This window comes from Malus domestica, chromosome 10 (genome assembly GCF_042453785.1).
Source record: "Malus domestica chromosome 10, GDT2T_hap1".
Taxonomy (NCBI): Eukaryota; Viridiplantae; Streptophyta; class Magnoliopsida; order Rosales; family Rosaceae; genus Malus; species Malus domestica.
The window spans coordinates 18,668,287-18,729,234 of NC_091670.1; the positions used below are offsets into that span (position 1 = coordinate 18,668,287).

The 60,948-nt window shown below is 39.4% G+C and overlaps 2 protein-coding genes across 2 annotated transcripts; both read right to left on the reverse strand.

The window, feature by feature from the left end:
• Positions 1-25,419: 25,419 nt before the first annotated feature.
• Positions 25,420-27,918, reverse strand: LOC103453170 (probable protein phosphatase 2C 63). The gene is made up of 4 exons (XM_008392726.4): positions 27,363-27,918; positions 26,826-27,199; positions 26,143-26,379; positions 25,420-25,951 (listed from the first exon to the last, which is right to left on the reverse strand). The coding sequence occupies exons 1-4, from the start codon at positions 27,628-27,630 to the stop codon at positions 25,682-25,684; spliced, it is 1,149 nt and encodes a 382-aa protein (XP_008390948.1). The 5' UTR covers positions 27,631-27,918; the 3' UTR covers positions 25,420-25,681.
• A 26,645-nt stretch (positions 27,919-54,563) lies between these two features.
• On the reverse strand, positions 54,564-56,595 carry LOC103448767 (probable E3 ubiquitin-protein ligase RHY1A). The gene is made up of 3 exons (XM_008388034.4): positions 56,027-56,595; positions 55,746-55,915; positions 54,564-55,222 (listed from the first exon to the last, which is right to left on the reverse strand). The coding sequence occupies exons 1-3, from the start codon at positions 56,240-56,242 to the stop codon at positions 54,772-54,774; spliced, it is 837 nt and encodes a 278-aa protein (XP_008386256.1). The 5' UTR covers positions 56,243-56,595; the 3' UTR covers positions 54,564-54,771.
• Positions 56,596-60,948: the final 4,353 nt, after the last annotated feature.

The window sequence follows — 60,948 nt, forward strand, 5'->3', positions numbered from 1 at the left end:
GCCAAGGGTCTTGCCGTCGGAGCTTCTAAGCTTGTAGGAGCCAGGGCGGCTGATGCCGACGACCTCGAATGGTCCGTCCCAGTTAGGACTGAGTGTTCCTTCACTCGGGACCCTATCACAGAGTAATATTTTCTTCAGTACCCAGTCTTCTACTTTGAAAGAGCGAGGTTTGACCCTTGAGTCGTAGTAGTTGGAAATGCGCTGCTTGTAGGCAACATTCCTCAGGTGAGCCTGATTTCTGTGTTCCTCGACTAGATCCAAGTTGAGGGTGAGTTGTTTGTCGTTCTCACTCTGCATGTAATTCTGGATTCGGTATGTTGCTTGCTCAAGCTCAACCGGGACAACTGCTTCTGTACCAAAAGTAAGTGAGAATGAAGTTTCTCCTGTGGAAGTCCGATATGAAGTGCGGTATGACCAAAGAACTTGGGGTACGAATTCTGGCCAACAACCTTTAGCTTTGTCCAAGCTAGTTTTCAGAGTGCGCTTGATTATTTTGTTAACGGCCTCGACTTGTCCATTAAACTGGGGATGGGCTGGAGAGGCAAAACATAAGTTGATGTTGAACTTAGAGCAGAACATCTTGAACTTCTTGTTGTCGAACTGCTGCCCATTGTCCGTGACTATCGCATTGGGAATGCCGAATCTGCAGAGGATGTTCTTCCATACGAAGTCTTCTATTTTTCCCTCAGTAATGGTTGCCAAGGGTTCTACTTCAGCCCACTTTGTGAAGTAGTCAACTGCAACAATTGCATAGCGGACCTTGCCCTTCCCTGCAGGCATTGGGCCGATCAAATCAAGTCCCCATTGGGCGAAGGGCCAAGGGCTGATCGTAGGAGTGAGCGGCTCGGGAGGGGAGTGAGGGATAGTTGCGTAGCGTTGACACTTATCACATGAGCGAGATATTCTGATGGCATCTTGGTGGAATGTTGGCCAATAGTATCCTTGGCGAAAAGTCTTGTGTGCTAGGGATCGAGATTCAGCATGATCTTCGCAGACTCCTTCATGTATTTCCCGAAGGACAATTTCCGCCTTCGCATGTGTAAGGCATCTTAGGTATGGTAGGGTAAAACCGCGTTTGTAGAGTTGGTCATTAATGATCAGGTAGCAAGCAGACTTGTATCGAATCTGCTTAGCTTGGACTTTATCATTTGGGAGGGTGCCATGGGCAAGGAATTTATAAATTGGGGTGATCCAACTATCTCCTTGTTGTAAATTGCACACTTCCGCGACCATGGCACTTGGTGCTGCCAACAATTCGACATGAATTTTTCTCCCAATCTTGTCTTCCACTGCTTAGGCGAGGCGAGCCAAAGCGTCTGCATGACTGTTTGCCGCTCGAGGAACTTGGGTGATCTGGTAGTGAAAGTGCTTGAGCAAAAGTCGTGTTTGCACAAGATATGCTGCCATGGAGCTATCCTTAGCATCAAAGTTGTTCGTGACTTGGTTGACCACTAATTGGGAGTCATTGAAGATATCAATTTGTTTAACCCCAAGATGCTTGGCCAAACGTAAGCCTGCTAGAAGGGCTTCGTATTCGGCCTCGTTGTTCGATGCCTTGAATTTGAAACGAATAGCGTATTCTATCGCCACTTTGTCAGGGGTAGTGAGGACTAATCCTGCTCTGCAGCCCTGTTGGTTGGATGAGCCATCAACATACAGACTCCATACTGAGGTTGTTGATTCTATCTTCTAAGCTTCCGATGGTAATGAAGCTATTGCTTCAGGTGTAGAAGCAATGTCAACAGGATATGTGAAGTCAGCGATGAAATCTGCTACTGCTTGACCCTTTTCGGCTGGTTTTGGTTGGTATGAGATGTCAAACTCACCCAATGCTATCGCCCATTTGATCATTCGCCCAGACGTGTCAGGACTCTAGAGTATCTGTCGAAGAGGGTAATTGGTAAGCACGATGATGGCGTGTGCTTGGAAATAAGGGCGAAGTTTTCGAGCAGACATGACCAATGCTAGAGCTAATTTCTCAATGTTGGAGTATCGTGTCTTCGCATCTTGTAGGGTCTTGCTTGCGTAGTAGACGGCCGTTCGACACCACTGTCCTTTTGAATAAGAACAGAACTGACTGCTGAAGCCGAAACCGATAGATAGATAATGAGAGTGTCACTAACTTCTGGTTTGGAGAGTAGAGGGACTTTACTCATGTACTCTTTGAGGTTCCTGAATGCCTTGGCACATTCCTCCGTCCATGTAATGTACTTCTTATTTCCCTTGAGTGCTTTGAAGAAAGGAGCACATCTGTCTGTGGCCTTAGAGATGAATCTGGTTAAGGCTGCCACCTTGCCAGTAAGGCTTTGGATGTCTTTTGAAGTTACTGGCTCTTTCATGTCGAGGATTGCTTTGATCTTTTCGGGGTTAGCTTCAATGCCTCGTTGGCTAATCATGAAGCCTAAGAATTTGCCAAAGCCTACGCCGAAGGCACATTTGTTGGGGTTCAACCTCATTCAATACCTCTTTAGAATGGTGAAAGTTTCAGATAGGTTGGTGATGTGTTGGTCAGCATGTTTGCTCTTGACTAGCATATCATCAACGTAAACTTTCATGCTTTTCCCAATCTGTTTGGCGAACATTGAATTGACTAGTCTTTGATAAGTTGCTCCTGTATTCTTTAGGCCGAAAGGCATGACTTTATAGCAATATAGTCCCCTGTCAGTAGTGAAGGCTGTGTGTTCTTGGTCTGAGGGGTTCATGAAGATTTGGTTATATCCTGAATAAGCGTCCATGAAGCTCAAGAGCTCACACCCTGCCGTAGAGTCTATAAGTCTATCAATGAGAGGAAGGGGGAAACTATCCTTCGGGCATCATTTGTTTAGGTCGGTGTAGTCGACACACATTCTCCACAAGACCTTTTGAAGCAAGAGACTTTCCTTGGTCGGATTTTTCTTAACAAGGACAACATTTGCTACCCATGTTGGGTAATTGACTTCACGGACGAAGCCTATGTCCTTGAGTTTTTCAACTTCTGCTTTCATCGCCTCGTATCGTTCAACATCATAAGATCTTCGCTTCTGTTTTACTGGTTTGGTCTTGGGATCAATACTCTAGTGGTGACAGATGATATCGGGAGAGATGCCCAGCATATCTTTATATGACCAAACGAAGACCTCGGCGTTCTCTTGCAAAAAGGAGATCAGCGACAACCGAAGGGGTGGTGACAAAGTGGTACCAATCTTCACCATACGATCTGGATGGTCTTTGGAGATAGAGACATTCTCTAACTCTTCAGCGGGTTGTGTTTGCTGGGTGAAGGAGTCATCTCGAGGGTCGTCGGGTTGACTGTTGCCATTATGAAGATCCGAGTTGGCTTAATCTGGACTGGTCTTTACTACCTGGTTATGTATAGAGAGGGTCTCCTTGGGGACAGACAGGTGTTGTTGCTTAACTGAAGTGTTGTAACATGATTGAGCACTAAGTTGATCTCCCCTGATGTATCCATTGCCGAAAGGGGTTGGAAACTTCATCAACAACATATGTGTGGATACCATGACCTTGAGATCATTGATGCATGTGCGCCCAAAGATGACATTGTATGCCGTCGGGCAATTGACCACTAGGAAGTTAGTGGTAATAGTAGCTGTGTAGGGGCTTGTACCAATGGTGAGGGGTAAGTGTATACTCCCTAAATGTTGTACGATATCGCCAGAGAAGCTTATCAGAGGAGAAATCGAGCGATCGAGCAAGTGTTCAGCTACATTAAGTGCCTTGAAAGCTTCAGCAAACATGATATTGACTGAAGCACCTGTGTCTATCAGAATTCGTTTCACATCAAAATTTGTTATGTGAGCATCCACGATCAGCGGGTCGTTGTGAGGGTGGATGATACCTCTTTCTTCCTCAGGGTAGAAACATATTGGATCCCAATTAGGCTTTTGATACTTGCCTCCCCTGATGTCTTCCACGTGAAACACTTGATGACCAGGTCTCAAAGTTCGTTCACTATTTTTCATGGCCCTATTGGAAGATTCAGACATGGGTGTGCCGCCGCTTATGGAATATATCACATTCACCTGGCGTTGGTTACGGTTATCCTTTGGAGGGTGAAGGAGGAACTGATCAATTTTTCCTTCACGTGCCAAAGCTTCAATATGATCACGGAGGATGATGCACTTCTCGCCATCATGGCCATTATACTCGTGGTAGCAACAAAACATGCCCGTGTTCTTCGTGGACTTGTAATCTGGTTGTCTTGGCTTTGACTTTGGTATCAAGTGAGCTATACTGGGGTAGATGGCCGCGCATGTAGCGTTCAAAGGTGTGTATGTCTCATACCTCGGGGTAGGGCCTGTCTTGACACGTGTTTGGCCCACTGCGTTGACTGCCTGGGGACGGGCGTTATTGTGACGATATCCTGAGTTATCGCGATAGTGCCCCTTATTCTTTTTATTAAAATGAGATTGGTGAGGATGGAAATCTTTCCTATTGCCTTGGGATTGATATGTCTGCTGACTTGGCGAAGCATTAAATGAGGCAGGGGGTGTGCTGCTACCGTTTGGAAGGTTGAGGTCTTCTCATTCGGTTGGATCTGGCCTTCACTCCCTACTTGCTGATAAGGGGTGACTGTAGGGGGTTTCCCTTGATATGTCCTTGCCTCGGCGGAGGCATGGTTGTAAGCTTGTGCCATTACCTCATAGTAAGTCTTCTAAGTGTTGGCATTGATCATGTACTTGAAGAAACAGTCATGTAAGCCTACCGTGAAGGCCTTGAGGGTGGTCTTGTCATTTGCCTCAGCGCAGCGAGAATACTTATGGCTGAAGCGACTAGCATACTTTCGTAATGACTCGTCCGGCTTCTGGCGAATAGTGTACAAGTCATCTGCAGAATGCAAGCGATCGGTCTGGAAGATGTGTTGAGAGACAAACAGCTTCCTCAACTCTTCAAATAAGTCTACTGTCTTAGGTGGAAGACGACAATACCAGTTTAAAGCTCCGCCAGAGAGGGTGGAGGGGAAGAGAAGGCACCATTCTTCGTCGGTGTGTCTCCGGTATACCATGGTGGACTCAAAGAGGTTAAGGTGTTCAATCGGGTCTTCCCTTCCAGTATAGAGTTGTAAGTCAAGCTTCTGCTTTGTCTTCGCTTGGAGGGGGATGTTGAGGATCCTTCTTGTGAGGGGGCCAGGCCTGGGTTGGTTCCAGTCAGGTATCTCGGCTTGACGTTCAGCCTTCAGCTTGTTTACTTCCTCCATGAGCTGTAGGACAAGGGGGTCCTGAGTGGAGTCGTGCACCACTGAAGTTTTCTTCCGTAAGTCCCCATCGCCTCTTGGAAGTAGGAAAGTTTGATCAAGATAGCGTGATTTTTCCTTGGACTCGCCACACTGACTCCTAGAGTGAGTATGTCGGAATATTTTCGAGTCCCCTGTACCTTCATGTTCTTCTGGGACTTGTTGCCCATTCCCTAGATTGGCTGCTGGCCTAGGTCATGGAAGAGGACCGAGTCTTTCAGAAACTCTTGGGTCATTGATCTTCGAGCTTATGTGGATGAGATTCTCTCGACGTTGCTTTAGGAAGTCTCGACAATCGCGATAGACGGCTTTTGATCCTTCCATTCCCTCTGTGAGGAGGTGCTTTCCTCTACTTCTTCTGCTTCGGGTTGAAGCAGCTGGGTTGAGAGAAGTCTCATGTTGATTATCACATTGATGTGTAGCTCGATCCCTATCAGGGATGTCCGTGTTGGATATCGGTGACCCTCCGTGTTGGGGGGCATTCAGATGATTGTTGACCTCAACAGGGGCGACAAACTTATATGCTTAAGCATGCCTAGCCTCGTGAAGCATCTCGAAAAGTTTTTCATATTGTTCTTGGAGGACCTCATTCTTCATCGTTATCTTGTTGTTCTGAACCTCTAGCTCATTGACTTTAGCTTGAAGAGTAACTCTATTTCCTTCCTGCTTTCGTTGCTTCATACTAGGTCCAAGGGGGGTGTCATTCTGTGTGCTATGGCTTCTTTCGCTCCCCATGTCGGAGAGAGATGCTTGGCCAAAAGAAAGTGTACGAGCGGTGGAAACCAGCTTGACAAAGCTGAAGAGAATGAGAATAAGTGTCGTTTCCCACAGACGGCGCCAAATGTTGATGTACAAAATCAGCGAGGACTTTGGTACAACAGAAAGTGTCAGGTTTGTGACCTTCGCTTGGTTGCTTCGATCACTAGTGAAGATAAGTATGTAAATGAATAGGGACAGGGAAGCAAACACAAGATGTACGTGGTTCACCCAGATTGGCTACGTCCACGGAGTAGAGGAGTTCTCATTGATTGTGAAGGGTTTACACAAATACAAAGGTTCAAGCTCTCCTTTTGTGAGTTCTAGTGAATAGTTTAGTACAAAATGACATTAGAGATTATTGTGGGAGAATGATCCCTATTTATAGAAGAGAGTTTCTAGTTTTGTTCTGACATTGACACGTGTCGTGTTATGATTGGCTTCTGATGTTGACACGTGTCGCGCTGTGATTGGCTTTTGATGTCGACACGTGTCGCATTGTGATTGGCCTCCTGGTTAAAGGGAATCTCTTTTGGGTCCTTGACGGTATAACGTTGACCGGTGCTCAGTAGTTTCGAGATTGGTCAAGTATGGTACAAACACTTATAATTCTCATTTGGAAGTTTTTTCAAACTCAGGGGGTATCTAGAAGTATACTCACTTCACCTTAATGTACTCTTTTTCCCTACGATTAGGAGCATTTTTCCCATTGGGTTTCTACTACCTAACTAGGTTTTGACGAGGCACCTATCCTGGGCTGGTCATACCCTCGTGAGCTCTTCTACTTGAGTCCAGAAGACATATAGTTTTGACTTAATGCAACTTCTCACTTTTCTCCTTAGTCTATGAGTTTTTATCCCATCTTGGGTTTTAACATAGCGAGGTTTTATGAGTTTTACCTTTTATGCATTCTTCCGTTTATCTAAGACTCACATTCTTTCATTGTGCCAACGATTTCATCAACTGTACTTATTTCATCACTAAATACCTGATGCGTCATTTACTTGAGTATTTACACGCTCAAGGGGAGTGTTGCAATCTTATTAGATTATGAATGTGATCATGTAAATCCTATCATATCTGGGATATCTCTTAGACTAGATATTATCCTATTAAAGTTGTAATCCTATTGGGATAAGAAATTTACCTTCCCTACTACTATAAATAAAGGCACAATGCGGTGGCATAACATACACCTCACAAATACACATCTCTCTTTGTGCCACCGACCCCCTTTCTCTATCCTTTATATTGTTTAGACAAAACTATATTTCAAAAAAAAAATTTGGAATACTTTTTATTTTATAATAAAAGAAGAAAAAAAATTATTTAAAAAAACTTCTATGGAGAAATAAAAGGCTAAATTCTAGTGAAGGTCCTTAATCTATATCACGAGTTTAGTTTTCGTCCCTAAACTCTATTAATAGTTTCTTCCATCCTTGAATTATGTCATTTGTTGCACTTCTAGTCCTTTTCGTTAACTCCATCAACTTTCCCGTTAAGTTGAGGGATAAAATAGGAATTTCATTCTAAGAATAAGAAAATATATTTTTTAAAGATAAAGACTTGGCTCTTGAAGGATTGAAGAGGAAACCTCCTTAAACTACTTTGTCACCTATTCCTTAAGGATTGACTAAACGATCTTATTTTTAACTAATCTGTTGCGGAGATGATCTTTACATATTGAATTATAATATAAAAGACTCCGATCATAAGCACAAAATTTTATGAATAGGCTACGAAGTATATGAGGAGGAACTCCTCCTTAACCTTAAGGAGCCAGCTCTTCTCTTTTTTAAATAAACTAGATTTTTTTTTTGTATTGAAAGACCACTATACCCCTAAATTTAAACAAAAGAAGACAAATTTAACGGAATGATCGCTTATGCAACACACAATTAAGTTGGAGGATGAGAGAAACTAATATGAGAATGTAGACATCAAAATTTTGAAATTTCGATGCCTACAGAGAGTTCAAGGACAAAAACTAACACAACGTAAAGTTCAGGAACCTTTGTTATCATCCAATCGAAATAACAAAAACTGCACTATATATTAGAACACCTTAATGCTGTTGTAAGTATGGTTGCCCATGTGGGTTGGATAAGTTTTCATTGTTTATTGAAGACTTTTGTACTGGGTAAAATAGTTCTCACTATTTTGCTACAGCATCCTTTGTAATTGTGTAAGATTGTAGATGTTGGGTTGGTGAATTTTTCCTATATAAAGAGTCATATTGAGGCTCCGAAAACACATTGGAAAATTACTTCACTTTTCCTAAGAACGACAAAAGCTCAAAGCAGAAAGCAGAAATAAACTGTACAAATTCCTCTCACGTCCCTACCCAACACAAGAAAACATGACAAAGTGATATACTGATCTTGTTCAACTTCAATCTCTAGCAAAGGTTCTCTCTTGCTTACAAGAAAAGTAATATTGTATGTTTTGAAATTGATTAATAACTCATAGGTCATATTCGTAAAAGTGGTAGAAAGAGCTCATTTGTCATCCTGTTTTTCCCAAATCTTTCAAGTCTTTTAGACTTACGACTCGTTTGAAAGTCCTCTTTAAATAACTGAAACTACAATTGGTGAAAGTATTTTTGGGTTCCAAAAACAATTGAAGTGCATTTTAAAGAAGCATCAGTTATGTGCTTCTTCCAGAAAACACCAGTTATGTGCTTCGTCCAGAAAGCACCTCAAGTGCTTTTCTAAGATTCACTAGCACTTTTGCTAAGAATTGGTTCCAAGAACAGTTTCAAACACTCTCTTATTTCATCAGACATCAATAAACCTATTTGTATCAAAGAAAACAATCCATAAAAAAAAAAAACTGACAGCTCTTAACATTCTTGTATGAGCTGAAGAATCTGTGAGAAAAATAAACCCTAGTAATCTTGTAGAGGAAGAAAGAAAGCTCAATTGTATTTCTCTGATCTTCTGTTTTTACATACACACCGACTTAACAGAAAAAGAAAAGAATATAAAGCCTATTTATACCACATATCAAAAGTAGCTTATCTCTAAAGCTAGTGCTAACGTGGCAATTGCCTTATGTGGCACATGTATATCCAATACCCCCCCCTCAATCTTCACTGGGATACCCCAGATTAAGATTGTTACAATGTCGAAGAAAATCGGGGCCATGTAAAGCCTTGGTAAGTATATCTGCGATTTGGTCTTGGGTAGGCACATACTACACATCCATATCTCCTTTTTGAACACGCTCTTGGACAAAGTGAAAATCTATTTCTAAATGCTTGATCCTTGAGTGATGAATAGGATTCAAGCTCAATGCAATGGCAGATTGATTATCACACAGCAAAAAAGGTGGATTGGAAACAATAGCACACAAATCACACAATATCAACCGAATCCATGCAATATCAGCAGCAGCATGTGCAAGAGCTTTATATTCTACTTCGGTGGAACTGCGAGAAACAGAACTTTGTTTCTTGGATTGCCAGGAGATGGGATTGGCACCAAGATAGACCACATAACCTGTGATAGACCGTCTGGTATTAACATCAGCAGCCCAATCAGAGTCACTATAACCTCTTATATCAATCCCACTACCAGAAGTAAAAGTCAATCCACATTTCATTGTGCCTTGTAAAAACCGAATAATTCGCTTTACCAAACCAAGATGAACATCAGTAGGAGCATGCATAAATTGACACACAGTATTAACCGCAAAAGCAATATCTAGCCTTGTAAAAGTTAGATATTGCAATGATCCAACAAGGCTTCTATACAAAGTAGGGTCTGTCAACAATTCCCCTTCAGCAACCAAAACAGAACTATGAGGCTTGCAAGGAGTAGCACATGATTTACAATTATCCATGCCTGCTTTATGAATCAAGTCCTTAATATACTTCTCCTGATAAACAAACATAGCACCATTGGACTTGTATTGGATTTGCAAACCCAAAAAATATGTTAATTGACCTATGTCCGTGAGAGAAAAAACACCAGCAAGATCATCAATAACAGATTGAATTAAAGTAGTATTGGAGCCTGTAAGGATTATATCATCGACATAGAAAAGTAGTATAACCACATCAGTACCCACTTGTTTAACAAAAAGACTGGAATCTGAGGAAGAAGTATGAAAACCCACGGCTGCCAAATAACCTGTAAATTTAGCATTCCATGCTCGGGGAGCTTGCTTAAGCCCATACAAAGACTTAACCAACTTACACACATGTGTTGGACACTGAAGATTGACAAACCCTGGAGGTTGCTTCATGTACACCTCCTCATTTAACTCTCCATGTAAAAAGGCGTTTTTCACATCAAGTTGTCAGAGAGACCATTTATAAGTTGTAGCCAATGCAAGAATCATCCGTACAGTTATGTGCCGAACCACAGGACTAAAGGTCTCTGTATAATCCAAGCCTTTTTCTTGACTAAAACCCTGAGCAACAAGTCGAGCTTTATACCGAGAAATAGTCCCATCAGGATTCCTCTTGATTTTATACACCCACTTACATCCAATGATGTTTTTATCAGAAGGAGAAGGAACAATAAGCCATGTACCTTGGGTTTGAAGTGCATCATATTCATCTTGCATCGCAGATTGCCATTGAGGCAATTGAGAAGCAAGTTTAAAAGTTGCAGGTTCAGCAGAATCTGTAATATCGGCAATGAAGATGAATCCACCAGAAAAATGAGTGTCTTCATGTAAGGTTAATGAGTGAACTTCAGGAAATGTTGCTGAAAGGGCAGAATAATCCCTTCTTGTTATAGCACCAGTTTTGAGTCTCGTTTGAATTCCCTGAGGAATAGAAGAACTAGACTGAGACAAATCAGCCTCCAGTTGAAGGGAATCAGGCACATGTAACATAGAAAAAGACTGAGAAGCAACTGAACTTGAGCTGATATGATGATTTTGAGCACCAACAACAATATAAGGAGAAGATGTTGACTCCAAGCCATGTGTACTTAATGAAGAGGACACAGAGACATTATGTGGTTGAACATAAGAATCAATACCAGAGTGAGACAGATTTAAAGCATCCAAATGAACTACAATAGGGCAGGAAAGATTAGAAGTGGAAGACACACCAGTATCAGAACACCTTGTATCAGAAAGAGTGGTGGCAAAAGGAAAGCAATTCTCATCATGTAGAACATGTCGAGAAAGAAAGAACTTGTGTGTCAACCTGTTAAAGCAAATAGCTCCTTTATAATCAGAAAAGTAACCTAGAAAAACACATTGAGTGGATCTTGGTTGAAGCTTGTGATCATTGTATGGCCTGAGATAAGGATAAATGGCTGAGCAAAAGACTTTTAAAGATGAAATCTCTGGTAAAGTGTGAAACAACTTCTGAAAAGGTGAAACCATACCAATAGTCTTGCTAGGCATTCGATTTATTAAAAACACCGCATGTGCCACAACATGATACCAAAACTTATGGGGAAGACTAGCAGCTGTCAACAAAGTAATAGCAGTTTCTATGATGTGTCGATGCTTTCTTTCCACTAAACCATTCTGCTGTGGTGTATATGGACAAGAAATAAAATGAACAATACCATGATTAGCAGGATAATCCTTAAATGCAGTGCTCAGAAATTCTCCTCCTCCATCAGATTGTAACACCTTAATCTTTGTGTTAAATTGATTCTCAACATAGGCAAAGAACTTGACAAATGTACCAAAAACCTCTGATTTATTCATTAATGGAAAGAGCCATACAAACCGAGTTGCTTCATCTACAAATGACACATAATATCTTAAGCCTTCTATAGATGCTATTGGTGAAGGACCCCAAACGTCACTGTGAATCTTATGAAAAGGAATCTCAACTCTATCTAGTCGTTCAACAAATGGTAAACTACTCATTTTACCACTAAAACAATGAGAACAAGGTTGATCCGGTACATCATGACTAAAAGAAATATTTGAACTCCTAAGCATAGCTGTCAAGACATCATTAGAAGGATGTCCAAGTCTGTGATGCCACAAAGATGACTTAACTGCTTTGCCAACAAATGCAGAACAAGAAGAATCATCTAGAGTCAACACCTTGGGAAATAGATGGATAGGAATGCGAAAAAGCTCACGATTGTTACTCTTTCCTTGGTAAAGAATCAGCCCCGTTGCTTTGTCCTGCACATAGAACTGAGTATCATCACAAATAAACCAACTGTGATTGTCTTTACACAACTGCTGAACAGACAACAAATTGACTGTTAACATCGGCACATGCAAGACATTTCGAAGACATAAAGTATGTGAAGATGTAGGTAAGAAGGCAGTGCCAATGTGATTGACAGTTAAACCATCACCATTGCCAACAACAATTCGTTTATCTCCAGTATAAGGAATAACTGTATCTAACAGATTAACATTGGGACTCATGTGATGTGAGGCACCAGTGTCAAGAATCCAAGAACCATCACCAGAAGAAGTTTGTGCATTCAAAGCAGGTATATCAGATGAAACATCATGATCTTGAGAACTAGATAAAATAAGAGAAGACTGGCCTTGATTTACAGAAGCTTGAAAATCTGGAGGAACTTGTGGAGTAGTGAAAGAAACCCCTTGATAACCAGAAAGGTCAGGAAACTGAATTGGAGGTGGAACACCAGGATACTGGAATTGAGAAGGATAATCTTGAAAGGCATAGTTGGCACTGAGGGAAGGAGGAGGATGAGCCCCTTGGTAAGCAAAGTTACCCCTGTGTCGACAATCAATGGCAATATGGCCCCTCTTACCACAAATCTGACATTCTTGCACAACCGGAGTAGTTTCATTCTGTACAGACAAGTCACTGCCGTATGTCCTTTCCTTGAACAAATCTGACATTCAGGAACTATATTCGGTCTAGTGGTAGTGTTACCTGACTAGTAATTACCAGATCGATTACCATTGAACTTAGGTCGATAGCCACCGTTCCCTTTGCCTTTGTAACCCTTACCTCTAGATGAATTGCCATAGTTATGACCAGAAGAATTATAACCACTATGACCAGACTGAGTACTATAGGTATTACCAAAAGAAGTATGGCCATTATTATGACCAAAAGACCTAGGTCCCTGTTTACCAAAATTATTTCTAGGCTCACTAAAAACATTAGCATTATGAGGAGGAAACTGTTGACAAGTCTGAGAAGTTGAGCCACCTGAATTAGAGGAATCAGGAGCAACAAGACCAAAGCCAAAATTGGATGACTGTGGCACCGTAGAATCAGAACCAGTAGAAGGACTGGATACATGTGAAACTGATTGATATGCAGAATTACCACCAGAAGAAAATGGAACAGAACCATTACCATACATAACTGCCATGCTGTGAACAAGAGACTGCATCCTAGCTTCTATAATCTTTTCAGCCTCTAAGAGTTGAGCCCTGAATTCTTTCAACGAGATAGGTGTATCTCTGGCCAATACCACAGTTCTGATCGTATCAAAGTCAGCAGGTAAACCAGTCAATGCAGCAATCACCAAATCATTGTCTGTAATCTTTTCACCAGCTGCAATAAGTTTGTCTTTAATTGTCTTTAACCTCAACAAAAACTTATCAACATTATCACTTCCTTTCTTAATAGTGTGTAACTCAGCTTTCAAATGATTCACAGTAGCACTCGAGACAAACATATATCTATCTTGTAAGGCAGTCCAAGCTTCATGAGTAGTTTTACAACCAACAACATATTCCATGGCATCATCACTCAAAGTGGCAATAAGAAGACTCAAAAGAGCCATATCAGTTTGAACCCAAGCTTTATATGCAGTACTAATTTCATTGGTAACCCCTAATTCAAGAGTAATAAGAAATTTGGGAGGACAAACTGATTCACCAGTAAAATGATCAAACAAATCATACCCACGAAGAACAGAACAGAATTGAAAGTTCCACTTGATGAAATTGTCATCATTCAACTTAATAGTCAACATTCCCAAAAGATTTTCAAGTTTAACCGAGTCATCATGCGTGAGTATAAATTGACACCACACAGAAATGGGAACAGAAAAACCCAGAGAAATCTTCTTCCAAAACACAGAATTCAACAACAAGAATCTACAATCTTGATGAACAATTGGTTATCGACCTTAGTTCATCAACCAATATGAAATTAATTGGCATCGACCTTCAAGAAAACAGTCAAATCTTCAACTAAAAAAAAAACACAATATGTGATGATTCATCGAGGCATCGGCCTTTAACACAGATGAATCCAAGAAATTCGAAAAAAAAAATTCCCAAATTTTCAATCGAGAGAAAGAATCAAGAAAATCTCACGGAGCAGCGGAAAGAACACACCCAGAATCAATCGCGCAAGCATATCTGGCTCTCGATACCATCTTAACATTCTTGTATGAGCTGAAGAATCTGTGAGAAAAATAAACCCTAGTAATCTTGTAGAGGAAGAAAGAAAGCTCAATTGTATTTCTCTGATCTTCTGTTTTTACATACACACCGACTTAACAGAAAAAGAAAAGAATATAAAGCCTATTTATACCACATATCAAAAGTAGCTTATCTCTAAAGCTAGTGCTAACGTGGCAATTACCTTATGTGGCACATGTATATCCAATAACAGCCTAATGAAGCATTAAGTTAGACTGCTTTATCGTCTCGGCTATGAAGCTCTTGGAAGCTCCCCGGCGTAACATGTTAAGCACCTTTACAGCAACAATCTGTTCTCTATCATCATCAAGAAGTACACCTTTGTACACAGACCCAAAACTACCATCACCAATCAAATTTGCTGAAGCGAACCCGTCGGTAGCTTTTAGGAGAGCGGAAAATGACAATTTCAAAATAGAGTTTGACATTGTTGGCATTTCCATTTCTTTTCTTTTCTCCTTTCTTGAGGGAAGAAGAAATACAAGAGACAAAACCATAGCTATACCTATAACCCCGGACATTGAAATTATTAGCATCAAGCTATGAGACAATCCTCCACCACCCTTGGATTCTTTAGTGTTGCACTCGGGCAGCTGAAGATCAGCAATGCCGCCACATAATTGAAGTCACACTTAGATGTTCAAAAACACCCTCAACTGGCACTGCCCCATGAAACTCATTTAAAGACAGGTTCAGCTTCTTCAAGAAAAAAAGCCCTCTAGAAAACGTGGAATTTCACCCCACAAATTGTTGCGAGAAATATCAAAATCTTGAATCCGTTCCAATGAGATAAAAGAAGAAGGAATCTGTCCTTTGAATAAATTGCCTTGCAAGTGTAGGACTTCCAGACTCACACAATTGCCAAAACTACCAGAAAGTTCTCCGGATAACATGTTATTGGAGACATCCAATTCACTTAGATTCTTGAAGGGATGCTGCCCTCAAGATTATTTCCTTGCAATAAGAGTATTGTTAACATTTTCAAATTTCCTAGAGAGGATGGGATGCTCCCTGATAATTGAATGTTTTGAAGACCTAATCGCCCAAGCTTTGAGAGTTTCCCAATGTCGGTTGGAATGTTACCTGTGAAGTGGTTGTTCCCCATACCCAATGATTCTAAGTTAACGAAGTTCTACAAATTTGGCACTTGTCCAATGAGTTCATTCTCTGAAACATCGAATTCCGCTAGATTTTTGACATTGGATATCGAGAGAGGAATGGAACCAGTAAATTTGTTCCCATTGAAGTAAAAGTACTGGAGATTAGCAAGAGTGTTGCCCAAGTATGAGGAAATACTCCCTTGAAGTTGGTTTTGGGACAAGTCATACCCAACGAGAGCAGAGAGGTTACAAATAGATGGAGGAACAACACCAGATAATGCACATGAAGCCAATGAGATATAAGTTAAATTTCTCAATTGGCCTAGAGAACTAGGGATGCTTCCTTCCAAATTATTACCATTCAAACGAAATATCTTTGAAGACAAGAGGTTGGCAAACGAAGGAGGGATTTCTCCAGTTAAATCGTTCACTTGCAACACAAGTAATTGAAGCTTAGATAAGGTGGAAATTTCTGGTGGAATTTTCCCCACCAGGTTGTTGTAACCAACATTGAGATTAATGAGGTTGAAGCAGCTAGATACATTGACAGGAATAGGGCCGATAAGCGAGTTATTGTCTAAACGCAGTCCTGCAATCTGTGCAAACGGCCAATTTCTGGAGGGATTTTGTCACTGAAGCTATTGTTTTGGAGGTGAAGTGCCCTCAAGAAGCTTAGGTTCCCTATCTGTTGGGGTAGGGACCCCACTAAATTTTGAGACTTTAGGTCTAACACGAACTCCGCCGTGTAAGTTTATCTTACATTGCCGGTCCTAAGCCCGGATAAAGGAGGAGGGGGAGGGCGTCAGGTAGTCGACAGCCGGCACTCCATGATCACGTCGAATCCTTATGAAAATGAATCCAGAACGAATCGCGCTAAAGCTAGGGCGTCACCCGTAAGTGGCGCGCTGTGTGGCCCGAGCACAGTGATAAGTGAGCAAGGGTCGCTGTATCTCCATCGGCACCCGGATGCAGTGTTAAATGAGCAAGGGGGCTATAGAAACTTCTTTTCGAACAACTCCACTCAAAGTTGTTTGGGAGCATATGCTCCTATCAACTTTACACGGGACACACAAAAGAAGTACTTTGATCCTATTAGACGGGGAAGGGTGAAGAAGCTAGGACAGAAGGGTAGAGTTCAAGAGAGCAAAATGCGGTTAGGAACGTGGAATATAGGAACCTTGACGGGAAAATCTATGGAAGTAGTAGAAGTTATGGTGAGGAGAAGGATAAATATTATGTGCCTACAAGAAACTAAGTGGGTTGGTCGTAAGGCAAAGGATCTAGAAAACTCAGGGTTTAAACTATGGTATTCGAGCACAAATAGAACGAGAAATGGTGTTGGCATCATCGTGGACAAGACCTTGACACAAGATGTTGTAGATGTCAAGAGGGTAGGAGATAGAATCATGGCAATCAAGATTGTAATAGGACAAGAACTTATCAATGTGATTAGTGCGTACGCACCTCAAGTAGGGTTGGATACGAGTTCGAAGGAGAAATTTTGGGAAGACCTTGGAGACTTGGTGCAAGGAATTGCTCAGACGGAGAAGTTATTTATAGGAGGAGATTTAAATGGACACGTGGGCAGGGAGACAGGCAACTATGGAGGTTTTCATGGTGGCCATGGTTTTGGGGAGAGAAACGAGGATGGGGAAGCTATCTTGGATTTTGCAATGGCATATGATCTCTTCTTAGCCAACACCTTCTTTAAGAAGAGAGAAGAACATGTGATCACCTACAAGAGTGGGTCGTCAAAAACACAAATAGATTTTCTTCTAATGAGGAAAGAGGATCGTATAACTTGTAAGGATTGCAAAGTTATACAAGGAGAGAGCGTGGCTAATCAACATCGCTTGTTGGTGATGGATGTACATATCAAAAGAGTGAGAAAAAAGAACAAGACTTGGAAGTGCCCAAGGACTAGATGGTGGAATCTAAAAGAAGAAAAACAAGCCATTTTCAAAGAGAAAGTAATCACCCAGTGTGTGTGGGATAGAGAGGGGGAAGCTAACCAAATGTGGGATTCCATGGCTAGTTGTATCCGAAAAGTAGCAAAAGAGGTATTAGGAGAGTCCAAGGGCTTTGCCCCACACCAAAAAGAATCTTGGTGGTGGAATGAGGAGGTACAAACAAAGGTGAAGGCTAAGAAGGAATGTTGTAAAGCCTTATACAAGGATAGGACCGATGAAAATGGTGAAAGGTATAGAAAAGCGAAGCAAGAGGCGAAGAAAGCTGTGAGAGAAGCTAAGTTAGCGGCTTATGACGATATGTATAAGCGACTAGATACCAAAGAATAAGAGTTGGATATCTATAAACTAGCTAGAGCAAGGGAAAAGAAGACAAGGGACCTAAACCAAGTGAGGTGCATCAAGGATGAGGATGGAAAGGTTCTTGCTACAGAGAACGCGGTTAAAGACAGATGGAAAGGTTATTTTCATAATCTTTTCAATGAAGGACATGAAAGGAGTGCTTCTTTAGGGGAGTTGAGTAACTCAGAAGAGTGTAGAAACTACTCTTTTTATCGTAGAATCCGGAAGGAAGAAGTGGTTGTAGCTTTGAAGAAGATGAAGCATAGAAAAGCAGTAGGCCCAGACGATATACCAATCGAAGTGTGGAAAGTTTTGGGAGAGACAGGTATAACATGGTTCACTGACCTTTTCAATAGGATTTTGAAAACGAAGAAGATGCCAAATGAGTGGCGAATGAGCACTTTGGTGCCTATCTACAAGAATAAGGGCGATGTACAAAATTGCATGAACTATAGGGGTATTAAGCTAATGAGTCATACAATGAAGCTTTGGGAGAGAGTCATTGAGCATAGATTGAGGCAAGAGACACGGGTTTCGGACAACCAATTCGGGTTCATGCCAGGGCGCTCAACCATGGAGGCAATCTATCTCTTATGAAGATTGATGGAAAGATATAGAGATGGGAAAAAGGATTTACACATGGTCTTTATAGATTTGGAAAAAGCGTATGATAGGGTCCCAAGAGACATTCTTTGGAGGATTTTAGAGAAGAAAGGAGTACGAGTAGCATATATCCAAGCTATACAGGATATGTATGAAGGAGCAAAGACTGCCGTAAGAACTCATGAAGGACAAACCGAAAGCTTTCCCATAACTGTAGGATTACATCAAGGTTCATCCTTAAGTCCTTACCTTTTTGCGTTGGTAATGGATGAGTTAACAGGACATATTCAAGATGATATTCCTTGGTGTATGCTTTTCGCAGACGATATAGTGTTGATAGATGAAACTCAGGAAGGGGTAAATGCAAAGCTTAACCTTTGGAGAGAAGTGTTGGAATCTAAAGGTCTTCGCCTAAGCCGATCAAAGACAGAATATATGGAGTGCAAGTTCAGTGCAAATGGAGGCCAAAACGAGTTAGGGGTGAGGATCGGAGATCAAGAAATACCAAAGAGCGACCGTTTTCGTTACCTAGGATCTATCTTGCAAAAGAACGGAGAATTAGATGGAGATCTCAACCGTAGAATACAAGCTGGATGGATGAAGTGGAAGAGTGCATCCGGCGTGTTGTGTGACCGCCGTATGCCACTGAAGCTCAAGGGAAAATTTTATAGGACGGCAATAAGGCCGGCGATGCTGTATGGCACAGAATGTTGGGCGGTGAAGCATCAACAAGTACACAAAATGGGTGTAGCGGAGATGAGGATGCTTCGTTGGATGTGTGGGCACACGAGAAAGGATAAGATTAGGAATGAGGATATCCGGGGTAAAGTAGGAGTAGCCGAAATTGAAGGAAAGATGAGAGAAAATCGGTTACGGTGGTTTGGACATGTGCAAAGAAGGCCTACTGACGCTCCGATTAGAAGATGCGACTATAGGACAGAGGTTCAGGGCCGAAGGGGTAGAGGAAGACCTAGGAAAACTTTGGAAGAGACCCTAAAAAAAGACTTAGAGTACTTGGATCTAACGGAGGACATGACACAGGACAGAACACAATGGCGTTCTAAGATTCATATAGCCAATCCCACTCAGTGACTTGGATTTTCCAAGTCTCCAACCGAGAAGTTTTCCTCACTCGGGAAATTAAGGGAACACTACCTCAACCTACATGCTCCACTCACAAAGCTTCAACATACAAGCTTCAACAAAAAAAAAATTCAAAGAACTTAGCGAAGAAGGCTTTGGTGTATTTAACACAATACGTTAAAATGAAGGAAAGCTTATTTATTGATATCCCCGATAAGTTACAAATATGTACATATACTTGAGTCAAAATAAACAAACAAGAGGGAGCCTTCACAAAGGTTGCTTAGGAGAAGTCTCAGCAGTCGGTAGAGCCCCAGAAAGAGAAGGCACCGGAGGGGGATCATTCGGAGCCTCAGTACTGGACAAAACCCTAGAAGGAGGAGGCATCAGAGGTTGATCATTTGGAGCTTCATTACGCGGTGTAGCCCCAGAAGACGAAGGCAATAAATGCCTTTGGAACAAACCCACAAATCTCTGATGATCAAGTAAAACCTGACCATCAGATTCCTTCATCTGGTCAAGCTTCCTCTTCATGTTTGTAGCATAGTCATGTGCGAGCCGGTGCAACTGTTTATTCTCATGCTTGAGCCCTCTAATCTCCTGTTTGAGACTCATCACTTCAGCCGCCAATGATTCAACTTGGCGGGTTCGAGCAAATAGGCGTTGGGCCATATTAGACACAGAACCTGCACACTTAACACTGAGAGCCAGAGAATCCTTAACAGCCAACTCATCAGACCGTTTGGAAAGTAGTCTGTTATCTTTGGGAGTGAGAAGGTTCCTGGCCACTACCGCAGCGATCATATCATTCTTTATCACGGAATCCCCAACGGTAAGAGGACCAGTAGGGGAGACGAAGGATGGGCGCCATATGTTGTCTGGAGAAGGCGGGGCTGCCTCTTCAACAAGGTTCAAGTCAAAACGACGGTCGGAGGGGCCAGACATTTTCAAAGGTGTTGAAGAGAGAAGAGGTCGGACAAATCAAGATCTTAGAAGTGCAAGAATGGAGCTTCTACTGGTGGATATTCAAGTGTGCTTTGGAACTTAATGTCAGCCCCTATAAAAATCTACACTCGACGAAGCTTCAGAAATCGAAGAGGCGCCTGCTCAGAAATCGAAGAGGCGTTTGCTTTCTCAAAAGCTGGGCTGCTCAGAGACCACGAGGGTCGATCTCAGAAATCGAAGAGGCGTTTGCTTTCTCAAAAGCTGGGCTGCTCAAAGACCACGAAGGCCGATCTCAGAAATCGAAGAGGTTTGCTTTCTCAAAAGCTGGGCTGCTAAGAGACCACGAGGGCCGATCTCAGAAATCGAAGAGGCACCTACTTTTCCAGCCTTGTCAGCACCTGTCACACGCATACTCAGCTTTGCGGAAATTATGGGCATTCTGTCGAAGATTTCTAGCGAAGTAGAAAGCACATGAATCGTACTGTTCAATCACCCACTTCCCACACGCAACAGTAACTCATGGGTACCACAGATAACTTTGCCAAAGTTCTCTGACAAAGTTGTGACACGTGAAGCTTGCAGCTCCCGCTACATCGCTCTGACCAAGAAGGGTAAAAGAATTGCAAAGAAACAACACTAACAAAGTTTAGACACATAAATTTTGAAGGTCTAGCTACCATATTATTACCCACAAGGGTAAAGGAACAGTACCACTGCTGGATAATTGGAAAGTCCCGGTGTGTCAACTTCTGTGCTTCGTGGTAAGGTAGACTAGCAAACATGCCCAACCTTTACTCACATTCGAGAAAACACTCCCAACATGATTGCTTTCTCCAAAATCGAAGAGGCACCGCCCTCCGAATCTCGAGAGCCAGACTCCCAACATGATTACTTTCTCAAAATCGAAGAGAGGGTAAAGGAACAGTACCACTGCTGGATAATTGGAAAGTCCCTGTGTGTCAACCTTTGTGCTTCGTGGCAAGGTAGACTAGCAAACATGCCCAACCTTTACTCACATTCGAGAAAACACTCCCAACAAGATTGCTTGCTCCAAAATCGAAGAGGCACCGCCCTCCGAATCTCGAGAGCCAGACTCCCAACATGATTACTTTCTCAAAAATCGAAGAGAGGGTAAAGGAACAGTACCACTGCTGAATAATGGGAAAGTCCCTGTGTGTCAACCTCTGTGCTTCGTGGCAAGGTAGACTAGCAAACATGCCCAACCTTTACTCACATTCGAGAAAACACCCCCAACAAGATTGCTTGCTCCAAAATCGAAGAGGCACCGCCCTCCGAATCTCGAGAGCCAGACTCCCAACATGATTACTTTCTCAAAAATCGAAGAGACACCGCTCTCCGAATCTCGAGAGCCAGACCCCCAGCAGGATTGCTTTCTCAAAAATCGAAGAGGCATCGTTCTCCGAATCTCGAGAGCCAGATCCCCGACAGGATTGCTTGTTCGAAAACCGAAGAGGCACCACTTTCCCAACTTCAAGAGCTGGATCTCCTTGGATAAAGCTTGTCTGTAATCTTCACACGCAACATCAGCTTTCCAGATACCACAGACCACTTTTTCAAAGTGCTCTGACAGAGTTAAAACATGTGAAGCTGGCAGCTCCCACTATCGTGCTATGACCAAGCAGGGTAAAGGAATAGCATTATTACTTGATGTTAGGGAGACTCCTATATATGTCGACCTCCATCCCTAACGGACAGGCAGACCTGCAAAAATGCCCAACCCTTTCTCTTATCTGAGAGGGCACTCCCAACGAAGCCTTTCGAAATATTCAGCTTTCTTTCCCCCCGATAATACCTTTGTAAACAAGCTATACTAGAGCAAGAATATCTCATATCATCAGGGTTAAAAGCAAGAGTATCCCATATCATGCTTTTTCCCTGTCTTTTCCTTTAGCCTTGTTCTTATCTGCAAGACAAGGAGAAAGAGAGCAATCAATCAGCACTTGGAATCAAGCTTCCAGCCAAGAACTGACTGCCTGGAACCCCTTACCTGATTACTTACCTGGCATTGCTCTCGAGTACTCATCTTCAACATCTTATGCTTCCAGGGAAGATACCGCATCTGCCTGAGGAACAGATAGGGCAAGTGAGAAGGATACAAGGAAGCATGTGGAGACAAGCGTAACAGCACACGTGCCGATACATCCACTACTCTGTCAAAAGCAAAAGTATCCCATATCAGCAGGGTCGAACGTACTCTAGATTTGATGGACTTGTTTTGACCCTCAAATTCTTCAGTCGGCCTTATACTCTGGAGGAAACCAGAAAACCCTCCAGCCCGGTTCAAGAATAAGCCTGTGGAAAGTTACTTCTTCAAAAGCAAAAGTATCCCATATCATTTCTTCTCATTTTTCTTCTCTTTATCCTTCATGCTGCCTGCAAGATAGGGAGAATGTGAACAATCAGCCGGAGCTCTGATTGCTTACCTTGTCTGTCACCTCTTTCAGCAGATCCCCTAGCCCGGCGACTTGGGGGACTCCTACTACATGGTTTGTATCGCGCTTGACCAAGCCTGAAACTACAAGTAAGCTTCAAGTGAAATTGATACATTACCTTGTGCATCTCCACCAGTTACAGATACCACCCCTGGATGGAGGAAGAGTACTTCCAGAGAAGATGCCACATCTACCTATGAGACAGATAAGGCAAGTCAAGACGATACCACACTCCGGTACTTAGAAGTTTCGTGGTTACGAGATCATTCTCCCACAATATTTCCTAATGTCATTTGTACTAAATCATTCACTTGTACTCACTAAAGGAGAGCTTGAACCTATGTACTTGTGTAAACCCTTCACATTAATGAGAACTCCTCTATTCCGTGGACGTAGCCAATCTGGGTGAACCACGTACATCTTGTGTTTGCTTTCCTATCTCTATCCATTTATATACTTATCCACATTAATGACCGGAGCAATCTAGCGAAGATCACAAAAAGTGACCGTTTTCGCTACCTAGGATCTATCTTGCAAGAGAACGGAGAATTAGATGGAGATCTCAACCATAGAATACAAGCTGGATGGATGAAGTGTAAGAGTGCATCCGGCGTGTTGTGTGACCGGCGTAGGCCACTGAAGCTCAAGGGAAAATTTTATAGGACGGCAATAAGGCCAGCGATGTTGTATGGCACAGAATGTTGGGCGGTGAAGCATCAACACGTACACAAAATGGGTGTAGCGGAGATGAGGATGCTTCGTGGGATGTATGGGCACACGATAAAGGATAAGATTGGGAATGAGGATATCCGAGGTAAAGTAGGAGTAGCCAAAATTGAAGAAAATATGAGAGAAAATCGGTTACAGTGGTTTGGACATGTGCAAAGAAGGCCTACTGACGCTCCGGTTCGAAAATGTGACTACGGGACAGAGGTTCGGGGCCGAAGGGGTAGAGGAAGACCTAGGAAAACTTTGGAAGAGACCCTAAGAAAAGACTTGAGTACTTGGATCTAACGGAGGACAAGACACAAAACCGAGCGCAATGGCGTTCTAGGATTCATATAGCCGACCCCACTTAGTGGGAAAATGCTTTGTTGTTGTTGTTGTAGGTCTAACACGGTGACCCTCTGGTGCTGTTGTGGACTGCAGGCGACTCCATGCCATTGACAAAAGTGAACCGAATCATTCCATGAGCTTATGACCCTGTGAGGGTCCTGCTTTATTTGAGCTCTGATGGCTAGCAGTGCTAGCCTATCTGTCTCATTCCCTTGCTCTGAGCTCCAACAGCACAATAGTGCAGTGAAAAATGAGCATGTTAAGATCAATATGTGAAAAAAAGTGACCATTTTAGAGAGAGAGAGAGAGAGAGAGAGAGAGAGAGAGAGAGAGAGATTGGGTTGAGATGTGAAAATGGTAAGTTTGATTTCAAACTAGGCATGAAATGCTAATTTGAACCGTCTTGTTCTCTCTGTCACTTAATACCTAATGATTCAGGCTTACTCAGTCAATGGTCTACTCGCTAGTCTTTTTCTTCTACAACTGTTGTTGGTCTTTGAGTGCTTGACTTTACTAGTCAACAAATTATGGTGTATTTTCTTACTTCAGAATTTTCCAAGAAAGTGAAAGAAAGACAATGACTTGGTTGAACAAAGACCGACCCCAACGTGTTGTTTACGGAGTAATACTTGGACTCATGATGAGTGGTGGCTTTAAGGTTATTAGAGAAATTGCTGGCATGACTTTAGGTGCTTTGAAAATTTACGAAAATACTTGACTCGTTCTTTGCAATCACTCTTTTTTTTATAGGCCAATTACAGTTTGGTACATAGGCATAAATTTCTTTTGCGCTAATTTTTTTTGTCTCTAGGTGCTTTGAAAATTTACGAAAATACTTGACTCGTTGTATGTAATGACTCATTTTTTTTATAGGCCAATTTCAGTTTGATACATAGGGATAAATTTCTTCTACGCTTATGTTTTTTTTTTTTTTTTCATTCCGTGCGTCAATCATGTGATTTACAGGTAACAACGAATGACTTCTTAATTGTAAGAAGTTGGTTTTTCATCTTCAAACTTGGACAACTTAGTGCTGTGTTAACAAAATGAAAGTAAATTTGGTTCCCAATCCAATGGCAAGTTCTCTTGCCCGAATTATCTTTACTTCTGTTGCGTTTATTAACACGAGGGTATTGAAGTTATTCATACTCATACCCATTCCTTTTCTCTTATATTCATATACTCATGTTTCATAACTTCCTTCATTTCAAGCAAGTAATATCCAACGGATAAAGAGCTTTCTTCTAACTCTAATCTTATAGTAAATAAACAACTCACAAGTGAAACAACTAACAAAGTCGTAAAATTATCTTCTCAAACAAATGATAACCTAGTATTATAGTTTAGTAGTATTTCTTTTTACTTGCAAGCAAAAGGTCGTAGGTTTGAATATTGTGAACGACAAGTTTGATATCAATTTATTTTCCCACTCCTATCGTGTAAATAATATCATTGTATCAAAAAACAAAAACATTAACAATAATAATCTATCGAACAAATGAGAAGTCAGTCCCATGAAGATACCAGAATGAGGGACGTATAGAGCAGAACTTGTCATTAAAATATTTGAGAGGGGAAAAGGTCACAAAATTGGTACTTCAACTTCTGGAGTTTGCTATCAATCTGCATTCAAACCTGCTTGTATACCTATGCTATTACATTCTTTGTCTAATAGACTGCAACCATTTCAGAAACGAAAAAAAACCTAACCTTATTCACATGGTTTTCCTTTATTGCAGCTACTGAACTAAACTATGCTAATGGTATCAACCATTTAAAGTTTTCTTCGGTTCATGAGATCATGTGATGCAGATCCTGCTCCGCTTTATCTGCACTGACCGAGAAAATATCAGCAGGTGCTCTGGTAGAGCCAACAATGATATTCTTAGATTTACATTTCGAGGAGCTTTTGTGGTCATCAAGATAGACTACTATAACAGTGATGTCATCATGAAAGTGCCGCCTTATTCCCTTTTTGATTTTCGTTATGTCATTGTATCTCATCTCCCTCTTCTTTGCAGCTTCTTCAAGAGCAGCTCTTACTAATCTCTTTGCAATACCCTGCAATTGTTAAGCCGATTTTGTGTCACAGAGATGTCCGAAATATATTTTTACACATTCAGATTATTCAAGTCCTACTGTTATTATTACTGTAACCATTTATATCTAATTAGCGGAGAAGTGAAACTTGGACCACTACATTTTCCTGGTTGCATGTTACTGTATACAATAGGTGAAGTACAGGAACTTACAGCTCTTGGGTTTTTGAAAACAATTTCTACTGCTGCATCATCGCTCAACTGTTCCCATAGGCCATCTGAGGCAAAGATCAAAAACAGATCCTGTGGCTTAAGGTTCCTTGTAATGATTGAGGGCTCTGCAGTCATCACTGGCCGTTTCATAGGAACAGGGTTCGCAAATTGCTGGTATATGGGGTCTCTGTTAAACTCCGGCTTCTTTAAATAAACATCACCAATAGATCTTGACACCTGAAATAAAAGAACATTTAGACCATATCCTCCATAACATTTAAGTTTTAACTCCTATAGTGCTATCTCTAAACCCACAAACAAAATTGAAATATGTAATTAGCAAATATTTTACGCCTGAAAATATGAAACCAAATATTCACAAGCTCAATAAAGTTTCATAGAGATAAACAAAAGTAACCGCGCTAGAATTACATTAGCTTCAGTTCTATGCTCTGGGGGGGTTCCTGGAACATACAACTCTCTTTAGAAATCTAAGAATACAAGGAACAAGTTGAACAAGTTTCATTCACTAAAGACATAAAACAATGTTTCGGATTCAAAGTCCGCAAGTTTTTCTAAGGCCAAAATGCTTACTCCTAGATTACCAAATCGAAATTCACTACTTAAAAACTCATAATTTCGCAACAAACATGCATTGTTTCATTAAAAGAATCCCACTGTACCTGAATTATGCCTTTTATCCTCCAAACTCCATGAATATACACCACAGCATGTGAATCATCGGGATGTAGTGCTTCAACCTCCTTCCTGACCTCCTCAACTCCCACATTGTGATCAGTGGACAAGCGTTCTGCCACCACCGGACTCCTCTTACTATCCGAAACTCTCCGGCCAAGGACAGCTCTCGAGTCCCCTAGATTGGCTACATATAGAACATCATTTGATATTGCTCCCACAAGGCAACACGAACCAACGGAAGCGATTTGGGGCATCTTTGGCAAAGATCGCTTCACCAAATGCAAAAAATCTTCTTCAGTGGCACTGAATGCCTTCTTTATCACATCTGCTGACAATCCCCCTTGTTCCATCGCAAATTCTATTAAAAACCCACAAAAAATCTCATAATTTTGAACCAAAAAACACAATCAAATTCAAGTCTTTGAATTACCAACCCAATTTCATCATATACCCTTAAACCCAATTCAAATATTGAAATTTCTAGTCTTTTGCTTAACATAAAGCAGAAAAAAGAGCCATACTGTGTAAATATGGGAGGAGATGGTTGTTGACGAATCTAGAAGCTTGGGGACCGCCATGGCCATCATAAACACCAACATACGTTGCAGAGGGCGAGGTGAAGACCTGACCTTGATCCTCCAAATTCGAATTGGCCTGAACCACAGCGATCGAGTAGTCACCGGAGGCGTGGGACTCCAAGTCCATGTGCCAAAGGCCATCGCCTCCGCCCCCAGCACCACATCGCAACCTCAAACAGCGCTCGAGCAGCCTGTAGCACGAGCGCAGCATTCTGTCTCAGTTCGTCGTCTCCGTTCGTGTGTTCTGGGTTGCGCTTCGATTTGGGTTTTTTGCAGTCGATGCGTTTGAATTTGATGGGAAAGATGACTGAAATTCGAGAGGTTTTTAGAGAGAGAAAGGGAGGGGGGAGAGAGAGAGATGACCGGGAAATCAAAGTCGTGGGGGAGACGCGTGAAGAGGAGGGAAGCAGAGCTTGCTTAATGTGAATCACGAATCGATAATCCTACCTTTCATACGCTCAACTCTGCCGCGTTTTTTTTTTAATTGGTGACCTTTTTCTTTTTGCATTTTGTTATTTTCTCCTTATATTTCGGTCAAAAGAAAAATCTCATATTTCACTCTGTCATTGTCTAATGTGTACAGATTGCCCGGTAAATGCGAATATTTACATTTTGCTAATAAATCACGGTTTTGGGAAAATTCGTCTTTGTGTATTGATAAATTTAAAGGAAAACTAATGAAAAGGGCTTGAAAACTTTGAGTTTTAATGATAAGCACAAAATAAAAGGTAAAGTGAATAGTACCAGGATTGACTTTTTAGTGTAAAAATGTGATTTTTCGTTAAAATGAACAGTACCGGTGCTTTTCGTTAAAGTTCCCTAAATTTAATCGTTGAACATTTCACTTTACAGCTCGCTCTATGTTCACGCTCTTATCAACGTCAACTTCTTTTATGTTCACACTCTTATTAATGACAACTTCTTTTATACCTGCACTTTTATCAATGAATTACAAAATTACTCGTGAGTGTAATTTTCATTTTTTATTTGTTTTTTCCATTTTAATTTCTCATTAAATTATTAATTTTTTACTATATTTTAGTGACTCACTTTTCAAATTATTAGAGATTCATTTTGTTCTTGTATTTGTTTTATACTCATTTTATATGGTGGTTGTTCCTATTTAAAGACTCTACTAAAAATGTTCTTAGCTAGGCCATAGATACATTGTTTAGTTAAAATATGTATGACTAGGAACAAATCCAATCTTGACATGTATCAAGTTCGACTTTTACTTTCTCCTAATGACATGTTTACTTATTTAGGATAAAAAGTTGTAAATTGAGGAAGTTAAAAATGTGCAAGACAGAAAATAAGAATGCGACCAACTACGCCTCAGTGCAAGACAGAAAATAAGAATGCAACCAACTACGCCTCAAATCAACATAATTCTTGAAAATTTAGCTATTAGATTACAATAAATAATGTGAAAACAACATACATTTTATTTTGTATGCATTAGTAATCATAAGGCGAATAATTGCAGAACTTGCTCCATGAAATTAATTACGACTTTAGCACCTAAATATAAAAAAGTTATTCACAAATTTTTTAAAATATTTTTGAAATTATAATTAGTTTTTTTTTTTTTTTTTTTTTGTGTTTACCGGGAATTTATTGTATTTTGCTTTAATGAATTAGAATACATGCACCGTAACGTACAAACTGAAGCAACTCAATATTTTTTAAATGGAGTGGAATTGACTATACAGTTTGACATATTTTTTTGAAATTAATTTATATTTTAGCGTATGTTTTATCTAATTAAGCTTTACAAACGTTTTGAAAACTTAAGAAAAAATGTTTTAAAAAAATATTGGTTTCTAAGTGATTGGCTGTAAATTTTGCAGATATTATGAATGCTTATAACTGGCATATTTAACTAAAAAGAAGTGATTTCACGCACATTTTTAGCTTCTTACACACTCTTTCTTGATTTATGATCATTGAATTGAATAAATCAAATGAAGTTAAATGCCAGAATAAACAGGGGTATGTAATAGGTAAAAAAAATGTGTGGAAATCACTTTCCTAAACCAAATTGATGTCAAACTTTTGCTCCTATTGAAAGAGGTGGATATGGAACTTCAAAACTTTTTAGCAAGAGTAGTGTGATAGCAAAAATCCGCCATCTTCAATCTTGATTGTGACAACCCGTCCCTAATTTTACGTTTTTATTAATTTTAAATGAGTGAATTGATGAAAGTGCCCCTAAAGGTGAGGGTGTCGACTTTCATTGACCAGCGTATTGGGAGATGTAGGAAACATTCTTTTAGCGTATCCTCGTAGTGCACTTCACTACAAACGCGTGAGCGTAAAGAGAACGTAATTTGGAGCTTTAACGAAGAAGTTATTAACATTTAAAGTCAGGGGCATTTTAGTAAATTTAACCTTCACTCTAGAAGGCTCCAGATTTTTTGGAGCAATTTGATTGAGCCACGTGGATGGTTGTGATGAAGAGTGGAGAAGAGGAAGGAGAAAGAGAGACGGATGAGAGGAGGAAGAAAAGATAGATGGGGAAGGGATTGCCCAATCAGGAAAGGAGAATAGGGAAGGAAAGGAAGAGGATGGACCAATTAGAAGGGGGAAAGGAGGGAAAGGAGAGAGAAGAAGGAACCAGCCAAACCGGACCCCCTTCGACCAACGATCCAACCCGGAGGAATCCATGATTCCCGATTCCTTTCACAATGATTTTTCCAGCGAATTAAAGCTACTCACCCCTTGAAATCAACCTAGCATCCTACCCTTTTCCATTTCCACTCAAAAAGCAACAGAAATTGGCCTGGAAATTGTGAAAATTGCACGGTGGGTGCGATGGGGCTCATGGCAGCGATCCACCATTCCTGAAGCAAACTCCGTCAACCACCACCCCTATTAGACTTTCCTTGAGCCTAGGAACAAACCCCAAACAACCTTGGAGGCGATGGAGCATTGGAGAAGTCGAATCGAAGGCCACCCTTTTTGGGGTTTCTGACGAGTTCGAGACAAATTGGGGATTTTCCTGGCCAAATTGGACTTGGCCACATGTATAAGACTTTCTCTACTCATTGAGATCTTCATTTCTATGAAATTTGGTAATTTTTTGAAATAGTTAATTTTTCTGGCGAGTCGGGGCGGCACGTGGGCCGAGACCCCAACTGACCATCCTAGGCTAATTTGATGCCCTGTTTCCATAATTGACATCCGTTTAGTGAAATCCTGATGTTTTAATATAGTTTCGTAGTGGACCGCCTAGTTGGCCGCCAATTGGTTATTATATGAATAGAGGATCCGACCGTTGGATTGGCATCAAACATTAATACATGAAAGTACGTAATATTTGTGGACATTAGGAACTTACAGATCAAGAATTCGATGTATGGATCTTCCCGAATTGAATTTCTAAAGTTTGTAAAATCAAACGTTGACCGCCACTTGAATTTGCGATTGGCGGAGATCCAACAATTAGACCGTAAAGAAGTTTTAGTATGTTGTTCTAAAAGCATAGTGTGGACTTTGGGAAGTTACAGATCGGAAATCCATGGGCGGATGTTCCAGATTGACTTATGTAAGGTTGTGGACCTCACCTTCGATAGAGACGTGACTTTTGGACAATATGCTACGAATTGATCTTAATATTAAAATCAGTATTACTAGAGACTATGTAGGGCTTAGTGGGCCTATATTGATTAATGAGTTGTCCCGTATAATATATATATATATATATATATATATATATATGTATATATATATATATATCAGTTGACTTTTAGGGTTAATCGTTGATTTTTTTGTAAATTTGACGGGGACCCTCCTTAGCTTATTTCGATGCATTGATTCCAAATCCACCGTCCGTTTTTCAAAATTCGACCGTTTAAGGATAGTTCCTTTATTAGCCATACTTTGTACAAAAACACTTTCATTAGCACGTTATATTTACCTAAATGGTTTCGTTTCTAGGCGAAATGCATCGCAAGGACTCTCGATGCTACGGGGTGGGTTCGACTCGGTGACAAGATCTGTGAGTGGGTCTTTTATATATATATATATATATATATATATATTGGTTAGTTTCCATATATACAAGCATTATGCGATTGCCATGATTAAATTAATGTTTATAAGAAATACCTTATTGTTGGGAAATGATGAAATAATCCTACAGGATGCACAGGTAAGCTTACTATAAGGAGATGCCTTGATTATATTTATGGTCATGAATAGTATGATATTGATTAGAATTGTTGAATGGCTGTGACATGATTATATTGATGTTATCTACTCATCATTTGTTGCATTGGTGTTGGTACTCACCCAGGCCAAGGCCTGTCTTTCAAGTGTATGTGCACATTGCACCGTACATTCACTTTGGATCCATTGTAGGTGCCAGTCATGCCGTACAGGTTGCCATAGGCAACTCTGACTCGTATGTACTATGCATAGTGCCAGTCTTCACGTGATTCTAGTACTAGAGCATATATTATTATTACACCCAGTCATGTTCATGTCAGAATACCTCTGCATGAACTTGTGTGTCAACATGTGTCGATAAGCACCCGATATGATATGTTGCTTATGTGAGATTTTGTGATTTTGGATGTCATGCCCTTATTTACGAGATATTGTGCCGTAATGAATTATTGAGATTTTGCAAGCTACGGTAAGTATTTTCTTACAATACGTAGTATGTATATTTTGGAAACTATACTGGTTTTACAGCGAGTGTTTATTATGTTTTTGAAAAGGTTTTTACAAAGATTTGTTTCTAGGCCCACTCACCCTTTTTTTTCGCCCCTCCAGGTTTTATTGCTGAGCTTACATGTCAACGAGGATTCTTGGCAAATCTTGGTGTAGACGATGATGACATTTGATGGTATAATTCTCACCCTATCTTACTGTACTGTACTTATGCTTTGACATCACGTGTGAAATGGGTTCAGTCTCGCTCACCACACACTCTATTACTTAGGCACTTTTAGGTTTAAGTTCATACACATTTTCCACATCACTACACTTTATGACTTTGCCACCTTCCAAGTGTCGGCCAACGTCAGTTTGGAGTCCAAATGGACATTCCGAGTTAGGGTGTGTCATTGATGAATTTGTACCTACAAAACAATTTAAACACCTTTGATAAAAGATCAAACCCTCGCGCCCAAGGAGAGGAGGGGAAGGGGTGGGGGTTAGCCAATGGATATCTGATGCTTAAGTTAGTTTCTCTAAAATGAGAGAGGGAGAGTTTGTGGCTTAATTGTGTAGCAAAAGCTTACCAAAAAATTGGTGAAAAATGGGGTATTTATGCGGAGATGTGGTCGGCCATGTGGAGGAGAAAAACTTGTGTGAGGCTTGGCTTGCCACTGAACAATATTCATTGGCACTACCGTCCACTCAAAACATGTCACTTAGTAAGTATTATGTATTTTTTTTTATAATTTTATATTTAAAATTTACATAATAGAATTTTCTACTAAATAATAACAACATTCGATTTATATAATGTCCCATTCTTTTCCTCAATTCCTCTCCTTTTTCTTGTCAGGTTTTCTACTTTTCTTCCCAACCGCGTATTGCCTTCTCTTCCCCTTCCTTTGTTTTGTTGCTTTTGTTTGAAAAATCTGAAAAAACATTAAGAACCCACCTTCTCTAACATTTCATATCATATAATCTAGAAAGCAACCGATTTTGTCCTCTTTTTTTTTTCAATTCAGTAGCTGATTTCTTCATATGAACTTGACTTGATTAACTCACGAATCTCTCATATCCAACAAAGATGATACAAATTGAATCTACCATTTTCAAGCAAAAAAATTCTCATAATTTGGTGTACATAATTTCAAACCCCATAAAAAGATAACAAAATATATAGATAAAAATGCTTCTATGGTTCTATTGATTTATTCAAAATGTACGTAGGCCGTGGAGCCAAAAATAATCACAAAGTGACATGTGGATTTTTGGGTGAAGATGACAAATTTACCCTCGAGGCATACCGAGTCTCCTACAGGTGAGCAGTGGAGAATCATCCATCAACCAAATCAGGAGTACCTAAAATAGGTAACAAGTTCAAATTTGTCTCATCCATCCTCATTCCATAACCTCCCAAAACATTTCTTTTATTATGATAATTAGCCAATTAATATATTTATACCTAATTAATATATTAATTGCTAATTGAATCACCAAATAACACCCCAAAACACACTTAAAGGCCGGCCACAGCCCATTCCCTATATATATGACCCTATTTCTTCTAAAAAGCTAAGTTGATACTCTTGCAAAACTACCAAAAACTCTCCAAATACTTTTCTCTCTAAATTCTAACTTTGGCATCGGAGGTTCTTCGGCCAAAGCCCCCCCCCCCCAATTCATCGTGGGCGCATGAGGCTCTTGGCCTTGACCTAAGGTGTTAATTGTTTTGTAGGTGCAATTTTGTCCAAGAAGAAGAAGACGAAAATTTGCATCCACATAGGCGATGATTTATAGGATGATTGATTTTCTCAACCACAACATGGTTGATGGTTTCTTTGGTTCTAAAGTGGTTCTTTGGGACAAGCTAAGAAGAAAATGAGATAGAGAAAGAAAGGAAAATTATAGAATATTAGATGAATTAAACTATTATTTAGGAATAATATTTATTATGAAAGCTTTAAATATAAAATTATGGTAAAAATATATTTAAAGTTTACCACGTGGCATGTTTTGAGTAGATGGTAGTGCCACTCAACATCGTCTTGTGGCAAGCCAAGCCCTAGATAAGTTTTTTCCCCATTGGGAGAGGGATCTCGCGCCATGTGTCGATGTCCAGTTGACCGCAGTGTGTCATCTGTTGGATGGAGGAGAGAAATATCCCGAAGATATTATTAATTAAATAATATTTTGGGATTATCTCGTTGAATCCTTGATTGGATTTGGTTGTGATTTATTTCTTGAATGAGTTGGTCTTCTTAGGCCGGTCATAGGAACAAATAATTCACCAATATTGATAATCAGTTTTCTCTACCTTATTTAATGATTATGACTTCTGGTTGTATCAAAAGTATTCGTATGCATCAATCCTCTATGGCATATAGACGAATTTAAATAAGAACCTATTAACCGCTATGGAAATCTTTGGAAAATCACATAAACCCTAATTGCATGACATCTACAAATAAATGTTCATATCAATTGCAAAAAGTTAATCCCAAGTTAAGTATGACATCTACTCTTAACTTGCGTCAAATCAACTTTTTTTTTTGGGGCAATTGTGTCAAATCAACTTAATTGAAACCTAGATAGTGATCAAGCTTGTAAATAAAAACCAATCACATTACAAATAGTAAAAAAATACTCAATATAGAATAAAAACTTGATAGTAAAAATGCTAAAAGAAAATTAAATACTCATTATCAGATTACATCATAGCCTTAGCAAAGAAAAAAAATTCTAAATCTCTTCCTCATTGCCTCAACCTTCATTTTCACAATGATGTGTTTTGTGAGATAATAACGAAAAACAAGGAGAATGAATCTCCTTACAAAACCCTCGGCAATAAGAAGGGTATCAAAAGGCCAATTGAAATCCCTAAACACTAATGGACTTTAAGTGCTTATTAAAGAAAAAGAAAGAAAAAAAACGGAAATCATAAACGTTAGTAATTAGGTCTCTCCTAAAATCAATTGAATAGCATTCCCATGTCATTTTGATCCCCAAAACCGATTTAGTCTTATATTTTTATTGCAATGCATATGTCTTTGTGCAATAATTAGATTCTTGCTCTATTGAAATTGTTGCAGTTACCCGAAATCGCCATTTTCAACTTCCTTTTTGCATAACTCCAGTAGCATATTCATGATGGACTGTTGATTTATTTTGATATATTTCGATGGCTAAACAATCTTTGACTCGACTATGGAAATTAAGAAGTTCCAATATGAAATTGTATGGTGAAGATACGTTATTTGTAAGTGTAGAAATGAGCTCATCCCAAAAGGAAAACGCAAGCATTAACTCTATGGTAAAAGCTAATAAGGTTACTGCCAAAAATATATTATACACATACATAGTCATAGTTATCCTAACAAAATATTGTATTATAAAAAAAATCTTAGCAAAACATGTTTAAATTTTTAGTCGTGCCTTTATAATTATGTATTATTCAATGCTACATGTGATTTTTCATTATAATTGATTTTCACAACTGTTTAGTTCTTCAATTTTCAATCTTACTCATTCATTTCACGTATAATTCAATATTATGTAATATTAAACAAAATTTACATTCGTACATACAAAATTCAAAGGAAATATACGATGAAAAATGTATGAAAATATGACCACATCAAATACCCCCAAACATAGATTTTGCTAGTCCTCGAACAAAACACAGACTCGATGCAAACAAATTTTTAGCTAGCATCACAAATTTTAATCTTAGAGATAACACAAACCATGATATAACTTTTAAGAAATAAGCAACAATAGTTCACGACAATATCAAAGAGCTAACCAAATTTGAATCAAACTAACTTGGAGTGTAGTGTATATAATAGCCATGTCAATACAGTTCCAAGTTTCTTAAAATCGTCATATACAAACAAGTGAGCTTCTCACAAAGCATTCACGCACTCACTCATATTTGTGGGTTAATTTGTTTTGCTCAAGTGATCTCATTGAACATACTGTCATATGCTTGCTTGTCCACATAACTCGGTATCAAAATCAAGTAATTCCTTGGATTAATAGCAACTTTATTACGGTTTTGGCTAAACAATGAAGAGGGTATGGAAAATATAAAACCTAAATAACTTGTAGAACTTTATAATTATATATGAGAGATTAATAACTTTAAACCCATGAAGCACATCATAACTTAGAACAGAATTTAAACTTTATTTCACTTTGGTGAAAACATCCTTTTTCTTTCTTCTTACAGCAAACAACTTTATTTTTTCGTTGTTTCTTTTTCTCTTTTTCTCTTTAAAAAAAGGGTATGAGTATTTAAACAAGGCTAGGTAGTAAATTTAGGTTTAAGAATAAAAGATTCCCATAATAGCTCAAAAATGGCTAACTTGGGAAAATAATAATAAGGGTTAGTTAGAAAGGCTCAAACGAAGACACAAATGTCTTTATCACTTCCAAGTTCGTACATGAATTGATGAATGCAATGAGGGGTGTAAGGTAAGTTCTAGAGATATTAAGAATGAGATCATGCATACAAGAATTAATGAGCTTGATGCATTGCAAAGCAAAGATGAACTGCGAAGGTATAAACAAATCTCAACTCTCTTTCTTATTTGAGTTGAGTCATTGGTTCACCACAGCTACTAGGCTTTGAATTTCATGGTTTAAGTTTTATTTTTTGAGTGCAAACAAGCATGCTTTTATCATTTAATAGTTAAATGCATGTAATATGTTGCTCTATGAACTTAGTATAATCAAATTTTGTTATCACCACCGCTTGGCCCAAGGCAACCACTAGATCCAGTCCATGGGTTTGTCACCTACAAAATTGCGCAAATAGTGTTCCAAGGTATGATTTAGCACTTCAGTTCACCCATCGTATTGTGGATGATATGCTGAGTTTTTGCAAAGAGTGGTGTTTTGCTGCTTAAAGAAGGCAAGTCTAGGATTCTCCAATGAAAATAGGTTCATGATCACTGACTATTGAAGCTGGCATGCCATGGGGGCAAAAGACTTCTTCAATAAAGGTCTAAGTGAGAGTCACGACCTACGTGGGCTAGGTTCGGCACCTAGGCAGGTCTAGATGCCATTTCTTAATTTTCAAATGTCGAAGGATTAATGGGAGTAGTGACTAGAAGCCTAGCGCCGAGGCGGGACCTAGACGATGTTAAGCAAGAATTTTTAGAAAAGTGCATGCAGGATCCTTATGCAAGGCTACCAGAATCGATTAAGCCAGAAGATCAGACCCATAGTCAGCTTGTATCTTGAAGATAAAATTAAAAATTAAAAATTAAAATAAAATAAAAAAGTGGCTGGAGTTGTGATCCTTTGATCAAGAATTTTTTTTCAGGTTATCTGAAAACCCGGATATAAATAACCTCTAACTTAGCAATCTCACCCTTTAGATTCGAGTACACCATATCTAGCATAGTCAGAATACCCTTGTTTGGGTTAATATTTGAACTTTGGGCTAAAGGAACAGAAGCCCAACAAGAACCAAGAAGGCATGACTTTGCCCGAAGGCCTAGCATCAAACCCATTCGCCCAACCCAAGGCAAAATGATGATTCCACATTTAATGCAAAGGCTAGTGGCTTGAAAGAATTGACACTTTATGGAAATCAGTTTACTCTCAACGCAAAAGCACTTTCTGGATGGCAGAGTACGTAAAGTACTGATGAGTCACTACCCCTTAGTTGCTTTCGGACAGGAACCAAGCTACAAGCAGTTAGGCTAATTCGCCTATAAAATGAGGAAGAAGGCCCAGAGACAAGGACACTCAACCAATCAAACAAACAAATACACAAATTCTGCTCAAGCCAGATTTGCATATGAAGTTGAGTCAGCCCCCAACCTCAATCCTTTTTCAGAATCAGCTCTCACAAAAGCCATCTTTTGTCTAGTTTAATAGCTCTGCTGCTCACCAAGTAGTATCAATTTCTCTTGTAACTTTATTTGTCATCCATTCTCCTTTGAAACTCTCAGACCCCTATAGTGGCAAAGAAAAGAAACGGCGAAAGGTCCAACCTTGCCCGACAAGGTTCAATCTTGCCCGATTCCCTTTATTTTGTCTTTTACTTAATAGGTCTAGTGTTGTAAAGAATTCCCTAGCATGTATTCAAATCATTTTAGGTCTTTTAATGATCCAAAGTTCAGCTTACTCTCTGATCTGGTTTTAATTAAAGGGTTTCACTATCTTAAAAGTCGATCCACTTAATGTCGTGATTAGACCTGGACCTCTGCCCTTTTTACCATACAAGATATATAAAAGTCCTTGATCTCAAGGCACAGAAAAGAATCTAATGTGGACTTAACCCATCCACGACAATCTTTTAATAATGAGAAGTTAGAGTAACTTGGGGTGCAAGTAATCGACTTAAATCCACTCATTTCACATCTGCCATATTGAGATGGTAGTGGCACGCCTCACCACTTAAGTTAGTTTTGACTGCGAGCCTCACGGCCTATACTTAAAGCCCGACAAAGGCACCTTTCATAATTAACCATGTCCTCTTCTTGCAGCCTGACAAACAAAGCAAGAACTCGATAGTTAACCAAAGTGCCAACTTCGCGGGGAGCTGTGTGCTCGAGCCAAAAATGCCTACATGCGATATTCCTGCCTGAACATAGTTTTGGCACACTCGGTGGGACCAAATCTTGTATGCCAAGAAGGCGAAGGAAGGAACAAACCTTCAGGTGGGGAACAAAACAAAAATCACCCCACTACACACCAAGATCCAGCATGGCAAATCTCCCCAAAGACTTGCAAGGACCCGTCTTAACGGAAAGGTTACAAAAGAACATTTACAGGCTGCCCTGATGGCTATCTTGGAAAGCTCGAAGATGAGTTATCTAAATATGGAGAGAAACTTTAAGGGAGCCAAAGAAGAAATGGACAAAGGTTATTCCATGAATCTGCAAAGAAGGTCAGATTTAGAGCACTCTACACTAGAAAATGATAATGTTGGAAAGATAGCAAACCAATCTAACCCTATGAAAGAACGAGCTGTTTCCTTGTTCCCTTTACTAAAGAAAAGAAAGGGATAAGGAAAAGAACAAAGAAGAAACCGGAGCCGGCCAGTTAGCTTTAAATGAGATCAAGAAGCTCAAGTTGTCCAACCCCTTGTCATTCTCACTAAATAACAAGGGGCAATACGGGCTAGAAATAGTGCAGACATTGGGAGAATCTCAAACTAATGCAGTAATAGGTGCTGGTCCTTTTCTACAAGCCCCCATAAACATGATCACTTTAACGTGGGTAGAGAAAGGGAAAGAAAAGGCTGCCGAGGAAGTAAGAGCTAAAAGGCGACAAATTGATAGGCCGACGGAATGAGCTATCAAGTTGCCTGAAAAGCTTAAAGCAGTAATAATCAAAGGGGTGGTTTTGTGTAATAAATGTCAATGTGAGTGCGAGCTGGAAGTACCAACTGAATGAGCCATTCTCGATTAGGAATTGATCAAAAGAAGAGGAAAAGAAGAGGAAAAGAAGAGCAGGAATCCTGCAGAAATATCACGCGGGCAGCCAAAAAGGAAACCTCTCGGAGCCTCTTCCAGAGGTTGGGAAGAGACTCTCAACCAAAGAACTTATCAGAATTATTTAAAAACTATGAAGCTTCAGAAGAAGTAGAGGACAAGAAAGCCGAAACACCAAGGTGGGTAGACGTAAGGCCACCTCAACCAAGTTATGCCAATGATGTTAGAATACAAGAAAGGACAGTGAACCCAATCACCAAAAAGAATGTTGCCAGACTCGGGTGGATATGGTATGTTGTTGGAAGATACGGAAAGCTCATGAAAGAGATGGGAGCTTCCATGATCAGGAGAATCCAAAGGTAACATAAAGCCCATATGAACTCATTGAAAGTCCCCACCACCTCGGAGACCTCTAAAAATAGAGAGGTAAACAAGGTACCTGATGAAGGAAATAATCAAATCTGCTGGAAAACCAAGAAGGAGGTAGATAAAAAAACAGTAGTAAGACTGAAGGGGAAGGAGAACATGCGTCACCGAGCCTTTACCCAGGAAAATACAGAATCCTAAGGAGAGCTCAGGAAGATATGGTAATGATGCCAACACCTAAGTGGAGCCCAGAACCAAGCTGTTTTAGAACAATCTTGCTCGAGAGAAAGATACCCTCACCATTGTTGGTTGATATGCTCTGTGATAGCCTAGTGCAGGTGCCGAACTTCGGCATAACTCGAGAGGAGGAGGTACCTAAATTAATATTGCCAGAAGAAGCATAAGCCTGGTTAGATGGATTTATAAACCACATAGGGGCAAGGAGGGAAATATACTTGGACCTAGTGACTTCCACGTAAACGTGACATATGTTTTATCAGCCATGTTTCACGCCGAGCATGATCAACCTCCCATCATGGAAGGTGATAGCTTAACTTCGCTCGGCTACTAAAAAGATCGAGAAGCTTGAATTTGAACTTGCTGTTTTGAATGGGTCTGATGTCTCTGCCTCTACTTTTATGTAGCTAGAGACCATTCATTAGGAGTTGGTCCATTTGAAGGCTAAGCTTAGTGCGACTTATGCGATGTTGAAAGTTGCAGAGAAAGAAATCAGTCGTGTCGTACCAGTGGTCAAATACCTTGAACGTGTCAATTCGAAGCTACAATCTACTTGTTTCGCTAAGGATGATGAGTTTGTCTTCATGCATGTTGAAGTGTCTCGCCTCAAGGTTGTTGCCAGTAAGCTTGAGTCTAAGGAAGTGGATGTCCAAGGTACGCTGTCTACTAACGAGAACCTAAAGAATGACCTGGGTAAGCTACATGATGCTTACACTAGGCTTGTTGAGGAGAATGTGCAGCTGAAGAATGAAAAGGTATGTCACGAAGTGGCGCTTGCTTCTTGTCAGGCCGATTTCTACAAGCTTAGCTATGTAGACCATCTTTAGGGTAGGCCGTCAGATTATAAGTTTTCCGAGAAGGATTTCGAGACTTTCTCTATTTCTCAAGTTGATTTGCTTGACTTTTCATTTTAGGTTGCCTTTGGTGGAGCAACTGAAGGTTAAACAGTATAGGCAGAGGCAGGTGAGAATGAGATGATGGAAGCTTTCGCTGCTGAATGAGTGGCAGTCGAGGGACCAGTGGTTGCACAGGTTGCCGATGAGTAGTCTTTTTGCGTAGACTTAGGAATTTTCTTCTTTTCCTCTTTATTCTACTTTATTTGAACTGTGTTGGCCTTTGAGTCGATTTATCAATTTGCTAGAAATTTAATAAACAGCTTTCTTTGCTTTGCTTCATCTTTCTATTTCACTATGTCTTTTGCAAAACTTTACCGTAGGACGGGTGGCTGGGTAAGCTGCTTCAATGAAGCAGTCAATCCCACGTCGTCATTTAGGTTTTAGTTTTGACTTTGATGCTTAAGGAGCTTTACCTGCACAAGGTAAAAATGTAAGATTTCTAACTTATAGAGTCAACAGCCGACCTCGTAACCTCCGTAGAAAGCAGGTGAGTCCGTGTAGTTGCTATAGTCATGAATCTCGACTTTAGCAGCTTTACGAGCCTTAGCCCTCCCGGGGCATGTTGCAAAATTTTTAACTTATAAAGCTGATGGTCGGTCACGTGCTTCTCGTAGATAACAAAGGAGTCTGCATAGCTGTTATAGTCATGAATCTCAGGTTTAGTGGCTGCACAAGCCTTGGCCCTCCCGGGGCATATTACAAAATTTTTAACTTATAGAGTCGGCGGCCAAACACGTGTTTCTCGTAGAAAGCAGAAGAGTTCGCGTAGCTGCTATAGTTGTGAATCTCGGTTTTAGAAGCTGCAAAAGCTTTGGCCCTCTCGAGGAATGTTGCAAAAATTTTAACTTATAGAGCTGACGGTCGAACACGTGCTTCTCGTAGAAAGCAGAGGAGTTCGCGTAGCTACTGTAGTCGTGAATTATCTCGGCTTTAGCATCTGCACAAAGGTTGTCCCTCCCTGGGCATGTTGCAAAAGTTTAAGTTATAAAGTTGACGACCAAACACGTGTTTCTCATAGAAAATAGAGGAATCTGAGTAGCTGCTATAGTCGTACATTTCAGCTTTAGCTCTTACAAGACTTAAACCGTAGATCATCGGCCAGATGCATTACTTTTAAATAAGCAGACGGGTCCGCGTAGTCATAGTAGGTGTAAGTCTCAGCTTACAGATTGCCTAAAGCTACCATCTGTTAGGTCGTCGGTCGAGCATTTCACTTACAGAAGCAAACGACCTATGTGACCATTTTAGGCATTGGCCCAAGCTCTCGGATGCATTTTAGGCTTAAGTTGTCGGTGAAATCGTGACTCAGATGCCATATCCTTCCAAGCTACTAGTCCCTTGATCTTATAAGTTGCACGTAGCTCGATACGGATCTTTTGGGCAGCAATGGTAACTTGATTCTGCAGGTTGCTTAACTAGTATTGCAACACTTTAGAGTCGAGTTACGTTAATGAAGACTTGCACATTGAGGACGGACCATCTAGTCAAGCGAATTATTTCAAAGGCAAGGATCTTGCACTTAACGTCTCTTCTGGTTAGAGACACGAGCTCCTGCAGAATTGAATCCTTCAATCGACTAAGTCTTTTTAGGAAAACGTCTATTATGGACAATTTTATGAGCAGTCTAGCGCAGGTAGTCGATGTATTCAGGGGAAACTGAGCAGTCACAAAACCTATCCACATTTAGATATCCTGGATCAGTTTACCATCTCTTGATAGGAGAGCACACACCATGTCTGCAAGGGCAGGCAGGGATGGTCAATTTGTTTATGCATTCGGCCCAGGTTTGTGAATAATTCCTTATTTCTTCATTGAAAATAGATAAATGTATTAACTTTGCTTGTAGGCAGTAATAGCATAACAACTGAAAATCCTCGGCATGCAAGGTGTTGTTCTTCGAGCTGCTTGAGTCTTAGAACATTATTTGTCTTGAACAGTGTCCAAGGAATGGTGGGAGGTCACATGTAGTACTTTCTTAGGTTGTAGGCATTCCACTTCTTTTCGATCTCTTTGTCGCTCGTAATGGTGAGGGTGTAGCTGCCCTTCCCGCATACTCGGCTGATTCTGTACGGACCTTCCCAAATAGGAGCCATCTTTTTGGAGCCTTCCCGACGGGTGGTTATGAAGATTTTTCTGAGGACTAAGTCTCCTGGTTTGAACTGCCGGATCTTTGCCCTCTTGTTGTAGCTAAAGAGGATCTGCTGTTGATAGGCCGCTATGCGGGTGATAACCTTTTCGCGTTATTCCTCTGCCAAGTCTAAGTTTATGGCCATCTTCTTCTCATTCTGCTCAAAATTCAACAGTACAGTGCTGATGCTCGACATCATGAAGTTGGGATGAATGATCACCTCAAAGCCAAATGCCAGGAAGAATAAAGTTTCACTGGTTGTTCGTCTCTTGGTGGTGCGATACACGCCCACAGAACACCAGGGAGCTCGTTTGGCCACTTACCCTTCTTGTCCAAGGGGGACTTCTTGAGGCAGTCAATAATGGTCATGTTGGAGGCCTTGACATGCCCATTGCCCTGCGGATACCGGAGTGTGGACATATGATGCTTGATTCCATATTTTTTTAAGAATTTTGCCAAGTCTTTAGCCACGAACTGCGAACCATTGTCTGTGACGATGGAGGGAGGGATGTCGAAACGGCAAATGAGGTTCTTTCATATAAAGCGCTCTATGTCCGTCTAGGTAGTTGTAGTCATGGGTTCGACTTCGACCCATTTTGTGAAGTAATCTGTCGCTATAATCATCATGCATCTGCCCCCAATGGCAGGCATCATTGGTCCTACTAGGTCAATTGCCTATTGCATGAATGGCTAAGGAGTCGTCTGTGGGTAGAGTTCGCTGGCAAGTAATGCAGGAACAGGCTTGAAGCGCTGGCAGCTGTCGCACCTTTGTACATACTTCTTGGTGTCTTGATGCATAGTTGGCCAATAGTAGCCTGCGTTAAGAGCCTTTTACGCTAGGGAGCAACCTTTAGTGTGGTTTCCATATACGCCTTTGTGGATTGAGCTAAGAATATTTAGGTTGTCAGGGAACAATATGTAGCGAATATATGGTCCTGAGAATGATCTACGAACGAGCATGTCGTTCCACATGTAATAGTATGATCCTACCAACTCAGAGTTGTGTTGATATGCGCCACCTTGACTGCTGGTTCATCATCTATGCTCGGTTTTTCCAAGAATTCGATTGGGATAGAACGCTTGAGCTGATGGTCTAAGGTAGAGCCTAGGCCTACTAGTGCGTCTGCGTGGGTATTTTCTGCTCGTGGAACCTTAGTGGGTGTGTACACCCGGAACGTCGCTAATTGCTTTCGTACCTTTTCGATGTATCGAGCCATCCTTGGATGCTTTACTGCGTACTCTCTTGAGGTTTGGTTGGTGATCAGCTGGGAATCAGAGTAGTTGCGTACTTTAGTCTGTTTGCGGGGAGCGTTCTATTGACTATGTAGTCGATGATGAGATCCTACCAACTCAAAGTTGTGTTGATCTGCACCACCTTGACTACTGGTTCCTCATCCATGCTCAATTTTTCCAAGAATTCGACTGGGATAGAGCGTTTGAGCTTATGGTTTAAGGTAGAGCCTAGGTCTACTAGTGCGTCTGCATGGGTATTTTCTGCTTGTGACCTTAGTGGGTGTGTATGCCTGGAACGTCACTAGCTGCTTTCGTACCTTTTTGATGTATCGGGCTATCTTTGGATGCTTTACTGCGTATTCTCTTGAGGTTTGGTTAGTGATCAGCTGGGAATCGGAGTAGATCGCAAGCTTCTTCACTGCTAGGTCTTTCACTAATGGAAGAGTTGCTAGTAGGGCTTCATACTCTACTTTGTTGTTTGATGATTTAAAACTTAGAGTGATCACCTGCTCGAGCATCGAACCGTCTGGGGTAATGAAAACTAGGCCTGCTTCCGATCCCTGGTAGTTGGATGATCTGTCGACGTGCAAGCATCATAAATCTCTTATAAGTGAGGCTTGTGCGGCTACAGTGTGCTCGGCTACCTCTGGGGCGTTTTTGGGCTAAGTTGATGTGTCTTTCAAGCTTAGGGTGAATTTTACTACAAATCCACCAATGCCTAGGCCTTTATCATCGTGCGAGTTTGGTATGCTAAATTGTATTGGCCAAGTTCCAATGCCCATTTCATCACTCGTTGAGAAGCGTCTGGAATGTGAAAAATTGATCACAGTGGATACTAAGTTATGACGATAATCGGATATCTCTGAAAGTAAGGTCTGAGTTTCCGAGTTGTAAGAACTTGCACCAAAATTAGCTTTTCAATCTTTGGGTATCTGGTTTCCGCATTGAGGAAAGCTTTGGATGTATAAAATACAGGCAGTTAAGCCTCCAACTCGTATAAGGGTAGAACTCACTGCTATCTCTCGTACCGCCAGATAGATGTACAGGTTCTTCGCTGCTTCCAGCTTGGATAGTAGTGAAGGTGACGTTAGGTACTGTTTCAGGTATTGAAATGCTTTCTCACACTTGTCATCCCATTTATTTCTTTGCGCCCTCTTGATTACCTTGAAAAAAGGCTTGCATCAGTTGGTGGATCGCGAGAGGAAACAATTGGGTACAACTGCTCGTCCGATAAGACTTTAGATCTCCTTTATAGTTGTGGGAGATTTCATGTCCAGGATTACTCTGATTTGCCTTAAATAAGCTTCGATTCCTCGTTGGGGTACAAGGTACCCTAAGAATCAGCCTGAGGAGACGCCGAAAGTACACTTGGCTGGGTTGAGCTTCATTTTGTACTGTCGGAGGATGTCAAAAGTCTCTGCCAAGTTGCCAATATGTTCTGACCGCTATCTGCCTTTCACCATGATATCGTCGACGTAGACCTCCATGGTTACTCTAATCTGCTTCTTGAACATCATGTTTACGAGTTGTTGGTAGGTTGCTCCTGCGTTCTTGAGGCCAAAGGGCATGACCTTGTAGCAGTATGAGCCGCGCTCAATCACGAATGCGGTTTTCTCCTTGTCAGACTCGTGCATGGCAATCTGATTGTAGCCTGAGCATACGTCCAAGAAGCTGAGCAGCTAGTTCTCGGATGTTGAGTCAATAAGCAGGTCACTTTGGGAAACTGGGTAGTTGTTTTTAAGGCACCCTTTGTTGAGGTCGGTGTAATCCACACATACTCTCTAGTTTCCCTTCTCTTTTTTCATCACCAGAATGACGTTGGCCAGCCATGCTGAGTGCACCACTTCCTCAATGAATCTGGCCTCCAGTAACTTGTCAATCTCCACCTCAATCATCGCTACTCGCTTGGGTGCGAAATGTCACCTTTTTTGGATCATAGGTTTGGCAATGGGGTCAACATGTAGCTTATGACAAGCTATCGTTGGATCAATACTTGGCATGTCAGAGGGTGACCATGAGAAAACATCACGATTTTCCCTAAGGAAAACCATGAGTTCCCTAAGAAAAAAAAGGTCAATTCAAGATGTGGGATTGGGGTGGGGATGGATTAGATTCTTTGAGTATGGAACATGCAGGTGTGCTCAAAATTGCAAACCTTTCACTTGATGAACTGGATTTGGAGGCCGTGACCTTTACTAATGACGACGATGAAGTTTAAGAGGAAATATAAAGAGAGATTTGAAGATCATCGAGACTTGAATCATGTGTTGCTTTAATTATAATGTTTATGTTTCAATTATTATGTATGGTGAATGTATTTGATGAGCATGAGTAGTTTGTTATATTATGAATTGGAAGTATTGTTTTTAATAAGATGTAATATTTGTTATATTTTAATCGCCGCGTCCGTGTCCTTATTTTTTTAGTTTTGCCGTGTTGCCATGTCGCCATATCCGTGTTTGTTTCCGTGCAACCTAGCCATCACCAATGCTTATTCCAAAAAAGTAGGCAATCTTCATGTACATCTTAAATTGCAATTTGCTTTGATTTCAATTCTCCTTCTTGTGGATCTTTCCGTACCATCTCCAAGCAACCAGGGGCTTAAGGTTTTGAAAGATGAATTCGTTTTCTCCTTGGCAGCATAATTAGCCTTCTTTGGCGATAACTTGAGAGCTTTGCGCAGAGCAATAAGTACATGTTTTTGCAAACACTCACGAACCGTGTAAGCTTAATGTGGTTCTTCATCATTCTTGTATTCGTTGTATCATGGCGTGTAAACATTCTCTTTGCGATGTTTTCACATATCAGAGTTGCTCTGTCCTAACTAGAATTAGCTGAAGGACAAAACTTGGAAGCAAAACTGATTTTTTTCAATCTCACCGGCTACAAAAACCCTAGATCTGATTTCAATAACTCTATAAATATCTCTGATATTTGATCATGCAAGTTCCGACAATCCAAATCGTTTTGATACTTCTCAACCTTACTTTTATCCCTCAGAATGCGAACATCAGAATCATAACCTTAGCGCGTTGGATTCTTCTTTGTTTTGTGGTAATTTTATCGAATCCTCTAAACCCACATAAAGAATCCCTAACAGATCTTTGAACCACCCTAAATCCCTGAAAAACCACGGTATTCAAAGATAAGTTAAAGGATGGTTTTTGTGCATCCATACAGGGCTTTTTGAAACCCTTCTTTATCAAGCTTCCCCTCCATTCTAAAATCACATATGGTTTTGAGATTGGTGAAAGGATTGTGGGATCATGATTTTCCAAGGCCGGAGTAACAGGATCGGAATACACTTACCTCAAAAGTTTAGAATACACTTGCCTCAAAAGTTTGGTCATGGACTCAACAACTCTAATTGAATTAAGCTGCACAAACGGGCTAGCGATGCCACCATCATCCTGTGCTCCGGAAAGGTAGGTAAAGTCTGCTGACTTCAATGAGATTGGCCATTCTTGTTCCGCTGGAACAGAAACCTGATCCGATTAGTTATAAGTTTCCCATATTCTTGGAGATTTCTACAATATAGGAATTGGCGTGCACAGCAAGTAATTACCCTCCTAGCCTAGATATCCTTTAGGATTCTTCCAAATTTAATACGAGGTTTCATATCCTACAAGTCTCTATCCTGACTAGCACAGATTTAAATATCGATATTATCGGCGAAATATCGCCGATAATATCGATTTTTCCGGTCGGCGATATTTTAACTGGTTTCCGTGGGGTTTTCGGCCAAATATCGCGATATTATCGATAATATCGATAATATCGCGATATTTGGAAATTATCGACGAAATATCCATGGACGGTGGAATCGGAATCCGAGGCGACGTCGGAGAAGAACGCCGGAGACGGTGGGGCGATTCCCGGGCCGGTTTCGTCCCAAAAACCTTGCAAAAACACGAATCTTAACATTAATTTCACAAATATACATCAGATTTCACAAATATACAAACGATTCAAGGCAGGGTGAAGTCGGAGAGATTAGGGTTTAGGGTTTCATGGAATCTCACCTGACGAAGCGGAATACGAACGATCCTTGCTCCGCGGCGCACCTCTGACTTCACCTGAGCCACGATCAACGGCGATCTGTGTGTGTGTGTGTGTTTGGGAGAAGAGAGATCGGAGATCTCTCTTTGTATGTGGGTGTTTGGGAGAAGAGAGATCGGAGAAGGGAGAAGAGAGATCGGAGAATGGAGATGAGAGATCGAGAGATCTCTGTGTGCATGTGTGTGTTTGGCAGAAGAGAGATCGGAGATCTCTGTGAGTCCGATCTCTGTGTGTGCGTGTGTTGGACTTGGATCCGATGTCAACCTGTGGAGCTCTCTGTGTGAGTGTGTGTGTGGGAGAAGAGAGATGGAGAAGGATGATCGAGAGAGAGAGAGACTGAGGAGCTCTCTGTGTGTGTGTGTGTTTGGAAGAAGAGAAGGGAGAAGAGAGAACGAGAAGGATCGAGAGAGAGAGAGACTGAGGTGTGGTCTGCGTGCGTGCGTTGTGTGTGCGTGCGATGTGTTTTTGACAGTGATGATGTGTGTGGGTTCCTCCTGTCAGGAGGATAAACTCACTCAATAGTTTTACAATTATTTAGACAATTTCATGCAGCTTTTACAATATTGTGGTTCTAAAGTGTAAAATATTGTACTAATTCATTATATATAAATGATTATGGTGTGTTTAGACTTCTTTCATTAATTACTACATATTTTCTACACTCATAATGTTTGTCAGATCGCTATATAATCAACTTGATAATGTTAAATCCATCATGCAATGCATTTCCTTCCAATTTTTTGTGATAAACTAATAGATAATTGACTAAATAAACATCCTACAAAGTTTCAATAAAAATTTCCAAGTTTTTCTTACAATTTCCGTGGTTTCCATGTAATTTTTATCGATATCGATATTTTACCGATATTTCCATTGATATTTCCGTGTTTTCGGACTACCGATATTTCCGATATCACCGATATTTTCTTCCTTGCTGACTAGTATAAATACCCTCAGTTAGGGCATAATAACTTTGCAAATTAGCCATACTTACCTTGTATGTAAACACAAAAATCCTTTCAGGCATCTCCGCGTCACTTAAAGTTTTCTGCTATGGCAAGGTGCAACACTTGGCTGTAAATTTTCAAGACATTTAACTTCTCAGCACATTCCATCTGCCTCATGAACTCACATTTGGAGCGAATATCGTCTCCTTCTATCTTGTGAAGCTTAGGAGAATCACCGAATGAGAATACTGTTCATTTCCATGGTTTGTCAATCAGTTCCGAAATTAATAACCCCATTGCAATACAAACCTTTTCCCCCAATGTCCCTACGGTATACTCGCCCACCATCCTAAACCTTCCCCATCTTGTGCACCCACAACATGGCTTTGTAAGACTCATCGTTATTCCCCTTCAATCGAAGACTGCATGACCTTGAAAGTGGTGAGAGGGACCATCCAGGCCTTATTTGCATAGTCATCCACATTCCTCGATCAATCATCGTTGCTTCTGGTTGCATCGAAGCAAAAATTAAGGCATGGGTTTAGTTCATCAGACAGCAGATGTTGATCGTGTGGTGGGTGCTTATAGGTTGTGAATCTAATCAGGCCTTGGTGGTCTGTGGAGGGGCTAGGCCGGTGGAGCTCCGGCGGGACTAAAAGGCGAAGAGGAGACATCACTGGGGTTTTGAGAATCAGGATTAGATAATCAATAAACTTGCATCAGGTTACTTATAGGTAGACCTGGCAGTTTTTTACACGACATGAAAACGACACGAAAATAACGGATTTCGGGTCAACACGATAACTTATCGGGTCACTATCGGGTGACCCGTTAATAACGAGTTCTTAACAGGTATACACGCGGGTAACACGTGGGTAACCCGTTTCGACCCGTTAAGTAAAAAATTATTTTAATAATTTTAAAGTTTAATTACTAAAAGATTTATTATAAAATACAATAGTCATATTAATATATACAATATATTCTATATTAAATATATAGTTTTGTATTATTGTTCTATATAAATTATAAAAAAATAAAAAAAAGTTTTAGTCATTATTTATTTTTATTATGAGAGTTCCTTATTATCATTACTAGGATCAATTTTACATAACATATTCTTGTCCAAAATTAAAATATACTAGTATAGTATTTGTATATGCAAGAACTAAGAAGACATACATACAAGTATGAAAAATGTGAAAGAATATATAAACACTCGTGATTTATCATTATTCCTTCACGAATAGATAATTGTTACACTTATATTGTCGTTTAGATTTTTAAAATCCTTCAAACCCTCATGAATAATGTTTTTTATATGAAGGCAAAATTAATAAAATTAATAATAATTATTGTAGAAGTGTAAAAAATGTAAAAAAATATATATATAATTACTCATATATAAAAAATGTAAATAGTTTAAATTAAAGATCAAATTTATTCATTACATTCTTATGGGGTCGAGGAGTGTATATGTACAAAATCATCAAAATCGGAGCTAAAATAACCGTTAAATTGTGATTTTTCGTTTATAACCGTCGAAAACTTTTGTTCCGTTACGTAATCTCTGAATGTTTGTTTTTTACAATTTTTTACGTTTGCAATCTCGAAATGTGTACAAATAAGTTTGACGGTTGGATCGTTGAAAAAAGTTTCGTAGAATGCATATTGCATCAAAACGGTAGATTAAACAAACACTTAGAGTTAATATTATACTTCTATTAAGTATAAAATAAGTTTTTGTGGTATCCACTAGTGTAAATACTTTAAATTAAAGATCAAATTTATTTATTACATTCTTATAGGTTCGAGGAGTGTATCTGTAAAGAATCATCAAAATCGGAGCTAAAATAACCGTTAAATTGTGATTTTTCGTTTATAACCGTTGATAACTTTTGTTCCGTTACGTAATCTCTGAATGTTTTTTTTTACTATTTTTTACGTATGCAATCTTGGAATGCGTACAAATAAGTTTGACGGTTGGATCGTTAAAAAACGTTTCGTATAATGCATATTGCGTCAAAATAATAGATTAAACAAACACTTAAAGTTAATATTATACTTCTATTAAGTATAAAAAAAGATTTTGTGGTATCCACTAGTGTAAATACTTTAAATTAAAGATCAAATTTATTCATTACATTCTTATAGGGTCGAGGAGTGTATCTGTAAAAATCATCAAAATCGGAGCTAAAATAACCATTAAATTGTGATTTTTCGTTTATAACCGTCGAAAACTTTTGTTCCGTTACGTAATCTCTGAACGTTTGTTTTTTACAATTTTTTACGTATGCGATCTCAGAATGTGTACAAATAAGTTTGACAGTTGGATCGTTGAAAAAATTTTCGTAGAATGCATATTGCGTCAAAACAGTAGATTAAACAAACACTTAGAATTAATATTATACTTCTATCAAGTATAAAATAAGTTTTTGTGGTATCCACTAGTGTAAATACTTTAAATTAAAGATCAAATTTATTCATTACATTCTTATAGGGTCGAGGAGTGTATCTGTAAAAAATCATCAAAATCGGAGCTAAAATAACCGTTAAATTGTGATTTTTCATTTATAACCGTCGAAAACTTTTGTTCCGTTACGTAATCTCTGAATCTTTATTTTTTATGATTTTTTACGTATGCAATCTCAGAATGTGTACAAATAATTTTGACGGTTGGATTGTTGAAAAAAGTTTCGTAGAATGCATTTTGCGTCAAAACGGTAGATTAAACAAACACTTAAAGAGTTAATATTATACTTCTATTAAGTATAAAATAAGTTTTTAGTGTAAATACTTTAAATTAAAGATCAAATTTACTCATTACATTCATATAGGGTTGAGGAGTGTATTTGTAAAAAATCATCAAAATCGGAGCTAAAATAACCGTTAAATTGTGATTTTTTGTTTATAACCGTTGATAACTTTTGTTCCGTTATGTAATCTCTGAATGTTTTTTTTTTACGATTTTTTACGTATGAAATCTTGGAATGTGTACAAATAAGTTTGACGGTTGGATCGTTAAAAAAAGTTTCGTAGAATGTGTCAAAATAGTAGATTAAACAAACACTTAAAGTTAATATTATACTTCTATTAAGTATAAAAAAAGATTTTGTGGTATCCATTAGTGTAAATACTTTAAATTAAAGATCAAATTTATTCATTACATTCTTATAGGGTCGAAGAGTGTATTTGTAAAAAAATCATCAAAATCGGAGCTAAAATAACCGTTAAATTGTGATTTTTCGTTTATAACCGTCGAAACCTTTTGTTCCGTTACGTAATCTCTGAATGTTTGTTTTTTACGATTTTTTATGTATGCGATCTCAGAATGTGTACAAATAATTTTGACGGTTGGATCGTTGAAAAAAGTTCCGTAGAATGCATATTGCGTCAAAACAGTAGATTAAACAAACACTTAGAGTTAATATTATACTTCTATTAAGTATAAAATAAGTTTTTGTGGTATCTACTAGTGTAAATACTTTAAATTAAAGATCAAATTTATTCATTACATTCTTATAGGGTCGAGGAGTGTATCTGTAAAAAATCATCAAAATCGGAGCTAAAATAACCGTTAAATTGTGATTTTTCGTTTATAACCGTCGAAAACTTTTGTTCCGTTACGTAATCTCTGAATGTTTGTTTTTTACGATTGTTTATGTATGCGATCTCAGAATGTGTACAAAGAAGTTTGACGGTTGGATCGTTGAAAAAAGTTTCGTAGAATGCATATTGCGTCAAAACAATAGATTAAACAAACACTTAGAGTTAATATTATACTTCTATTAAGTATAAAAAAAGATTTTGTGGTATCTACTAGTGTAAATACTTTAAATTAAAGATCAAATTTATTCATTACATTCTTATAGGGTCGAGGAGTGTATCTATAAAAAATCATCAAAATCGGAGCTAAAATAACCGTTAAATTGTGATTTTTCGTTTATATCCGTAAAAAACTTTTGTTCCGTTACGTAATCTCTGAATGTTTGTTTTTTACGATTTTTTATGTATGCGATCTCGGAATGTGTACAAATAAGTTTGATGGTTGGATCGTTGAAAAAAGTTTCGTAGAATGCATATTGCGTCAAAACAATAGATTAAACAAACACTTAAAGTTAATATTATACTTCTATTAAGTATAAAATAAGTTTTTGTGGTATCTACTAGTGTAAATACTTTAAATTAAAGATCAAATTTATTCATTACATTCTTATAGGGTCGAGGAGTGTATCTGTAAAAAAATAATCAAAATCGGGGCTAAAATAACAGTTAAATTGTGATTTTTCGTTTATAACCGTCGATAACTTTTGTTCCATTACGTAATATTTGAATGTTTGTTTTTTTACAATTTTTTACGTATGCAATCTTGGAATGTGTACAAATAAGTTTGACGGTTGGATCGTTGAAAAAAGCTTGTCATTACGAGTGTTTATATATTTTTTCTAAATTTTTTTACACTTCTACATTAATTAAAAAACTATTAAAGACTTTAGGTAAGCGAAAATATACTGAAAACAAAATTGCGTTTTTATGTTTTGGATGTGATAATATGGAATGTATATACTTATTTAGTATTATGTTTTTCATTTGATTATTTATTGGTTTAAAATATATTTTCCTTAACGGGTAACGGGTCGGGTCATATTAGCTGTTAATATTATCGGGTCGATTTCGGGTCGGGTCATTTTACCCGTTTATTTTAACGGGTGTTACACGACACGACCCGTTAAGATATCGGGTATGACACGAAAACGACACGAACACGGAAAACACGACACGAATGTCAGGTCTACTTATAGGATGCGGTTTCTTGGGGATCAAGGTAATCAATAAACTGGCATCAGGTTACAAAATCAAATCATAAACCGCCCTACTGCATTCAATTTGAAGAGAATCAAACCTGGAAAATAATCTGAACACTTTACCCCACCTCATTCAGAGATTCTTTCATGCAATCAACTCATACTTCCATTGGCGTCACCAGACCATCAATATTTGCCAAATATTTATAAAGGCGAACCACCAGCCCAGTAAGGACTTGCCACTTGCGCTAACCTCAAAGGCTTTAAATTATTTTGCTTAGTTCATGAGTACGACGCAAACGAAATATTTATATTGAACAATTTACATACCGCAAACATATGTTATGAAGGCTTTAGCAGTTTTCAAGTAAGGAAGACATCCAGCTGACCATTTCACATGCTTTACAACTGCTGTAGAGTTACATAACACAGATTATAAGCATCCACCAGTATACAAGCCAAACAAAACGATGATGCATCGCACCCAATTTGAAAGCATCGCCATAATTTGGCAGTCGAGTTTCAAAACTTTTCCTATAACACGAGCGCAAAGACATCTCAATGGAAACTATGTAGTCCCTTTAGCATTTTGACTATCTACAACTATAACTCTCCGGCAGTATGGGCAGTCCCCTCGAATACGAGCCCAGGGACTCAAGCAGGCAGCATGGAATCTATGCTCACAAGGCAAGCAAATAAGCTTATCTCCATCGGTAAAACTCTCCAGGCAAATACTACAATCTCCGGAAGCCCTTAACACCAAGCCGTCGACACCCACTTCTGCGCTGCTGAAAATCTCAGGGCTCAAACAATCAAGAACCTCTTGACTGAGACCTGGAGGCTTCTTGTTCACTTCTTGCAAGAGATGTAGCCTTTCAATTTGGGAGCCCAAGTTAGTTGAAGAGTAGGCACTGGCTGGCTGACTTGTCAAGATTTCAGCGTCCCAATCCCTTACAAGGGGACTCAAGTCATCAACATGCAGTAGCCCACCTCCGTAAAGATGCAATGCTCTACGCCGCCTAATAAAACCAAAGTGAATTAGGTAATTTCAAGAGTCGATATTAGGGACGCAAATTTTTAACTCAAACAAAGACTTTGTTATCATTGCTACGTGGGTAATTGATGTATTGATGGTTACATCAATCATTAGTTCAAGGTGCTCAGTGCATACGACTAACAGTTGCTAATTTGCGTGCACCAACCAAAACCGAAACCCAATTCATACTTGGTGGTAACTTACGGAGAGTCTTTTAATTTCATGTAATTGACATACACAGCTTAGAATATCCAGTTTGGTAGAATTTCACAGCTAGGTGATAATTATGAAATCTAATCTGAACTCTGAATTCTCCGATACAAGTTTTCGCAGAAAAATCACTGCAGGCATTAATGTGAAGCCAGCATCCAAATTCACAACTCCTAATTACATATCTAATCAATCAAACTGCTAATTTAATTGCTAAGCAAGTGATAAAGCCAGCTAATTTCATCAAAAGATAAACAATTTGAAGACATTAAGACGCAGAGCAGCAGGAAACTGACCTGGTTTCTGAAGGAGGCATCCCTCTCAGCCTCTCCAGCAGCCTTTCCCTGGCGAGCAAAACAGACCCGGGAAGCCTCTCGTTCCCGCTCAAACCAGCACTGCTTCCGGCGACCCCATTTCCAGAACCCTGGTGGGTCCCACCCTGCTCGAGCCCAACCGCCGCCCGATCCTGCAACCAAACCCAAACGCAAGATAAGCCTAAACCCAAACGCAAGATAAGCCTAAACCCAAACACACGTTTCAATCAATTACCGAATTGAATTGCAAATTACGAAAATACCGGGAGGGAGGCGCGGTGGTGGAAATGGCGCGGGGTTCGGCGGAGGAGGGGATCGCAGCCGTCGGAATTGTGGGGGCGGCGACCGTGATTGTGGTTGTGACTTCGGTCAACGGTCGGAGGAGGAGGGAGGGAGTCGAACCCTAGATCGGTGGCGGTTCGGCTGTTGTAGCGAGACCTCCGGTTGTAGAAAAGCTCCGAAGCGCTCGTCATACACATCAATCGCCTTGCTTTTTTTTTTCACCTTGTCCTCCTCGAAACGTGACTATTTGTTTCGGATTTTTTTGACGAATTTACAGTGCTTTTTCGCAGAAACGGTTGGGAAGGGGGAAGGGGGAAGGGACGGGCTCGCAAAAGCTGTTACATCTGCAAAACGCGGTGGGTGATGAGGGACCGAAGTGCTTTTTCTAATAGTGGCTTTTGCTTTTTTGTTGGAAATCACTTTTTTTGGACTTTGGGCTTTTCGGCTTTTTTTAGTGCGTGTTTTTTTCTGATTTGGGACGGATTGGGTTGAGATGAGGACGCGGACAGCGAGGACGTTGGGCGTTTCCATTTTTCGTCAAAGATATTTTCTTTGTTTATTTACGTCAATTCGTCACCCGTCGACCAGTATATATTTTCCGGGAGAATTTATTCGGTATGGTCCGGAGCAGTTATTTTTCATTATCTTTTTTGCACGCGCATTTATTTATCATGGGCGCTGGGCGCCCCCTTTTTAAATATGTTTGATAAACTTATAACGAAAATTACATTAACTTTTAATTGTACAGCGTAGGTTACATTTTTTTCTTCAAACTGTTATGACAAAATCATGATGATATGTTTTAATACATTGGTCCAAAACAAAGAAGAACAACATCTACATACAAAAACATAAAGTTACTTGTAATGTGAAATATCGGTACCAAATCACGGTATCTTTAATCACGAATGCTAATTTTCAAGCACAACGAATTTCCTTCTTAAAATTGAAAACCCAAATATGCTTAAAATAAAACAAAATGACAGCATAGGCCATGAGAAGATAGAAATGACTTCAAGTGTCAGCTACACCACTCCACCTATTCCTCTTCCGTTGGGGAAGCCCTGAATTGGAGTTCTTTGGTAGTTCTTTTGTTTCTCTTTCTTGGGTTTCTTTTGTTCTTTTTAAACACAAAATGCTTTTCTACTGGCTGTTTTGATTATTTCATACTTGCTGAAACATTTTCTTTTTTCACCTACAAACCGAATTATAATTTTTGGAAAAATGGATCAGGCCTCACCAAAAGAGGAAAGTGTGAACATATTGTAGAGAAAGAAAAAAAGTTAAATTCAACTCCTTGCGAATTTCATAAAGTCCATTTAAAGTCAATTTTAATTGAAATGAAGGAAATCGAACCTCTGAATGCTTAGAATCCATGTCAGAATCAATTATATTGACAATAAGAAAATCGAAAATTTAATATGTGGGAGAACCCAAAATTCGAACAATTAAGAGAATTAACCTGTCAAGATGACTATTTCGACAAAGCTTTGCGGAGTCGAAGATAGAGCAAACCTACATCAAATTAGACAAATAATACAATAAAAATTAGTTCAAGCACACACTCTTATAAACAAAGTAGCAAAAGCTTGATGATAGGCAAGCGTTCATGGTTGCAATGGCTATAGTTGCTTGAGCTGGTGATACTCTTGAATCATATGTCTTATGTGAAGTTGAGATTATTGTAGCTGTGTAATTAACAGGCAGGTTTATGTTTAGAACCTGCTTCTATGAAATTTTCTGTTCTGCACGTTGCTCACTGGAGTTTTGTTCCGTTACATGTGGTTGGTTTGGTTACTTTGGTTACCCGTAAGTTTACACTTGAAACAAAATTCAATGAGAAAAATGTAGGAATCTAATTACGAAATTCTTCAATGGAAATTTAAATTGCAGAAAAACCTTGAATTTTCCAAACTTGAGTGAAGAAAGAGAAAGGAGAAGTTGTCAAGAATTATCGTTTTGTTCCGTTTAGGATTTCAGAGAGCAAGGGATGAGGTCTTCATGGCAACAATTTTATTGCCGTGGCTATAAATCGAAGCATAAACCCTACAAACTTCCATTACAAGTAGGAGGGGTTACATGTGCCCTGAAAATTTTGACATTGAAATTTTTTTTCCGTAAAATTGAGAGGAAAATAGGTGATTGAATGGAAGAAAGAAAAAAGGCCAATCACATATTCCAAAGGAAATGACATTTAACATACCTTTGGCAACCTTCTCATCTTTGAGCTTTGGAAACCGGAATTGCATTTACTTTTAGACCAAACTCTGATGAAAACCCAATGAGGGGAATCATTGATCAAAACCTTTTTTTCATGAAGAAGATCAGAATATTGTAACTGCCTAAATGTAGCCGGATAATTTATGATAAAAGGTTATGGGAGTTTAAAAATTGAACGTGATTATTCTTTCTCCCACGTTTTTATTTTTTTCAATTTTTCCTCTTCTACCTAAAATAAAATTCTCCATGGTTTTCCTCTTTTATCTAAAATTCTTCTCTCCCCCTTTTTGTTTTCCTTCTTTTAGCATTCCCAATAATGCTTTTTTTATTTCGTTTTTTTCTTTTAACTAAAATTCTTTTTAGCTTTTACAATAATTTGGATTTTTAATTATGTTTTTTTTGCAAAAAAATTTTGTGACAAAAGTATCCTTACTATTTTGTTTCTATTATTTCAGTCAGTTGTAGATTTTTTTCGTTTTAGGGACATTGTTGTCCAACTATTTTTGGTGAAGCTTGGGACACCAAAGTTGGCTTCTCATATTCTATTAGTAAGCGTTCATGCAAGCGCTTACGCGTGTGCAAAAGGCATTTTTGGAATCATGGCGTGCTACGCCCAACTTACACATTTTAAATGTATTTATATGCGTGAACTGCTTCAATATTTTTTTATGACAAAAAGCAAGTCAAATATTTGGACTAAATGAATAATATTAGACCATCCATATAATAAAATCGGTCTTTCAATTTCCATCTACATTTTATTGAATTTACAATAAAAATAGAGAAAATAATATTTAATAAACAACTTATTCAATCACATTATTGTTATCCCATTGTGAGAATAAGCCCATCTTCTCCCCCGTAGTGTAATAACATCATTTGTTAAAAAAAAATCATTTGACAACTAATTGAATCACATTATTATGCACGTGCGAAATGCTTTTTTTTTATAACTGGTACTACGTGCCTCTTAAGTGTTTAAAAATAGAGAAAATAATATTTAATAAAGAACTTATTGAATCATTGTGAGGTTAAGCCCACCCCATCCCCCTTAGTGTAAATAATATCGTTTGTTAAAAGTAAAAAAATAAAAAATAAAATCATTTGACAACTAATTGAATCACATTATTATGCGCATGCGAAAGACTTTTTTCCATAACCGGCACTACGCGTCTCTTAAGATGTTTTAAACATGTTTAAAAATAGAGAAAATAATATTTAATAAACAATTGATTGAATCATTTATTGTTAGCTCATTCTAAGGCTAAGCCCACCCCCTCCCCCTTAGTGTAGATAATATCGTTCGTTCAAAAAAAAAATCATTTGACAACTAATTGAATCACATTATTATGCGTGTGCCAAATAACCGGTACTACGCGCCTTTTAAGATGTTTTAAACGTGTTTAAAAATAGAGAAAATAATATTTAATAAACAACTGATTGAATCACATTATTGCTAGCATATTGTGAGGTATTAATTATAAACAAAAAAAATATAAAAAAAACCTAAACCCTTCTCTTCCCCTCCACCCTCTCTGGCGAAGCTCTAAACTGGTATTGCCGTCTTCCACCTGAGACCAAGGAAGAAAATATCGGTGATATCGGAAATATCGGTAGTCCGAAAACACGGAAATATCGATGGAAATATCGGTAAAATATCGATATCGATAAAAATTACATGGAAACCACGGAAATTGTAAGAAAAACTTGGAAATTTTTATTGAAACTTTGTAGGATGTTTATTTAGTCAATTATCTATTAGTTTATCACAAAAAATTGGAAAGAAATGCATTGCATGATGGATTTAACATTATCAAGTTGATTATATAGCGATCTGACAAACATTATGAGTGTAGAAAATATGTAGTAATTAATGAAAGAAGTCTAAACACACCATAATCATTTATATATAATGAATTAGTACAATATTTTACACTTTAGTACCACATAGAGTTCCTATGAGATTCAAATTTGTCACTATCTTCATCATCTCTATGTGTAGAATGAGTGTATTGTGAAGAGTAGTTATCAAATGATAAATCCCCAAAATAGTTTTGCATGTAATTGTTAATATGCCACCCATATGGATCCGAGATTGGTTGAGGTTGTCCATAAGAAAAATCATTTGAAGATTGAGGCTGGGATTGATTCCATGAGTCGCTCGATTCCATCCCAACAGGAATGGGATATGAAGGGTAGGGAAATGGTTGGTTATGAGTATAACCATAGTTACTACTTCCCAATCCAACAGAGTCTGAAGTTCTAGATAACGAGTCATCTTCTTGACTTGACAAAATCCCTTTGCCTCTTTCTCTGCGAGTATAGTCCTTCCCTATGGCACCAATTCCTGGTCCTGCCCGCCTACTGCCATGGTCATCATCCTATGTTGCATGCGTGAAAAGAATACAAATTATAATTGTCTCATGTCCAAATAATTGTAAAACTTGTCAGGGATTATTGAGTGAGTTGTATCCTCCTGACAGGAGGAACCCACACACTCAAAAGACACATCGCACGCACACACAAAGCACGCACGCAGACAACCTCAGTCTCTCTCTCTCTCGATCCTTCTCGTTCTCTCTTCTCCCTTCTCTTCTTCCACACACACACTCACACAGAGAGCTCCTCAGTCTCTCTCTCTCTCGATCATCCTTCTCGATCTCTCTTCTCCCTTCTCTTCTCC

Bases quoted from the DNA above. Each gene is read 5' to 3' on its own strand.
- LOC103448767 (XM_008388034.4), bottom strand. From the start codon at position 56,242: ATGTGTATGACGAGCGCTTCGGAGCTTTTCTACAACCGGAGGTCTCGC. The intron at 55,916-56,026 runs GTATTTTCGTAA...GTTTGGTTGCAG, and splicing joins ACCACCGCGCCTCCCTCCCG to GATCGGGCGGCGGTTGGGCT. The intron at 55,223-55,745 runs GTCAGTTTCCTG...TGGTTTTATTAG, and splicing joins ATGCCTCCTTCAGAAACCAG to GCGGCGTAGAGCATTGCATC.
- LOC103453170 (XM_008392726.4), bottom strand. From the start codon at position 27,630: ATGCTGCGCTCGTGCTACAGGCTGCTCGAGCGCTGTTTGAGGTTGCGA. The intron at 27,200-27,362 runs GTATGGCTCTTT...GGTTTTTAATAG, and splicing joins TCTCCTCCCATATTTACACA to AATTTGCGATGGAACAAGGG. The intron at 26,380-26,825 runs GTACAGTGGGAT...CTTTTATTTCAG, and splicing joins GGATAAAAGGCATAATTCAG to GTGTCAAGATCTATTGGTGA.